This window comes from Lampetra planeri, chromosome 71 (genome assembly GCF_965212315.1).
Source record: "Lampetra planeri chromosome 71, kcLamPlan1.2.h2, whole genome shotgun sequence".
Classification (NCBI taxonomy): domain Eukaryota; kingdom Metazoa; phylum Chordata; class Hyperoartia; order Petromyzontiformes; family Petromyzontidae; genus Lampetra; species Lampetra planeri.
The window spans coordinates 1,720,915-1,771,542 of record NC_136176.1 but is presented as its reverse complement, the minus strand read 5'-3'; the positions used below and the strand labels follow the sequence as shown (position 1 = coordinate 1,771,542).

Below are 50,628 nucleotides of genomic sequence, written 5' to 3'. Positions count from 1 at the left end.
GTCCCACTGATCGGTGCCGCGTGGCCAACACATGATCGAACGCGCACCCAGTGTAAAACTCGCTGGCGATGTATCCCGCACAGCCGCATTTGTAGCATGTTCGGTAGGGGCGACCGGTCAGTTGGCGCAGCCTGGGGCGCCATTCCCGCACTTGCGGGAGCTGAGTGGCATCCCTCTCCTCCAACCCACAGTCAAAGGAGGCACCCCCGAGCGCGTCTGCGTCCGGCCCTGCCGGCCGGTCGTTGAGGTCAAGGTGTGTCTGCATGCCGCAGGCCACTTGCAGAGAGGTGATGTTGTCGTCCTCCGTCACTGCGAGGGTGACCCCCAACTCCAGATCCACGGAGAGAAGTTGCTCCAAGGCAAGAGAGTCTAGGGCTTGGCTGTCCATTTTCGGAAAAAAAACGTGCCCCAGAGCGAAGAGAGCACTGCGAAACGCCAACAGCGTCTTTTTCTCGCTCCATTGTCGCAGGCGGAATCTTCAACGCTCATTCGACGGCCATCTCGGTGTAGGCGCGCGTGAGGGTCGCCCTATCCGCCTCAGGAATGGCGAAGAAGGTGGAAAGCGAGTCATCGTCGAGGGCCATGGGAAGAGCTTGGAGCGCTTCACCAGGCATCCATCCCACCGAGACGTAGGCAGCCTCGAACCGATGACGGAAGGCCGTCCAATCGCCCTCTGCGGCGGCAGTCGTCGGTCGTCCTTGTCCCCGACAGGCTGGCGCCTGTCAGGCCATCAATCACTCCTTATCGCACGTCTTCAAGGCAACACCTCTGGTGGCAGCATACGACCCCGGACCGACCCCGTCTACAACTGAATCTCCCATTAAAGAGGTGGCGGTTTGCACGTGCAACTTTACGTTGCACAAGCGCACCTGCCTGCCCTCAGTTACCCTCGGGCAGCAGTGTGCACCGCGTATTTTACCACACTACATTAAGAATAATTCTGCCTATTTTTTTTTTATAAGTTTGACCTGGATGTAGAGATGGGGCAAGGAAGTAGCCGTAAAATGTAATAAAACCCAAATGGGGTGGCTAATGAGACTGGGTAATCTCCACCGGGGCAAAGGCCACCATAAACCCGGACAAACAACAGGGGACACGACCTCCACGGACGTTGTGGACACTGGGGAATTTCCCAAACAAGACCCTCCAGACTCGCTGGCGCCTTGTCTTTGCATCCAGTCTTGTTCATGCCCTGTTTTCACATCGAGACTTGCTGACAGTCTTTACTTCACCCTCATTCGGATCTCCACGGACGGCGAGAGCAGCAGGGTCGGTCGGACATTGCAACTGGCGGTTTTCTTTTTAACGGTAAAAGTTTGAAACTTAGCGATTAGAATAAGTCGACATTATAGACTGACCGTACACTCAGTCAGATTAAGAACCAGGCTGCAGTCTACATTAGTGGCTTGTATTATTATATATATTTTACCTTTATTCACCTTAAATCTTCTTTTCTATTTTCTATCTACGTGACTTTACCGAAAGAAACAAAGAAAATGAATTCTGGCAGTCACAAAAGTTAAAGTAAAAACTTACTTATATCTTCAACCTCAAGATATCAAAATATAACTCGAGCATAAGAAGCACGGATCCCTGGCGACACAGACGGGGAACAAATGTTAATAAAACCCTCGGAATACCGGTGGTAACTATGGTATATTACAAATCTTGGTTAAACATAAACCAAATAATAATTATGAAGTATTAGACCTAGGGTCATTCAGAAGAGATACAAGGCGAAATAGGTCAATCAAACACGACCAAGATAATACGTATTCCATAGGATCAGAGCCTCACCAACCGCCTTTGTCTCATGCCGACTCAACAACACCCTCATGGCTTGGCTTCGCGAACGAAGATCTATGAAGGACATCCACGTCTTCTGCAGGCACGCTGGTGGCTGAAGAGGCCTATGCGGGACAAGCAGGTCCTGCCACAACAGCTGCAAGTATAGGTCTGATCTGGGATGGGTGCTGAGGGATCCTGGTTCTTCTTCCTTCTCCTTTTGTCCTCCATACGGGCCCTGCGGGTTTCTTCAAAGAAGGAGGTGGCCTAGTGGTCTGTGTGCCGCCAGGAGTTGCGATCAGCTGCTTGTGTTGCCCACTGACGGTGATCGATGCAGCAAGCAGTGAGGGACTTCTTCAGGGAGTCTTTGTATCGCTTTCGTGGTGCCCCTATATCGCGATGGCCAGAGGACAGTTCCCCATACAGCACAATCTTAGGTAAGCGGTGGTTCTCCATCCTGGCGATGTGCCCTGCCCAACGAAGCTGTATCTTGAGGACCATGGCCTCGATGCTGATGACCTCCGCTGACTCGAGGACTTCAGTGTTGGCGACTAAGTCACTCCAGTGAATATTGAAGATTGTGCGGAGGCAGCGCTGATGGAAACGCTCGAGGAGACTCAGGTGACGATGGTACATGACCCAGGACTCAGCACCATACAGGAGAGTGGTCAGCACAACAGCTTTGTAGACGTTGACCTTCGCGTCTCTTTTAAGGTTGCTGTTGTTCCAGACACGTTTGTATAGTCTGCCAAAGGCACTATTTGCCTTGGCCAGCCTGTTGTCGACTTCGTTGTCGATCTTGGCGTCAGACGAAATCACGCATGCCAAGTAGCTGAACTGGTGGACAGCTTTCAGTTCTGTTTGTTCAATGAAGATGCTTGGTGGATGGTGCTCCTCATGGGGTGCGGGCTGATGAAGAACTTCAGTCTTCCTCAGGCTGACTTCAAGACCGAAGATCTGAGCTGTTTTTGCGAAACAGGACGTAATTCGCTGCATAGCTGCCTCTGTGTGAGCAAGGAGGGCGGCATCATCAGCAAACAGCAGCTCCCTGATCAGTTGCTCCATGGTCTTTGTGGGGGCCTGCAAATGCCTGAGGTTGAACACGCTCCCGTCGAGACGGAAACGGATGTATACGCCATCAGCGTCGTCGAGGTCCTCGGTGGCCTGCTGGAGCATCATGCTGAACAAAATGGTGAATAGCGTGGGAGCAAGAACACAGCCCTGTTTCACGCCGTTTGCAATAGGGAAGGGCTGCGAGAGATCGTTGCTATGTCTGACGTGTCCAAGCTGGTCTTCATGAAGCTGGACGATCATGGTGAGGAACTTCGGCGGGAAGCCTAGCTTTTCCAGGATTTTCCAAAGTCCCTGCCTGCTCACGGTGTCAAACGCTTTCGTCAGGTCCACAAAGGTGGCGTACAGCGCTTTGTTTTGCTCCCGGCACTTCTACTGAATCTGCCTCAGGACAAACACCATGACTGTGGGGTCTCTGGGAGGTGATCTTCAGCTATTGCGGGTACCAGTCTATTCAGCAGTACTCTTGTGAGGATTTTGCCGGCGACGGACAGAAGTGTTGTGCCACGATAATTGGAACAGTCTGATTTCTCCCCTTTGTTCATGGAGTTTGGTGTGCAGTGCTGGGCCTCCGTTCTTCCATACTTCAGGAGGGATGCCATCAACTCCTGCAGCTTTACCACTCTTCAGCTGTTTAATGGCTTCCTCAGTCTCTTGTAATGTTGGTGCCACATCCAGTTCGGTTTTCACTGGTTGTTGTGGGATGCGGTCAATCGCTGGTTCTTGGACTGAGCGGCGAGCATTGAAGAGCGTGTATAAGTGCTCAGACCACCGGTTCAGGATTGAGTCCTTTTCGGTGAGCAGTTCTTTCCCGTCTGCACTCCGCAGGGGGCTCAGGATTTGGTACGAGGGGACATATACCGCTTTTAGAGCTTCGTAGAATCCCCTGTAGTCGCCAGTATCAGCGCAAACCTGAGTTTTTACTGCAAGGTTGGTCCACCACTCGTTTTGAATTTCTCGAAGCTTGCGCTGGAGGGTGCTGCATTCCAGGCGGAAGGCTGCTTTTTTGTGCGGGCAGGATGGTTGGGCCAGGTGGGCCTGGTGTGCTGATCTCTTCTTTGACAGCAGCTCCTGGACTTCTAAGTTGTTTTCATCGAACCAATCTCTGTTTTTCTTCGTGGAGAATCCGAGGGTATCTTCAGATGTTTGCAGAACAACAGTTTTGATGCGGTCCCACAGCACTTCAGGAACCTGAGGCGAGTCTGCTAGGCAGCTCGGTTCCTCTAGCCTATAACGTAGGCTTTTCTGGAAAGCTGCTTTGACCGCGGCAGACTGAAGGCTGTAGACTTTGAGCTTCTTCCTCGGGGCGCCACCTTTCCTTGGTCTCGGCTTAAAGTGGAAGCTGAGTTTGCAGCGGACAAGACGGTGGTCTGTGTGACACTCGGCGCTGGGTATTACCCTGGTGTGAAAGACATTTTAGGTCATGCTGGCGCACAAGGATGTAGTCTATGAGATGCCAATGTTTTGACCGAGGGTGCATCCAGGTTGTCTATAGACTGTCTTTCTGCTGGAAGATGGTGTTGGTAAAGGAAAGCTGCTGTTCCGCGCAGAGTTCAAGTAACAAGCGTCCATTGTCGTTGCAGCTGCCCACACCGTGCCTTCCAAGTATGCCTTTCCAGGTTTCCGAGTCTCGGCCCACTCTGGCGTTGAAGTCGCCAAGGATGACAATCTTGTCGTCAGCTGGGATATCCTGCAGAAGGCTGCGTAGGTCGGAGCAAAACTTGTCTTTGTCAGCGGGATCTGCCTGGAGAGTTGGAGTGTACACACTGAGCAGCGTTGCGTGTTGCTGGTCACAAAGTGGTAGACGCATTGAGATGATGCGGTCAGAGTGGCCAGTTGGCAGGCTTGCAAGCTTGGTAGCGATAGAGTCCCTGATCATGAAGCCGACACCTGAACGGCGTCTCTCTGTCGCTGGTTTTCCTGACCAGTAGAGAGTGTAACCTGCGCCATGCTTCCTCAGACTGCCTTCCTCTGAAAAGCGGATTTCGCTGAGGGCGGCGATGTCAACATCCAGCCGAGCGAGTTCGTGTGCAATTAAAGCAGATCGTCGCTCAGGTCGAGTGCTGTCAGCTGAGTCTAGCATGGTTCTGATGTTCCAGCATGCGAGTTTAAGTCCTTTCCCACCTTTTAAGGCTAGTGGGATGCGCCGTTGATTCTTTGATGTAGTTCGACCGCATATGAAGATGCCCGTTGACCGCGGTAAGCCAACTAAGGGAGGAGGAGACGAGCTTTGTTTAGGCCACCTTTTCTAGGCCTCTCTCCGTGTGGAGCAAGCAGTGCTGTCCCTAGAAAAGGCTGCTTGGTCGCTCAGGGTGCTGCCGGGTGATGATGTCGTCTCCAGGTCATCATCAGACGACCAATAGCACCTGAGCCTCCTGCATGCAGGATTGAGACTGCGGCTGCCAGTGTCATCTTACACCTGCCGAGTTCGCCCCTTTCTCATCGCTAAAGGACTTAGTGAGGCCGGGGGGGGAGTAGACGTGAAGATTTCCTTCTTGCCTGCGCAAAGGAGCTTTCAAGTGGAGTGCATTATGCGCAGAACTGACCCCACCCTCTAAACCTGGGGTTCGTCTGCCATGGCCTAGCAAGCTGACAGCGAGGTCCTCGGGCTGTAAGATTTACATCAGAGTTTCCTTCTCCTAGGTATACGGTCTTCCAAGGCTGAATAGATCCACCGTCCCTGCTATTTCAAACCATAGCTGGTAGGCCACAGCCGCAGTCCACAGTAACGAAGTGGCGCGCTGAAGTCCCGAACACTTGGCCGTTGGGTCCTAACGAGACCCTTCCGCCCTGGCCGGTGACTCCGTCGTGGGAGTTCATTCGCCCAGTGATGCAGTGTTGACATCACCCCCTCACGTCGTTTAGCCCGCCAGCTGAAGCGGTTTACCAGGGTGTGGCACTAGGAGCCAGACATGAGAAATTTAGGAGATGGATGAGGACCAGTGTTTCCATCCACTCAAAAATTGAGTGCAGCTACCAGAAAACAAAGGTACTACCTCTACCCAGAGCCCCCTACACCCCTAACACATGTTAGCAATAAATTACGTATGAAGGGAGGGCGCCTTCCCTGGAGATAGCAAACACCATGAAGAAATTCCAACCACAAGAAAAGAGGGGGGGGGGACACAAACCAAAACATAAACATGGTGAAAAATTTAAATTAATAAAAGTGAAATTTAAATAAAATTAAAATCACGACGTTTCGGAGGCAACACAAGCTTCCGTCTTCAGGTGGAACCGTCACAGCACGATTGCTGTATTAAGTAAGAGAAATTCCAAGAAAAAACCGTCCTTGTATATATACTGGTTGAGGGTAGGAGGAGCTTGTGAAGTTGGTGCGGCTAAAGCCGCTGCTAGGAATGAGCCTTTGTTGTGTAGACTGGTTGAACTGGAAGGTTCCACGAGTTGTTAATGTGCGGCTGATGTAAAGGTGCGGCTGCTGTAAATGGGACTGAGCCTTTGTTTTGTAGAGGTGGTGCGGCTGAAACCGCCGCGAGGAATGAGCCTTTGTTGTGGAGACTGGTTGAACTGGGAGGTTCCAAGAGTTGTTAAGGTGCGGCTGCTGTAAAGGTGCGGCTGCTGTAAATGAGATTGAGCCTTTGTTATGTAGATGAAACAGCACTTTGCTACGTTGCTGGGATTAATTCTAGATTTGCCAAATATGTGTGGTAAAACTTAAAGCAGGAAACCAGTGTGTGAAAAAAGAAGAAACTATATGGTAACTGAAGAATAGTGCCTGTCAAATAGATAGTCCAAATATGTGTAGTTAAATCTTTTTTGCATGGTTAATAACATTTTTCCAATGATTACTAAGTTTGTACCCATCATCACGGTTAAAATTATGTCTGTGTTTGTATATTTGGATGGCTTCGTGTACAAACCTTTGATGGTAGTCAGGAGGTTTTCAGAGTACCTTGGTCTCGGAAAAGACAATTTCATGAGAGCCCACATCGTTGTAGCAATGATCAGCAACGGCGGAAGAAACAGTTTTGCCGTGTTTCAGATCTGACTTGTGCTCGCGGACACGATCAGAGATATGACGTTTCGTTTCTCCAATGTAGCAATCACCACAGCTGCAACTCAGTTTGTAGACTCCAGGGCATTGTAAGTCAGGAATGACATCTTCTTAGGTTTTTTCGGTAAAGTCACGTAGAAAGTAAAATAAAATAAAAACAAAAATCACGACGTTTCGGAGGCAACACAAGTCTCCGTCATCAGGTGGGACCGTCACAGCCAGATTAGCTGTATCAAGTGAGGCAATGATTCAAGATGTAATCCCTTAAAAGCGAGTTGAGGGGGGAGGGAGAGGGAGGGGGGAGCTCATCAGACTATGGTAGCCAATGAAAGGAACGTATCGGGAGGGAGGGGGGGCGAGGCCAAAAGGGTGGGCGATGGACGTGGAAGCGCTTGTGCCCAAGCGGCCAATTACTGCACACGCCAACACAATGGAGCGATTGTGCGCAAGCGGCCAGCCACTGCACCCGCCAACACAATGGGCAGAGAGGAGGAGGGGGAGGTCTAATACACATGATAGACAAAAGAACGAAAATGATGATGGGTACAAACTTAGGGGGAGCTCATCAGACTATGGTAGCCAATGAATGGAACGTATCGGGAGGGAGGGGGGGGGGGCGGGGGGGCGAGGCCAAAGGGTGGGCGACGGACGTGGAAGCGCTTGTGCGCAAGCGGCCAATTACTGCACACGCCAACACAATGGAGGGAGAGGGGGAGTGGGGGGTCTGATACACATGATAGACAAAATAACGAAAATGCCCATGTTTATACCAATGCTGGCTGAACAATGAAGAGAGTACTGTTAAAATAACTGGGGATGTTAACACTCGGTAAAGTACAGTAAAATAGTGCCTGTCAGATAAGATGGTCCAAAAAATTTGTGATTAAGTCTTTTTTTTTTGCGGACCATCTTATCTGACAGGCACTATTTTACTGTACTTTACCGAGTGTTAACATCCCCAGTTATTTTAACAGTACTCTCTTCATTGTTCAGCCAGCATTGGTATAAACATGGGCATTTTCGTTATTTTGTCTATCATGTGTATCAGACCCCCCACTCCCCCTCTCCCTCCATTGTGTTGGCGTGTGCAGTAATTGGCCGCTTGCGCACAAGCGCTTCCACGTCCGTCGCCCACCCTTTGGCCTCGCCCCCCCGCCCCCCCCCCCCCTCCCTCCCGATACGTTCCATTCATTGGCTACCATAGTCTGATGAGCTCCCCCTAAGTTTGTACCCATCATCATTTTCGTTCTTTTGTCTATCATGTGTATTAGACCTCCCCCTCCTCCTCTCTGCCCATTGTGTTGGCGGGTGCAGTGGCTGGCCGCTTGCGCACAATCGCTCCATTGTGTTGGCGTGTGCAGTAATTGGCCGCTTGGGCACAAGCGCTTCCACGTCCATCGCCCACCCTTTTGGCCTCGCCCCCCCTCCCTCCCGATACGTTCCTTTCATTGGCTACCATAGTCTGATGAGCTCCCCCCTCCCTCTCCCTCCCCCCTCAACTCGCTTTTAAGGGATTACATCTTGAATCATTGCCTCACTTGATACAGCTAATCTGGCTGTGACGGTCCCACCTGATGACGGAGACTTATGTTGCCTCCGAAACGTCGTGATTTTTGTTTTTATTTTATTTTACTTTCTACGTGACTTTACCGAAAAAACCTAAGAAGATGATTCCTTGCAGTCACGAAAGCTTCAAATCTAGAAGGAATGACATCTTTCACAGATGGAATTAGATCACGGATTTTATGTACTGTACTCAATCGGACTTGGGTCTTATGTTTGTTTAGAATTTTGGAGATCTTTTTGGTCACGCCTGCTATGTATGGCAACGTGATAGTTTTGATCGGAGTTTCAAGTGGCTGTTTCTGTATGGTGGGAGAAACAGCTTGGCGGATGGTGCGGACAGAGTATCCGTTCATCCTGAGGGCCCGATGTACATGTCTTAATTCACTGGCCAGGTGGTGTTGGTCAGAAATGCCATGAGCTCTGTGGTATAGCGTTTTGATGAGATAATTCTTTTGAGATGGGTGGTGGTGGGAATCAGGTTTCAAGTAGGAATATGTGTGGGTGGCTTTCCTGTAGACAGAATGTCCCAAGGATCCGTCAGGTCTCCTCTCAAACAGAATATCTAAGAATGGTAGTTTACCATCTTTCTCCACTTCCATGGTGAATCTGATGGATGGGTGTCTGGAATTGATGTGGTCCAAGAAGTGGTTCAATGCTGGGAGGCCATGTGGCCAAATGACGAAAGTGTCATCCACATACCTCTTCCACAGGGAAGGACGCAGGGTGGATGTCTGGATGGCGTCTGATTCAAACTTTTCCATGAACATGTTGGCTATCACTGGTGACAAGGGGGAGCCCATAGGGTACCCTCATTATGTTTGTAGAAGGTGTCATTCCAGGTAAAGTAAGTGTTGGTGAGGCAATGCCTAACCAGCGCAGGTACATCCGAATTCAATCCATGTTGGACCAAGTCCTCAATTATTGTTAGGGTGTCAGGTACTGGGACTTTGGTAAACAGAGATACTACATCAAAACTGACGAGGATATCATCAGGAGATAGTAACATGTCCTTGACCAGAGACTAATTGGGTTGAATTGAGTACTGCCGAAGAGGTCTTGCCTGTGAAGGGAAGCAGAGTATCTGATAGAAACCGGGCTCGTTTGTAGGAAGGAGAGTTGATCGACATGATGGGTCGTAGCGGGGTGCCTTCTTTATGGATCTTGGGAAGACCATAGAGTCTGGGAGGTCTTGTCGCCGATGGTTTTAGAGAGGGACGTTTGGTTGGTTCGATTAGGGAAGTCGAACTCGTGATGATTTTGTTAGTTTTTGTCGTTAGGCTGTTTGTAGGATCGTTTTTAATTTTGGAGTAACTCCCATCATTAAGTAGGTCCAGGATTTTGTTGTATGAATCTTTATCCATGATGACCCTGGCATTGCCCTTGTCTGCTTTAGCCGCACCAACTTCACAAGCTCATCCCACCCTCAACCAGTATATATACAAGGACGGTTTTTCTTGGAATTTCTCTTACTTGATACAGCAATCGTGCTGTGACGGTTCCACCTGAAGACGGAAGCTTGTGTTGCCTACGAAACGTCGTGATTTTTATTTGATTTTACTTTTATTAATTTTAATTAAAAACATCTTACCTACGTGATTTTACCGAAAAAAAACCCCTAAGAATATGAATCCTTGCAGTCACGAAAGCTTCAAATCTAGAATAAACATGGTGATGGAAAAGCAGCCGGACAAAGGTGAAAAGTAACCCCCCCCCCAGCTTCCAAATTATGGCAGGAAATTGGGAAAACCAGCCGCTCTACTCGGGAGGGGGGGGGGCAACCAAGCAGCTGCAACCACAGGAGAACTAAATCAAAGGGATTCCGTTTTATTTTCCACGAGAGACGCACAGAGGGGGAAGAATTTCAGATAAAAGCAAGAAAACAGAACACGCAATTGAGTCTTGCTGCGTCAAGCTCCGGGGGTGGGCCCCGTCAACGACCGAGGATGACGAGGCTTGCAGAGGGCCGATGTGTCGCCGAGTGTAAGTTCGGCGCTGACAGATGAAGTATCGCTAAAAGTTTTATTCTACATTGAGTGCCAGCTCCCACCAGCAGCTGCAGCAAGAGAGAAAGAGTGATGAGCAACAAGCAATCAACCTGGAGAAAGGGCATAAAGTGCCACGCATTGACCAAGCGAGCATCGCACAGGACCAGCAGCAGCGGCAAACGACTAACCATGAGCGTGTGGACTCGGAAGCCGAGCACATTCCTGCAAAGGTTGAGTCTACAAGGATCAACCGTGCCTGTTGCAAGAGAGAGCGCGTGACCGGCGCAACCGAGAAAGAGTGTCAGCGCTGGCGACCAGCGGACGAGCTGAGAGCGCTATCAGGCACTGCCGAAGGCGAGCATTGTGCCGACTCAACAATCACCTAGCAGTGGAGAAAATAACTTGACCAGCGCAACCGAGAAAGAGAGTCAGCACTGGCGACCAGCGGATGAGCTGCGAGCGCTATCGGGCACTGCCGAAGGCGAGCATCATGCCGACTCAACAATCACCGAGCAGTAGAGAAAAGAGTGTGACCAGCGCAACCGAGAAAGAGAGTCAGCACTGGAGACCAGCGGACGAGCTGCGAGTGCTATCGGGCACCGTCAAAGGCAATCATCGTGCCGACTCAACAATCACCTAGCAGTGGAGAAGCCTGGAGCTGCCACCAAGAGAGAGAGCGCCGTGTGTATGACACGCCTCGGTTCGGAGGGAACCGAACCGAGGTATTCTCGGTACAAGGAAAGCCCCAACTCGGCGCCAACTTAACTCAAAGAGTTGAGCACGAAGACAATACACCCACACATACATAATACACATATCGAAACTAATAAGATTGCTCCAAAAGTTAGCTTTTTTTTTTAAAGGACCATCCTAAGGTGGTGCGTTAACTATTAGCTGATGGTGGAAAACAGTGTTCGGTCCATTGAGCTGCTTGAATATGGTCGTATATAAGTATTTTAGTCATTCGGTTCGTTAATTGCACTCCAGGAATACAATTGTGTTGAAATGTCTTTCTTTTGATCACGGAATCTTGCCCGCGAATCAATTCAAGCCCATTAGCCAATTGATAAGCATCTATTAGGCCAACAGGCACACTGCTGCACACTATTGTTCCAGGGCATTTCGATCAATTGCATCATCTTACCAATTAATTCATTGAAAACTACTTTTGCCTTGGACAAATGTTTCTTTAACACTGTTAATATGAATATTGTAACACATTTTTAAGGACTTTTTCTTCTTCTTGGTTCTTTCGGTAAAGTCACGTAGAAGGGAAATAATAAAACAATAATAAAACATAATAAAATACAATTCTCACGACGTTTCGGCCACAACGCAAGCAGCCGTCCTCAGGTGAAGAACAGGTCTGTCGGAAAGACAGCGTCTGAATGAACACCACCAAACTTGGCAGCGTATATTTAAGCTGGGTTAGAGGAGGAAGGGCGCCTTGACAAAGGATTACCTTAGAGTCGCGGCATCTCTTCAGAAAGGTGAGACTCGATTAGCTCAGCCTTCTTATCCCGGAGTTTGTTGAAGGATCTAAAAGTTATGTGGAATCCCTCCCCGTAGAGGCGGTTAAATTTCGATTTAAAGCTTTCTTGACTGCAGGGATTAATCTTCTTGGTTCTTTCGGTAAAGTAACGTAGAAGGGAAATAATAAAAATAAAACATAATAAAATATAATTTTCACGACGCTTCGGCCACAACGCAAGCAGCCGTCCTCAGGTGAAGAACAGGTCTGTCGGAAAGACAGCGTCTGAATAAACACCACCTATTGGCATGTATGGTTGCTATACTGTGAGGAATTAGCTGATTGTTCTGTTATCCAGTTAACAAATGTAACCATGGAGGGTTAATTGCACGGATCAATTAGGACATTTCCAGGAGTACTGGGTTGACAAATCCCAGCATAAGAGTTCGCATATTAGAGTGTTTTGTTTCTAGATATTAAAGTTGCTTAATGCAGAAGAGTCTGAGTGTCCCTTCCTAAGTTCATGCGTAATAATCATAATTATAAGAACTGTATCCTGAGGTGAGATCTGAATTTTGAGACCTGACAAACACACTAAAACAATCAGTAAAGTTCAAGTGAGAATCACTGTATTATATTCTTTAGGTCTTTCGGTAAAGTCACGTTGATAGGTTCAAAAAAAATAACAAAAACCTTTTTACGCGACTTTACCGAAAGACCCAAAGAATATGAATTCCTGCAGTCACGAAAGCTTTAAGTCAATCAAATAAACAATGAAGCAGAGCCGAATTAGCCTAATTACATACACTTGCATAACTTCATACAATTACACCTTTATATTATTGTAGTGACATAAGAAGGGAGGGGCTGCTGGGGGCTCTGGGACCCTGGGTGGGCCAGACGCTTAAGCCTCTTGGCACCAGGCGTTGGGTTCTCAGGCGCTTAATCCCCTTGGCGCCGCCAAAGGGGGGGGGCTGTGTGTGCTCTGTGGGAGATCTGGGGGCGCACACGGCCCCACCCCTCGTTGGGGACTAGTTATAAAAGCGGAGCTCCCTGGACGATCAGGGCCAGTCGTAGCTCAAGACCCAAGACCCAAGACCAGCCATCGGAGGACCCTGGGACGCTGTGAGAGCCAGTGGTGGGACTCGGGAACTCCCGACTCTACGACCTTGTGAGGGCGAGTTCCAGAGCGTAGCCAGAGTAGAGTATCTAGGCTGTGTACCTAGGCTGTGTACCTAGGCTGTAACAGAGTATCAGGACTGTTGGAGTGTTGTGTTGTAATAAAGAAGTTACCTCTACAAGTGTCTCCGGAACCCGTTACATTTGGCGTCAGAAGTGGCAATGGAGACAAGAAGTGAGCCACGTACCTTCAGTCCTGACGGCGATGTTGAAGAGCAAGCGGCGACGGGGCAGCCAACTCGGGCCGACAACGACGCCGCACCGCCGGCTGAGCAGTCGTCCACCACACCTGCCGATCCTCCTCCTGCGTCGGGAGCAGCAATGGAGGAAACGCTGCTTCGCCTCAACGAGCTGCTCCACGCCACCGTCTCCATCCTGGACGACATGCGTCGCTCACAGGCGGAGACAGGAGGGAGAGAGGCGGCGCAGCGGCCGCGCCATTCCGCCAGCTCCCACACAAAGATGGCAGCCGTTCCCGCCGCAAATACATCCGGGTGTGTCGTCACTTCTGCCGGGGGAGCAATGACCGCTGGGAGCGACGTCACTTCCGGGCCCAGCGTGGGCCAACTAAACGACGCCGCGTCATCAGCGCTGCATCCCTCACCGCCGGGTGACAGCTGTTTGCAACCTAGCAACGCCGCGTCATCAGCGCTGCGACCTTCACTGCCGGACGACAGCTGGCTTCAACCTAGCATTCCGCGTCATCAGCGCTGCGACCGGACAGTGAGGGCGCCATTCTTACTGTAACCGGCGGCGGGGCCGGCACATCGACGGACACGCTGGTCGCCGCCTTTGCTGCTCTGGCCAAAGGTTGGAGGTCGGGAGACCAGGCCCCTGACATTTCGTACATTTACACGCTCCGGATTAATGATTTTTTTGTTGACATTCTCTTCGTTGTCGTCGGGGAGTCGTGACTGTTGTTGGGTAAACTGTGTGGAGCTTCGCTCGTGAGTGTTGTCAATGTGTGTGCGAAACTTTGCTTGTGATTGTTAACAATGTATGGTTTGTATTCAGCTTTGTTCGTGATTGTTAATGTATAGCTTGTGCTGTCATTGTTAACGATGTATAGACTGTATGGGGCATTTATCTTGAGATGATGACATGCTGCCAAGGATTTGGAATTGTCAGACTGGCTCTCAAATATCTTGGGGTGCAGATCCTGACCAGGATGGGCCAGCGGGTGTTGCATGTCTAACACGAGAGTTGTGGTCCCGTCATGCTATGGCTGACGGCTTGACCTGACAGCCCGGAGATAGAGACACTCCGTGGCATGTCTAGCCTAGTGGGCTGTGTGCTCACATGGCTCGGAGAGTGTGGTCCCGTCATGCTATGGCTGACGGCTTGACCTGACAGCCCGGAGATAGAGACACTCCGTGGCATGTCTAGCCTAGTGGGCTGTGCGCTCACATGGCTCGGAGAGTGTGGTCCCGTCATGCTATGGCTGACGGCTTGACCTGACAGCCCGGAGATTGAAACACTCCGTGGCATGTCTAGCCTAGTGGGCTGTGCGCTCACATGGCTCGGAGAGTGTGGTCCCGTCATGGAATCGCTGACGGCTTGACCTGACGGCCCGGAGGTTGAGACCCTCCGTGGTGTGTCTGGAGCAGTAGGCTCGCCCTGACGGCCCGGAGATTGAAACACTCCGAGGCGCGTTGAAACAGTGGGCTGGAGATTCGTGGTGTTCAGGTGTAGTTGTCCCGTTACGTTGGGACTGTTTCCCTCAGTTGTTAGGGTGCATGTTGTGCAGGGAGTGAACGATGGGTCGTCTCAGCTCGGTCGGTACAGCTATATGCTGCGATGCGAGTCTTGGAGAGAGATTGGGTCTCAGCTCGGTCGGTGCAGCTATATGCTGCGATGCGAGTCTTGGAGAGAGATTGGGTCTCAGCTCGGTCGGTACAGCTATATGCTGCGATGCGAGTCTTGGAGAGAGATTGGGTCTCAGCTCGGTCGGTACAGCTATATGCTGCGATGCGAGTCTTGGAGAGAGATTGGGTCTCAGCTCGGTCGGTACAGCTATATGCTGCGATGCGAGTCTTGGAGAGAGACTGGGTTGAAGCCCCCCGATATGGCCGACGTGCGCGGTTTTAGGATGGAGACGCCACGTTGGAAAGGCGGGGGGTGCTAACGGTTGACATATAATGTCAGTGGTGGTCCTCATTGAGGGCTGCTGGGACGCAAGCACGGGATGCCTTTTGGAGATGCGGTTCGCGCGTGCGGCCACCATTTCTGGGCAGGAGCAGGCAGATTTATTTTGTTTGTGTCATGTAAATTTTATATATATATTTAAAAATGTAGATACTGGAGCAGCCCTGAAGTGCGACTTCTTTGCCCAGTACATGGGTCGGCCCTGAAGTACGACTTCTCGACCTGGGACGTAGACAGACGTCCGGATAAGTGTGTGTAGAGGGGTGATAGACATGTTGGTCTTCGCCTTCTCACCACCTGAAGGATGGGAGGGTGGCAGGGTGGTGTGGATCCCTGCCATCCATGTGGTGATTGTGTGATTTCGGTTCGATTACCGGTGTTGGTTGTGCATCCAACGCGTCGGAATCTGTATATTTGTTGTTAATTCCCCGTTTTCTATACGGATCCCGAGGAGGGCTAGGTGTGCCGCGGGTCGTTTGTTCACGTGTGATTGCTTCACCTTTTTGTTGATTGATGCTTGTATATAGTGTAAAGTTGTACAGGTTGGTTATGGTATTTATGGTTGCTTTCTTGTTCTCTTTTCTTTTCCTGTTGAGGCTCGCGTATTTTTTTTCTCTCGCTCCCTTTCGTTAATTTAAACTTTCTAATTATTGACAGCCGGGACGGCTGGAGGCTACATAGAGGAGGGTAATGTAGTGACATAAGAAGGGAGGGGCTGCTGGGGGCTCTGGGACCCTGGGTGGGCCAGACGCTTAAGCCTCTTGGCACCAGGCGTTGGGTTCCCAAGCGGGTCCAGACGCTTAATCCCCCAAAGGGGGGGGCTGTGTGTGCTCTGTGGGAGATCTGGGGGCGCACACGGCCCCACCCCTCGTTGGGGACTAGTTATAAAAGCGGAGCTCCCTGGACGATCAGGGCCAGTCGTAGCTCAAGACCCAAGACCCAAGACCAGCCATCGGAGGACCCTGGGACGCTGTGAGAGCCAGTGGTGGGACTCGGGAACTCCCGACTCTACGACCTTGTGAGGGCGAGTTCCAGAGCGTAGCCAGAGTAGAGTATCTAGGCTGTGTACCTAGGCTGTGTACCTAGGCTGTAACAGAGTATCAGGACTGTTGGAGTGTTGTGTTGTAATAAAGAAGTTACCTCTACAAGTGTCTCCGGAACCCGTTACATTATCATCACGATGAGTAATACCCCTTGGCAACGAAGCAGAGCCTAATTAACATATACGCATAATTAGCATAATTTAAAAAAAATACGCATTTTCAGTTTTTATTTTTTAAGACCGAATATATATGTAGTGGCCTTTATGACGACGGAAAGAGTTGACTTGAGACAACACGGATTTATTACAGATAACTTCAAATACAGCAGAGTAGCGACCCTGACACTCGAAGAGGTAGCGGCCTCTTCACCCGTTCTATTGAGGAAAGTATCCCAAGTTAACACCCCACGTTAACTCCCTACTTCCCCCAATTCTAGACCTCCTTCACAAGGAGGCTAACTGACCTGGCCCAGCTTCGGCAAATGTCTCGACCACCAGCCACACGAGTCCGGCCCTTAGAAGGACATCGGCCCTTGCGGCTCTGGGGTCGCACCACTGGCTTGCTCTGCACGGCCCTCAAAAGGGCAGCGGGTCAGGGGAGTCCCAGGGTCTAGATAGCTGGACTTCGGTCTTCACTGGCTCTTCGTCTTGACTTGGGTCGAACTGCCTCTCTGCTCTCCGGGTCCCACCTTTTATACGATTTCCCACCGAGGGGCGGGTTTCTGTGGGATCACACAGACCCCCCAGCCCCCTCCCCTCAGGAAGCCTGGTCAGAGATGACACAATCACCCGCACCGGTAAGTATTGTAAGTTGGCCGGTTTGGTGTGCGTGCTCCAACATCACCACCACATCACCCCTCCCTGTACAGCCCGCAGCCGTCCTGGCTGCAACACAATTTCCACAATAAAGAAACCTTAACAAGAACCGGAATTCCGCGTGTCTCAATAACAAGAACAACAATAACATCAACAATGATAACAATCGCAATAAATTACCCCAACCCACCTGTACAAATAAACACCATGAACATATATACACTTCCGAGGAGAAAAAAATACCCCCCCCCCCACATCACCGGAGCCCGCGACACAACAAGCCCGACTCGACGCACACTTCGTGAAGAGAAGAGGGACATACGGACAGTCAAGCAGCCGCCACGACGTGCAAGTGGGTGTGGTAGATCCAGCCATCCCTTATGAAAAGCGGTGTGACTTAGCACGAGTCCGAATGGCTGGCCCGTCGTCAGGCACGAAGTGAGCTGCCCAGTTCCACATTTGTCTTCGGGATCCGGTGGCTGACGCTCTTTGGAAGCTGTCAATTCCAGGGCGTCTGGAAGTGGAACAGTCAGCGGCATGGGAGGGTCAGGCGATGGCATCACATTCCCTGAGTCGACGGACACATCACATGCTCGGCCCTTGGGACATGTAGGGGAGGTATGAGGTGCAACGAACGGTTTGAGCCGTGAGGGGTGAACATACCAACAACGCTTTCCCCACTTAATTCGAACACATTGTGGGCGTGCGACCTGTACAACCTCGACCGGCCCCCTCCACGGCCTCAGTAGTTTCGGTGATGTTGCCAATGGTGCCTGCGGACAATGTAGCCAGGCCTTATCGCCCGGCTTCCACTCGTGCATGTGCGTCCGATGCGCGCGCGACCGCTCATTCGCCTTTTGGCGAGAGTTCGAGTTTTGTGCCGCAGCCTCCCGTGCCTCGGCCAATTTTAAAATGTTAAATATGACGTGATCAGCCAACTTAGACTTTGTGCAGGGCGTGGGAATCCCCAACTGGGCATCCACGGGCGGATCAACGTCCCGCCCGATACATAAGAAAGAAGGGGGAAAACCCAGTTGCCGCGTGGGGAGCCATCCACTTGAGATTCGCACACCTGATGGCAAAACATGGACGTGAGCATGCTGTGGAGCCGCTCCACCATCCCGTCCGTTTGTGGGTGGTACGGGGAGGTACGCAACTTTTTTTGTACCCAGAAGGTCGCACACCTCATGCAGCAAGGAGCTCGAGAAATTCCTTCCCTGATCGGTCAGCAGTTGCTCCGGTGCACCCTTGTCCAGGACATAGCCCTGGACAAAGGCCTCGGTAATGGCTGCTGCCGACTGGTTAGCGAGCGGCCAGGCCATGGGCCAGAGTTGAATATTCCACGCCAACCAGCAGGTACTTATTACCCCTAGGTGTTGCCGGGAACGGCCCCATGTCGAGCGCAACGAGCTCGTTGATGCGTGAAACCTGAATAAATTTCAGTGGCGGACTGGCTGCCTTGGAAGGCGGCTTTCCATGCCCAGCCAGAAGAAATGAAGCTGGAGCATGGCAAGGGTCTTGTGAGACCCCAAATGCAACAGGCGTTCGTCAGCGGCCAAAATGACCCTACCCCGCAAGGCGGATGGCACAACGATTCTATAGCGAAGGGACTTACCGTCCCAATTCATGAGGAGACCCTCCCGCAATACCCAAGAATCCACCCCGACCACGCCTTCCGTAGAGCTATTTGCTTTACGATGCAGTGTGAGTAGAGACGCGTCCTCCATTTGTAACCGGCCCCAGCCAGCGAGGGTCAAATTGATTAACGAATCCCCGCCGTTTTGAGAGAGAGGAATTTTGGGAGCCGGGGTGTAAGCAGCGGCGGCCAAAGCCGTGGAAGGGACGACATTCTGTGGTTTGCAGGGTCCTGACCCAAGAAAACATGCACATTCCGTGCCGAGCGGCAGTCGCGACAGGACATCCGCGTTTGTATGGCGAACAACCTTGCGGTAGGTGGTCGTGATTTGGTAGTCCTGAAGGACTTCCAACCATCGAGACAGTTGTCCGGATGGCTGGTCAACACGGAGTGCATATTGTAACGCTGCGTGGTCCATACGGACAGTGAAGTGCCGCCCGTATAGATACTGTTGAATAAGAAAATCGATAACCAACAGCTTGCTGCGGGTGACGCAGTACAGCTGTTCTGTCGGTGATAAAACCCTGCTACCGTAGGCGACGACGCGTTCGACTCCCCCAATGACCTGCGAGAGCACTCCGCCAATGCCGGTGTTACTGGCATCTGTGTCGAGCAGAAAAGTCTCGGTGAAATCAGGGTAAGACAAGGGCAGAGCACTCACCAGGGCGACACGAAGGGAGCGGAAAGCGGTCTCTTCCTCCGCACCCCAGCTAAATTTCACGCCTTTTGCTGTCAAAGCGTGGAAGGGCTTGGCTATGGTGGCAAAGTGTGCGACAAATCGCCGATAGTAGGAGGCAAACCCGATGAAGCTACGGACCTCACTTACCGAAGTGGGCGTAGGCCATGAGCTTAGCAGGATCCGTAGAGATGCCTGAACGACTCATAATGTGCCCCAAGTACCGCACGGATTCCCGGAGGAGATGTTCTTCGAACGTCCTGCTGAAAACAATAACGTCGTCCAGGTAAATTAAACAGGTATCCTATTGGAGACCGGTCAAAACCAATTCCATTAACCATTGGAATGTCGCGGGAGCTGAGTGGAGTCCCATAGGCAACAGATTGAACTGAAACAGGCCCAAAGGCGTCCGAAAAGCGGTCTTGGGTTTTGACTCCTCGTCAAGGGGAAGTTGCCAAAATCCCGATAGCAGGTCTAACGTGGAAAAATATCGTGCCCCTGCCAAGCCGTCCAGTGATTGATCCATCCGGGGGAGTGGATATCTGTCGGCCACAGAGATCTTATTAAGGCGACGAAAATCCACACAAAACCTCAGAGACCCATCGTGCTTTTTAACGAGCACGATAAGAGCCCCCCATGGACTGGTGGAAGGGGAAATGATGTCAGCAGACATGTCATTTAACAGCCGATTTTACGTGTTCCTTCTCGGCGGGGCTTAGTAGGAAGGGATTTTAGCGAATGGGGGCGGCGTCACCCGTGTCAATGTGGTGGTGTAACAAGTTAGTGAAGCCGATATCATATTTTTGTTCGCTGAAAACGTCGGAGAATTCGAGTAAAAGGGCGCGCAATGCAGCAAGTTGCGAACTGGACAGGTCACTGGATCCAGAACAAAGTGAATCCAGCTACCCTTGATCACGGCCAAATTTCGGATGCAGGGCAGGACCAGTATTCACATGCCCTATCACCGGCTCCCTCATGGGAGCCGGCGCCGCGTGAGCGAGCACGGAGCCCTGTGGGACCTTTCTCCCCACTATCGTCTGTGCCACCGCCAATTTCAACCCCTTCACCGCTGCGTTATACGGACCCAACAGGACACTATGATCCGTCATACCCACACAGAGAGATTTTCGCAACCTCAGGGCCACCAACATCTGTCACCCTGGCGGTAACGTGTACCGTCTGGGTAACCATCGCTTGCACCATTGCACAGGCCGAGCGTAAACTGCAAGGGGAGGCCAAAAATGCTATGCGGCGACCCGAAGGAAGCTCAATAAAGCCTTGATCAATGAGGATTTTGATTGGCATTTTAGCCAAAAAGTCTGTTCCCAACAAACATGTGACTGCGAGAGAGGATGAAACCAAGACTTGCCCAGACAGTTTAATATCTCTAATGCAAATTCTTGCCCGGATTTGACGATGCTCAAAGATTCTCCGTTTGCCGCATAGCACGGAATGTCAACTGGAAGTAACGGCCGACATCGAACAGGAAGTATGTTATAAATGAGGTCGGAAATTATCGTTGCCGATGCCCCTGTATCCACTAGCACCCGGACCTCGACAGCCTTGATCGACCCCGTAACCACGGACGACCCGGCCGATGCAGCAACCACCCTATGAGCCAACTCGGACCACTGATCTGGTCTCAGCGCCCGTACAAACCCACCTCCCCTCACCGAACCGACGCCCAAATCACCAGATTTGTCAAACGCGGCGCGGTGAGTCGTGTGTAATGTGTGTGGGGGCCAAGCATGTGTGGTGCCGTGACTTGCCGGAGAATGCTGTGACGACTTGGGGACTTGGGCGTCATCCGGTTGAGGTCCTGATGCACGCTGCCGCGGAGCCCGGCACCCTGAAGCAACGTCAAAGTCAAAAGTCACTTTATTGTCAAGTGTGTTACATGCATAACATACAACACAGATGAAATTACAGTCCTCTCTCTTGGTCCCACGGTGCAACCAAGCAATTAAAAAATGAATCATAATTAACAGACATAAATAAACAATAAACAATCGGCGATCAACACAAGATAAATAATCAAAAATGTAATAGACTTAAAATAAACAACAGTCAAGAATTATAAAATGTAAAATATTATTTAAATAAAGTATTTAAAGAAGTAAGATATTTAAACCGCTGTGGTAGTGCGATGTAGTGCAATGTGCAGTCCAGAGATCAGGATGTACGAGTGAATGTGTGTGTGGGGGTTGGGGTCAGGGGGCAAAGGGGGGAGGGTGGGCAGAGGGGGGGAGTGATGGTAGAGCAGGGAGGGAGTTGAGTCTCCTGACAGCCTGGTGAAAGAAACTGTCTTTGAGCCTGCTGGTCTTGGCCCGAAGACTCCGCAATCTCCTCCCTGACGGCAGCAGGCTGAAGAGGCTGTGAGATGGGTGGGTGGGATCACCTGCAATCTTGATTGCTTTGCTGGTGATGCGGGTGTTATAAATGTCCAGAAGAGGGGGGAGAGAGACACCAATAATCCTCTCAGCTGCTCTCACTATGCGCTGCAGAGTCTTGCGGCAGGACACGGTGCAGGTGCCGTACCACACGGTGATGCAGCTCGTCAAGATGCTCTCAACGGTGCCTCTGTAGAAGGTGTGCATGATGGGAGGCGGGGCTCCTGCTCTTCTCAGTTTGCGGAGAAAGTACAGGCGCTGTTGGGCTTTTTTGGCCAGTGATGCAGTGTTGTGACTCCACGACAGGTCTTCAGAGATGTGCACACCCAGAAACTTGATGCATCTCACCCTCTCCACTGCAGCACCGTTGATGGTTAGCGGAGTATGCTGGGTGTGCACTCTCCTGAAGTCCACAACAATCTCCTTCGTCTTCTCAACATTCAGGTGGAGATTGCTGTCCTTGCACCACGTGGCCAGCCTGCTCACCTCACTCCTGTAGTTTGTCTCATCCCCGTTTTTGATGGCACCCACCACAGTTGTGTCATCCGCAAACTTAATGAAGAGGTTGGAGCTGAATGATGGTGTGCAGTCGTTGGTCAGCAAAGTGAAGAGGAGGGGGCTCAGCACACATCCTTGGGGGACCCCTGTGTTCAGTGTGATGGTGCTGGAGGTGTTGCTGCCAACTCGAACTGCCTGTGGTCTCCCTGTCAGGAAGTCCAACAGCCAGTTGCACAGGGAGGTGTTGAGCCCCAGGTGGTCTAGTTTGTGGATGAGCTGCTGGGGGATGATTGTGTTGAATGCTGAGCTAAAGTCGATGAACAGCATTCTGACGTAGGAGTCTTTAGTCTCCAGATGGGTGAGAGCTGAGTGGAGGGTAGCGGAGATGGCGTCATCGGTCGAGCGGTTAGACCGATACGCAAACTGGAAAGGGTCCAGGGCGGGGGGAAGGACAGACTTGATGTGTTGTAGGACTAGCCGCTCGAAGCACTTCATAAGGATTGGAGTGAGTGCGACCGGGCGGTAGTCATTGTTGCAGGAGGGTGATGACTTCTTCGGGACCGGGATGATGGTGGTAGCTTTGAGGCACGTAGGTACAACAGCCTGTCTCAGCGAGGTGTTAAAGATGTCGGTGAAGACATCTGTGAGCTCCTCCGCACAGTCTCTCAGGACACGACCCGGAATGTTGTCAGGGCCCTGGGCTTTCCTTGAGTTCGTCCTTCTGAGGGATCTCCTCACGCTATCTGGGGATAGCGTCAGCACCTGGTCGCCGGGAGGTGGTGGAGTCTTCTGTGCTGGGGTGCTGTTGTCTGCCTCAAAGCGAGCGAAGAAATCCTTCAGCTGGTTCAGCAGAGAGGTGGAGCTGTCACAGGTCTGCGGAGAGGGTTTATAGTCCGTGATGGTCTGCATCCCTCGCCACAGGTTCCGGGTGTCTCTGCTGTCATTGAAGCGGTCGGCGATCCTCCTGGAGTACTGCCTCTTGGCCAATCTGATGCCTCGCGACAGGTTGGCCCTGGCTGTCTTCAGGCCCATCTCCTCGCCAGCTTTGAAGGCGGCGTTCCGAGCCCTCAGGAGCCTGTGGACTTCCCCTGTCAGCCATGGCTTCTGGTTGGCCCGAATGGAGATGGTTCTGGTGACCGTGACATCCTCCATGCATGTGGCCCCGGAGGCCACAGTTGTAACAGGTGACGAGGGCCGTCGCTGGTCTTGGTTGCTCCTGCTTGCGCGCCGGGTGCTGGGAGGGTCGGCCACCCGACCTCCAATTCCCCGGTCGAGCCGCAAGCGAAAGCTTCCTCCGAAGGCTGAACGTCCTGTGGTCCACTGGACGCCGAGGTCGAAGCGCTGGCGATGAGGGGCTGTTTCCGCTTGAGGACCTCGTGCGCGTGAATGTTCGTAGCGACTCGCAAGGAGCATATGTCGGACTCGTCTGTCGCCAGGACCACGATGCCCAACTCCTGTGCAGTGCTAAGAGCTTCTCCGTCACCATGGCATCAATGCCTTTGCAGTCCATGCGCGTAAAAGCGGCCTTAGCGAGGGCCAGAAGTGCTGTGCAGTACGCGAGAGGAGTCTCCTCCTCACCCTTCCGCCGGTCGTGGAAGTGGTGGCGACTGGCAGACAGCGGTCCATAGATGGTTGCAACCAGACGAAGCGCCGCTGGCAGTGTAGGGCGGCTCGATCTTGGGGTCGAAATGAGAGTGGCGAGAGCATCGTTGTCCAGAGTCGCCGGAAGAGCACGCAACGCCTCGTCATCAGTCCAACCAGACATCTACTGATGAGCGAGGAATCGTCGGTGAATAGCTCTCCAGTCGCCTCCCTCTGCTGCAAGAGCTGTTAAAACGGGCAGTCGCTGCTGGAACGTCTGCTCCGTTCCCGGCTGCCAATTGTCCCGCACAGCGTCGTCGTACAGTGCAATGGCGGCTCCCTCCGTAGGTCGCAGCACGTCTGACGTGGAGGCCGCTGGTTGTTCTCGGCAGCGCCCGCCGCATGGAGATGACGTGGCGGGCAGTGGTTGGACTCCGACTCCCACGTGGTGCGCTTGGCCCCCGCCACTCCCGGAGCTTGTTGCAGAACTGGCGCCAATTTAAACTTGCGGCACGGTGCCGGTGGCGGGAGCAGCTGTTTGGCGCCAATTTTCCCCGCGCTCTCCAGCAACCGCTCCTCCCACCCGAGTGATCTCCTCTAGTATGGAGACGGCTGCGGCGGTTGTTGAAGCGCCGGCATCGCCTCAGACTCCGTCTCCGAGTCCAGCGGACCCGTCTCCGCCGAGTCATCTAGTTGCCCCGGTTCGTGCACACGAACAGTCCTCCCCGCATCCATATCGTGCAGGTAGAACCACTTCTGACCCCAGTTGTAGTGGCCTTTATAACGACGGAGAGGGTTGACTTGAGGCAACACGGACTTATTACAGATAACTTCAAATACAGCAGAGTAGCGACCCTGACACTCGAAGAGGTAGCGGCCTCTTCACCCGTTCTATTGAGGGAAGTATCCCCTAAGTTAACACCCCACGTTAACTCCCTACTTCCCTCAATTCTAGATCTCCTTCACAAGGAGGCTAACTGACCTGGCCCAGCTTCGGCACAGGTCTCGACCACCAGCCACACGAGTTCGGCCCTTAGAAGGACATCGGCCCTCGCGGCTCTGGGGTCGCACCACTGGCTTGCTCTGCCCGGCCCTCAAAAGGGCAGCGGGTGAGAGGAGTCCCAGGGTCTAGCTAGCTGGACTTCAGTCTTCACTGGCTCTACGTCTTGACTTGGGTCGAACTGCCTGTCTGCTCTCCGGGTCCCACCTTTTATACGATTTCCCACCGAGGGGAGGGCTTCTGTGGGATCACACAGACCCCCCAGCCCCCTCCTCTCAGGAGGCCCTGGGCGTACATCACACAACCGCCCGGAACAGGTTGGTACCGCTTCCCACAGAGGGGCGGAGCTCTGTGGGATCACACGTACTCCACAGCCCCCTCCCCTCAGGAAGCCTGGTCAGAGACGACACAATCACCCACACCGGTAAGTATTGTAAGTCGGCCGGTTTGGTGTGTGCGTGCTCCACCATCACCACCACATATACAACACTTGGGAGCTGATGGGCTCTTGCTCCTGGTTAATCATCTAGCCAACCCACAGGTTCGACTTCACGTTCATTTTCATTAAAGGCCTGTGACAAAGGTAAATCTATTGGATCTTCATTGTCTCAAGCATACATATCTACCGGGTCTCCATTTTACTTTGTATTGTCTAAGAAGTCCACCCACACCTCCACTTCCACAAACTGCTGGGATTTGCCTCGCTCTGCCTCGCAGTCAGAATTCTCCTCCTGCTTCACGTTGCCTCCATCGATGTTAAGGTACGATTTTGGAGTTGAATCTTCATCTTTAGAGTTTACGATCACTTCTTCACATTTCACCTTCACTTCTTCGCTCTTCATCACTTATTCACATTTCACCTTCGCCTCTTCACATTTCACCTTGATACCTTTAAAAGTGTCCATGCTGGGATTTAGTTCTGGTTTCATGAGGGATGGACTCATTGCAGCACTTTGACTTTTGCAAGCCAATTTCAGACGCCACTCCTTGGGGATCGTCTGATGCTTGCATGTCCTCTGGTGTATTTTAAGCTTTGATAAACCTGCAAACGCCTTCCCGCACACAGTGCACCTGAAGGGTTTCTCTCCCGTGTGTGTTCTCTGGTGTAATACAAGACTAGATGACTGTGAAAACGCCTTCCCGCACACAGTGCACCTGAAGGGTTTCTCTCCTGTGTGTGTTCTCTGGTGTAATAAAATACCAGATGACTGTGAAAACGCCTTCCCGCACAAAGTGCACCGGAAGGGTTTCTCTCCCGTGTGTGTTCTCTGGTGTAATACAAGAGCAGATGACTGTGAAAACGCCTTCCCACACACACTGCACTTGAAGGGTTTCTCTCCTGTGTGTGTTCTCTGGTGGTTTTGAAGACCTGATGACCAGGCAAATGCCTTGTCACACACAGTGCACTTGAAGGGTTTCTTCTCTCCTGTGTGAGTTCTCTGGTGCTGTGTCAAATGTCCAGGACGATCCGTGCTGTATGCACACTGGTCGCATTGTTGCCTTTTTGTACCAAGCTGCGCTGAGCGCCTTTGCTCCATCAGACAATTCTGCAGAGGAAGCGTCAGCTGCAGACAGAAAAAAGAGAATATCCACACCATCTATGTAAGTATCGAGGCACAGAGGAATACATATATACACAGTTACACATGACTTACACGTCTATACTTATTCATATGTTCATGATATAGTGAAAATATTTCAAAATTCATCACAGGGGCTGTTATGACAAACAATGAGAGGGCAAATGGTCATAAATATGCCTGGAAGCCCTAGTATCTTCAAAATGAATGTTAACCCAAAACTCCAAGCACACAATTTCGGTTGTCTGGTTAGAAAATGAATATTTATAAAAGCTAAATTCAGCTAACAAAGCAAAGCGTGTTGAAAATAATACTATTTGTATTATGCATAAATGCATAAATTAATGTTCAATCACAACTTAAAGGTGTGAAGCCAGGCTCAGATTTCCTTGAATGCTGGGATGACCAGATCTAACTTCAGCTGCATATGTGCTGTGTTAACTTCCCGTTTCCATTCTTATGAAAAGTTCCAGAGGAAAACTAAAATAAACTATTGTTTTGATTTAACCTCCGTGTTCAAAAGAGTTAATACACTTTACTGCAAATACAAACTTTACACTGTCACACACTGGCATGGTAATAAGATGGTGGTGTGTCCAGAACCATGCCTGGCCACCTTCATCTGCTCAGTATTAATGCTTTTCTCACTTCACCAATTAATTAATTGAGGATCAATCAACATAACCGAGACCCACAATAAGTTACGTTTTAACTTATCAATTACGTTTGTTGTCAGAGATAATCAAACTCTAATTATTGATTTCATAATAATCTTCCTATATATACAAGTCTCCGTGCGCTCGCGCTTGCGGGGGATTTGGCTCTCGGACGGTGGGGTTTAAGACCGAAATAATTTGCCAGGCGGCACGCCTTAAGCCCCGTGGTGGGAATAGGCTATTCCGTTTTCACATCTGTAAACTTTAAAGTAGTTTAATTAACACATTTGTGCCGTTTCATTATTCATTATTTACTTATTGCACGACATCGACCGTACCAAGTGACGCCAATTGCGTGGGGGGGGGGGGGCGGACCCTGCCAAGTGATGCGCGTTCGCTCCAGCTCACGGGGGACATTTTCTTTCACGCGTTTTACAGCCAACACATACACACATCACGCTGCGGATATTTCTTCACAGTGTCATGTCCTCTTCGCCCCCCCCCCCAACACGATGCGTCCAGTTTATACTACAGACTCCGTAGATAATAATATTATACTGCTTACATAGCATTATTCTTGCACGGGTAGGGGATGCTGGGGAGAGGGGGTAGCGGCCCAGCCCCTAGCCTGGCAATGTGCCAACTCCACTGCCTCGCCAATGTAGGCCAGGACGGGGGCTGCGCATGGCACAAGGCCTCAACACGCCTATGGTAAGTACAAATTTCCTTGCTTTTTACACTAATAACTCAAGTCCATTGTTTAATATTGTTAAACACATTAGTTGACAAACATTACTATAATAATGTTTGTGTGCAGATAAGAACTCACGTTGATTGCTTAGTATTATCAAACAAATACGTTGGGAGATATTACAATAATAATGTTTGTGTGCACAAAACTCTTTATTTTTAGGTTGCTAAATTTTCCCTTTTTTTGCTGCGCTTTTATGACGCTGCGACGGTCTGCCAATCTGTGATGTGGCCATGTACGTCCATGTGTATGTGTGTGTCAGTCCATATGTGTGTGTGTTAGTCCACATATGTGTGTAAGTCTATACATGTGTGTGTCACTCGATGTGTGTGTGTAAGTCAATGCGTTTGTGTGAGTCCATATGTGTGTGTTCATCCATGTCTGTGTATCTCAAGTAGATGTCTGTGTGTCACATGTGTATGTGTGTAGGGCTGTGTGTGTCAGTCTATCTATGTGTGTCTAAGTCCATGTGTGTGTGTCTTAGTCCATATGTGTGTAAGTACATATGTGTGTTTACGTCAATGTGTGTGTGAGTCCACGTATGTCTGTGTGTGAGTCGCTGTATGTGCGTACGTCGATATGTTTGTGTAACTCCATGTGTGTATATCTCAAGTGGATGTCTATGTGTGACAGTCTGTATGTGTGTGTACGGCAATGTGTGTGTCACTCTATGTATGTGTGTGAGTCGCTGTATGTGTGTACGTCCATGTGTGTGTATCTCCATGGGTGTGTATCTCAAGTGGATGTCTATGTGTGTGTGAGTCCATATGTGTGTGTGTGTCTGAGTCCATGTGCGTGTGTGTTAGTTGCTGTATGCATGCCTCCATGTTAGTCAGTGTAAGTCCATTTCTTTGCGTGTCTGTAGGCCCATGTGTGCGTCTTAGTCCATGTGTGTGCTTTATTGACCTGCTCAAGGCCTATGATACCATCAGTAGGCCTGGCCTATGGGATGTTCTTCGTGCTTTCCGAGTCCCTCACCCACTGCTCACCATCCTTAAGGACCTTCATGATGGTGAGCGGCCACGCGTTAAACTACGTGGCCGTGAGTCAGAGACATTCCCTGTACACCTTGGGGTGCAACAGGGAAATCCTCTGGCTCCCACGTTATTTACATATATTTGGACCACGTCGTTCGTGAAGCCTTCAATGGCTGTACCGCTAGAATTTTCATCTGGTACAGATACAATGGGAGGCTGATCGATGCCCGGGTGCGGTCAAGGGATGTCTCCCTATTGCTCAACCACGTTATGTATGCCGATGATCTGCTAATTGTTGCTCACTCGGAGGAGGAGTTCGAGGTGCTGTTGCTGAACCTGGAGCTTGCCACCAAGAGGTGGGGCCTTACCATCAGCCCCACCAAAACTAAGCACCTGCCTGGGTATTTTCTACCATCGGACGCTCCACCCCCACAACTTCCAATTGGTGATGGGCCAGTTGTGGAGACAGTGGAGAGTTTCCCATACCTTACCAGTGTGCTAATGACCGGCTCTGGTTAAACAGCAGAGGTCTCACTCCGAATCAGTCGAGCCACATTATCTTTTCATTGGTTGCGTGACACTGTGTGGAAGCTACCTGGTCTATCACTCCGCACGAAGCTTCAGGTCTTCTCGGCCACGGTCATTCCCTCCCTTCTCTACGCTTGCACCCCCCTAAAGGAACATCTTCGCCGGTTACACACATTTAGGATGGCCTGCCTACGATCCATCCTGGATTTAGCCAGGCTGCATTGTGTGAGGAGCTCACAAATCCTTGAAAGATGCGGACAAAATCCCATCAGTGAGCTCCTCTGCCAGGTAAGGCTGCGTTGCCTGAGTCATGTAGCCTGCATGGCCAGACACCACATGCCTTAACATCTTTTGTTCGGCCGGATCGAGGGGGCTAAACGGCCCGACACGGGCTAGAGAAGACATGGAGTGATGTGGTACAGGAGGACGTGGAGCTGAGTCGACTTGCCGATGACTGGTACCAGCCGTGTCAAGATCGGCATCTGTGGAGGAGCCTCCTGAAGGACGCTACTGGGCAGTTGGAGGCAGTCGCCCTCCAACAACAACGGAGGACAGATGAGCGACGCTCACAACAACGAGCGGAGCGCCGGGTGGCTAAAGCACAGCAAGTTGCCACAGTAGGGGGCACAGGTGGTGCATCAGCCAGTCGTCTCAGTCAGTCGACCTGTGCCATCTGGGTCTGCCCCGTGACCTCCTGCCAGCGGGCGTTCGACACTTTACGTGGCCTCAAGGTGCACATAGCCTGGCACAAGCGTTGCAAGCGTTGTGGTGATGTCACCGCCACTTACTGGCGAATGGCGGTTGTTGTTGTTCAGTCTGTGTATGTATGTGTGAGTCGATATGTGCGTGTAACTCTATGTGTGTGTGTCAGTCGATTTGTGTGTGTAACTACATGTGTGTGTGTCTGTCTTTTTGGCCCGGGCAACGCCGGGTACTCACCGCTCGTGTCAATATAAATGTACGTGTCTGTATTCATTACGGTATTCATTACAATACAAATGAATGTGTATTTATTCTAATTGTAAGGTTTATTAACTACGTTAATTTAGTGTTAATGAGTTTGAATGTGATTTAGGGCCTAGTCTGTTAGTGCTTTAACTAAAGCACTCAGCTTTTGTATTGTTTTTTTGTTAATTTGTGTACATTTATGCACTTTAAAATATAAATGTACGTGTCTATATTTATTGTAATACAAATACAAGGATATTTATTCAAATGTTGGGTTTATTTTATTTGTTTATTGAGTTAAAAATGACACCGGTCACACTTTTTCTGGCATAAGGTATCTAACGGTTTTAAGGTTATTTTGGGGTGCTGATTCCAAATCTGGCATCAGTTTTCAGGTTTTTAAGATATCAAATATTGCATTTTCAATAAAAACAGCAAATGTATGCTCATATACGAATAGCTAAACAGACATCCATACAAGAATAAGATAAGATACAATAATAATGAAACAAACATTTAATGAGCCGTAGCACAAAGTTGTGAGAGTGACTGCATATCAATGTGAGTGAATGCATATTACCATGTAAGAATTGAATTGTGAAGATAAGAAAAATATGTACAAAAAGGTCATTCACAATAGTGATGTTACATCTGCATAAACGACCTCTTCTTTGATGATCTCCGATGTACAGCTTGTGGAATGTCTCTCATCAAGGACCAGCAGTAATCTGCCATCATGTTTGAGTCCCATCGGCCTTGGTAACGTTCTTCCATAACTTTAATGTCTTGATGAAAGCGTTCACCTTGCTCTTCGCTCACGTGACCCATGTTCTCTGGAAACTGGGCCAAGTGACTATGTAAGTAGTGAACCTTGATGCTCATTCTACACCCAAGTGCTTGGAAACTCAAGAGCAGCTCCTCCACAATCTCGCGATAGTTGTCCGCTTTCCTGTTCTCAAAAAAATTCCGCACCACATCAGATAATGCATTCCAAGCTCTAACCTCTGCCGCAGTCATTGTTATAACAAAGTGTGGATCCCTGATGAGTGTTCTTATTTGAGGGCCATCAAATATTCCTGCCTTTTCTTCTCGGCACTGAGACTTGAAAAAGGTTGAATATATATAGCTGAAGCAGTCTCCAGTGTGATCAAGAGCTTTGACGAATTGCTTCATTAACCCAAGTTTTATGTGCAGTGGGGGAAATACATTTTTTTTCCTATCAACCAGAGGCTCATTCTTGATGTTCTTGTCACCAGGCGTCAAACTCATTCTTGGTGGCCAGTTCTTTTTAACCCAGTGTTCTAATGTAGCCCTACTGTCTCAGTAGCACAGGAAACAAGGGTACAGTATTTGGTGTGACCTCCTTGCTGACCCAGCAGAAAATTAACCATTTTCAAATCAACACAAATTAGCCATCCATTAACATGGTATTCCAATCTATCCAGAACAATCTTGATGTTGGCATACTCTTCATTCATTTTTACAGAGTGTCCTATTGGGATTGAACCATATATATTTCTGTTGTGAAGTAACACACATTTCAAACTCCTTTTACTACTGTCAATAAAAAGTCTCCATTCACTTGAATCATATGCGGGCAGTCCCATATTGAGAAGAAGCCCTTCAACATCATTACAATAAACAAGTTGACCATCTGAATGGAAGTACTGCTTCTCTGTTACGATAAAAGGGGACAGTAGTGCCAGGTCTGAGTAGTCCTTTCTGTTGCAGCCTGGAAGCCAACAATTCAGCAGACTGCTTTGGCAAATGCAAATATCTTACAAGATCATTCAATTCAGGCTGACTAAATAGATACATTTTTATCACAATCTGCATCAGATGGCGTATATTCGATCTGAGCATCATCATCATCATCTGTAGAAGCAGGTAAACTGAGGGATTCAACATCAATCTCTGGTAGCTCAGTAAATACAGGCACAGGTATTTCCTCAGTGCTCAACTGGTCGTCTGGCAGATGGGATATCTGGGTATTGTAAGTGTTGTTTGTTTTTCTTATTGAAACCTTTTACATTCACAAGGCAGAAGTAGCAGTTATCCAAACGGTTTGTAGGTTCTCTCCAAACCATTGGCACACCAAACTTCAGCTAAGCATTCTTTCCTTTAGACCATGATCGCAAAGTTTAAACACAGGTTTTACACACTTTGTGAGGAGCCCAATTTTTGTCTTGGTCTCCAAGTCGTACTTTAAAGTAGGCAAGATAAACCTTCTTGACAAAGGTATTGATGTTGTGCCTTTGATCCTGAAAAGTGAAGCTGCCACAGATGTAGCAGAAGATATCTGGGCCATTACTGCATTTCCTTCTTTCGGATGTTGTAGCCATTGTTAGATCACGCCCTGCAGAAGAAAAATATTAAATAAATGTGGATATCTACATAAAATGATATTATAAACACACTGTCCTAAAAATACAGCACCATATTTTTACACTAAAGCAGTCAGTAACTCGCAACAACTTGAAATCATAAGTGACAGAGCTAATTTCGGGTAAATTCAATGAAAATGGGGTATGCCGATAGCATAAAAATGAGATGTGATAGAGCAAATCTGAGATCAGATTTGGAATCAGCACCCTGAAATTAGTCTAAAACAGCTAGTTCGCCAGCGCATTGTCTAAAGCCCAAGGCTACAAGCTTTTTATATTGTGTATTTATTATCCTTTACGTTTATGAATGAATATGAGGAAGCCACTGGGGCAGATTGAAAACTATTTTCTCTAGAACAGTTTGTTTGCGTGCTTAGTTTGTTGTCCTTCCCCCGCACCTCCGATTATCGCGGTCAGCTGTGTACGGTGCGAAAGAAGTTCAACGTAGAGTTGTGAGCTGCTCACACGAGGCGGCCTGGTGACACCCAGGACGGGTCGTAGGCAGGACTCCCAGGACGTAACAAAAAGCGCAGATATTCAACTCAACACTCACAAACACCCACACACAAACACACACACAAATGGTGACAACCGCAATTTGCCGCTAAGTGGCGGTGACGTCACCACAACGCTTGTGCCAGGCTATGTGCACGACCCAGGTGCCACGGGTTGACTTGCACACAACCACACTCAGACGAAGACCCCCATTTAGCCTTAACGTGCTGTTCCCAAGCAGTATAAATGGGGGCCGGCATGGCACAGGAGGAGGTGTGTGGGTAGAATCAGGCCCGGCCGCCTTTGTCACCCGAAGTCACAGGGAGTAGCACCCAGGGCCATGCGGACCGCCGTGGTCGTGGTGGTGAGTGACGCGTCGCTCATGCTCGTGTGAAGTGCACGGAGAGTCTGTGGCGGAGTGCTTGAGCAGACCGAGAGAGCCAAGGCAGAAGGACTACGACGCCATGGCGGAGGTGACGGTGGTGAAGGAGGGCTGGCTCTACAAGCGTGCTGCAAGCTTATGACTCGGGCGATGAGAAATCAGGCGCACAGGCCGGCAAAGAGGGAACTGCAGACCACGCTCCGCTCGCTGTCCTGCAAGCTCGAGGATATGAGCACATGCAACGACCTGATCGGCAAGCACGGAGCCGCTCTCCAGCGCTCGCTCAACGACCTGGAAAACCTTCAGCTGCCGCCCGAGTGCAGCGAGAAGCTCAAGGCCATAAATGAGCGCGCCAACCTCTTCTGCGTCACCTCCAATGCTGTGACCAATAGTGCACACGGGTGAGAAGCCGTGCATGTGTGGCAAGTGCGGCAAGACGTTTCTCGCGCTCGGCCTACAAGTATATATATTTTTCGCTTATGTGTTAAACTGTATGTACCCCTGATATTTTAAAGATGGCAATTCTCCTGCTGTATATCCTACTGCTGTCCCTCCCGGCCATATCTAGTGCCCCACTCAACTCTACAAACGGCTACCCTCGTTACTTCGCATCCATACTTGTTGCTCAATTTGCCACTACACCTGCTAATTAAACAGCTTATAGACAATTCTACACTCCATCATTGAATCCTTTTCAACCTTATCTTTGTCCCATTACTTCACCAGCACTCCTTCCAAACTTCATTCTGCTCTTAAGAATATCACCACCTGCGAGCTGCTGATATTCATCCAAGGTTCGCCGCTCTTCATCCTTTCACAGAAAATACCTGTGCAAACTATTAATTCTACTTTTCTTATTTCTGGGTGGTATTGCGCTTCATCCTGGCCCAAATGTAAAGAAATCGTATAACTCTATAGATTTTTCTGGCAGAAAAGGTGTTGGTGTTCTACACGTCAACATCAGAGGGCTTGTGATTAAATTAAGTCAACTAAAATTAGAAGTGGCAAGCCTGGACCCGGATATCTTTTGCCTAACAGAAACATTTCTCACTCCTGCTGTAAATGACTTGCAGATTACGATTGACTACAACCTTTTTGAGCTTGACCGAGGATCTAAAGGAGGTGGAATTGCCATCTATGTTTGTAATACTATTGCATGTTCACCAGCTCACTCCTTGTTTAAAAAAATTGTATTGAAGGTCTTGTTCTCAGAATAACTCTCCCAAATAATCAACATATATTGGTAGTGTGCTGCTATAGACCGCCTAGTGGGAAGGATGTTGAAGCTGCGTCTGCACTGAGAGAGCTTCTTGGGGGCCTCCCTAAAGGTGAAATAGTTTTAGTAGGTGATCTAAATTGGAATTGGCTAAAATTGCCGGCCGTGGCCACAAATTTTGCAGATAGATTTAACCTGTTTCAATGAATAAATGTCCCCACAAGACCCAACCTAAAAAATCAGGGACAGTCATGTCTGCTTGACGTCCTATTGACAAATGCCCCTCACAATTTCGCACTGACTTGTGTTCTGGATAATAACCTTAGTGATCACTCCATATTTGGGGTGAAATCATCAGCCAGACCCAAAGCCCCCCCTAAATTGGTTGAGAAGCACTCCATGAGATACTTGAGCATTCAGGCATTTACTAATGATGTGCTTCACTTGGATATTGACAAGGTCTCTGAAATCCCTAACCTGACTACGGCTTGGGAGACCTTCAGGTACACGTTTCTCCAAATTCTTGACAAAAATGCTCCGTTGGTTAGATTTAAAACTAAAGGCAACCGCCCACCATGGTTTGATCCTTTAATTACTAAGCTCATGAAAACTAGGGACAAGGCTTGGGCACTTGCCCCAACATTCTGTCCAGGCTATACGGGGGATCTTTGTCTTTGTGTGTTCGGAGCAAGTTTGAGTGGCGTGTAGCCATGGGAGTTAAACGGGTGCGTGCCGCTACAGTCATTGACTATGGTTGGACAGACGCTGATATACAAGACACATACAGACAGATAAGACAGGCGGACAGACACAGACAAGAGGAACACAGAGACAGAGAAAGATAGAGACGACAGAGACAGAGAGAGACACACAGAGGCGGACAGAGATGTTGAATCGAACACACTTAACTCGCTCCATGGAAAGAGTTTCCTCGATCTTTGCCCATCCCCGGAAGTCGTTCTAGTTTATATTTATTTCAGTGTGGCGTGTACATGTAAGCAATGTGGGATATCGATGTACACAGATATGAACAAGATCAGCAGACGAGACGTCTTTCATACTCATTGGTTCTTTCGGTAAAGTCACGTAGGTAGAAAAAATAAAATAAATCGCGACGTTTCGATCACAACAAGCGGTCGTCCTCAGGCGAAAACATCTAGACATTTTCGCGGCAGAAGTCACGTGAGCTACGGCACGTGACATATATAAGGTGCCCCCCCCCCCCCCCCCACTGTGACTTGCCCCGCTCAGCTGAGCATTGTTTTAATGCGGTGGGTTCACGCGAAATTGATTTCTGTAAGACAAAGGTACTTTGAAACCCACTGGCTATACTCTTATATAAGCACACAACTTCATCTACCTATGACGAACGCTGCACTTTCCGTCGTTTTCATGCAGGGGGCGCTGCAAACATACGCACCCCCTGTATGAACGACGGAGGCGCAGGGACAGACGTTCGATCATATTGGAATCAATCTACGGACGGCGGTCTTCTCGCACAGCCAGCTCTGTGCCGCCTTATTTCGATCCCGCAATCCCGAAAAGGTGAAACTCCGCATGGAACCAAATCCCCGGCAAGGCCATCTACTTAACGACGAAAGGAAATTTACACGAAATGTCGTTTTCAATTAAGTCTACCAGATGTAAAATGATATAAGCTTTTAATGAAGAAATACAATTATCTAATTCAAAACATAATACAATTCAACATTGTTTCATTTTCAAACTTTAAAACGGACCATCAGGAGCTTGCGTGGATGCGTCGTTCGTGCGCAGTTTTTTTTCATGACTTTCCTGGCCCAAGGCCGTAAATGGTTCTGAGGGGCTTGCTTCAACCCATGGTTGTGAACATTCAGACGTTAATCAGCAAGGATAATTTCTAGTCCTAGTTCGACAAAATCTACGTCAACACGTAATACAAAATTATAATTCGTGTTGTAGAGAATGTACCTCCTATTCGTGTAACTTTTGAGTGGTATGCCTTGTAACTGATGAATGATCCGAATGCGCTCCCTATTTCAAAGACAATGAGTTGCTCCAAAGGGAGATTCTTCCTGAAAACACAAAAGTACCCTTTGACCTGTATCACAAAAACAACGGGTCTCACCAGTGATCTGTCCAGGTTACTTCCAAAACACACACTTTGTCCTAACATCACTTAATCAATATTTGACCCTTATAGACAAAATGATACATGTACACACACAATCATACAAGTATTAATTCTAAATTATTGAGTCATTTTAACAAAATTTTATTACTGCACCTAATTATGCTGCATCAGGTTACATCGTATTAACAATAAGTTATTTTAAAAAATACGCACCGTCTGCTTAAGTGTATGTACATCTTCTTGGTTCTTTCGGTAAAGTCACGTAGAAGGGAAAATAATAAAAAATAAAACATAATAAAATAATTCTCACAAAGTTTCGGCAAGCAGCCGTCCTCAGGTGAAGAATGAAACACTACCAAGCTTGGAGCGAATATTTAAGCTGGGTTGGCGGGGGAAGAAGAGCGCCTTGACAAAATAATTTGCATATCAAGAGGAATTTAGCATATTTATGGGAAATGCGTAGGAGGTGGGCGGGGGGTTTCAAAGTCATATTATGCCCGTGCATTATGCAGGATTAGCAGCATCAGCAGCATCAAAGGGAGGGGACAGGGGGTAGAATTAACAAAGGGAAGGAATGTTAAATTCCTCTTGATATGCAAATTAATTTGTCAAGGCGCTCTTCTTCCCCCTCCAACCCAGCTTAAATATACGCTCCAAGCTTTTGGTGGTGTTTCATTTTTCACCTGAGGACGGCTGCTTGCGTTGTAGCCGAAACATCGTGAGAATTATTTTATTATGCTGTATTTTTATTATTTTATTATTTCCCTTCTACGTGACTTTACCGAAAGAACCAAGAAGATGAATCCCTGCAGTCACGAAAGCTTTAAATCGAAGTGAATGTACAACATGATAGTGTAATTCAAAACGAGTAGGCCATTGCATTCTGACGCCTGGGTCAAAATTGATCAAATTCTAAAACATTACCGACAAACTCCACAACTAAGATGCCACATCAACCACCGCCCCCTACTGACAGGCTCTTGTCCACATGCAGGCCGGTGCAGGGCCACCTCCTTGTGCCACACAGGGGCAGCTGCTACTTGGGGATGCTCTTCGAGTGTTTGAGACAAGATATGATACAAAACTCCAAGTTGCTGAGGCAATTAAGCAAGCACCATGTAAATGCAATTATGATTACATATCGAATGCTTGGGAGTTTATTGGCTCTCACTCCTGGTTAGAGATCTACGCAACCCACAGGTCCACAAAGACTGGCCGCTCTTGCCCTGCAGGTTGAACCTAGGAATTGAGCGTTCAACTTCACATTCTTGTCATTAAAGGCCTGTGACAAAGGTGCGTCTATTGGAGCGACATCATCTCAAGCTACACATCTACCGGGTCTCCATTTGACTTTGTATTGTTTCAGAGGAAGTCCACCCACACCTCAACTTCCACAAACTGCTGGGAGTTTCCTTGCTCTGCCTCACAGTCAGAATTCTCCTCCTGCTTCACGTTGCCTCTATCGATGTGAAGGTCTGATTTTGGAGTTGAATCTTCATCTTCACATTTTACCTTCACTTCTTCGCTCTTGACCATCACTTCTTCACATTTCACCTTCACCTCTTCATATTTCACCTTCACCTCTTCATATTTCACCTTGATACCTTTAAAAGTGTCTAAGCTGGGATTTTCTTCCGGTTATTGTTTAATGAGGGATGGGCTCATTGCGGCACTTTGACTTTCACAAGTCGATTTCAGACTCCACTCCTTCTGGATCTTCTGATGCTTGTGTGTTCTCTGGTGTGCATGAAGATTTGATGAAAGTGCAAATGTCTTCCCGCAAGGAGTGCACCTGAAGGGGTTCTCTCCCGTGTGTTCTCTGGTGTGCTACAAGAGGAGATGAACGTGCAAACGCCTTCCCACACACACTGCACTTGAAGGGTTTCTCTCCCGTGTGTGTTCTCTGGTGTATTCCAAGAGTAGATGACTGTGCAAACGCCTTCCCACAAACACTGCATTTGAAGGGTTTCTCTCCCGTGTGTGTTCTTTGGTGTGCTACAAGAGGAGATGAAAGTGCAAACGCCCTCCCACAAACACTGCACTTGAAGGGTTTCTCTCCTGTGTGTGTTCTCTGGTGGTCTACAAGAGTAGATGAGCGTGCAAACCCCTTCCCACACACACTGCACTTGAAGGGTTTCTTTGCCGCGTGTATTATCTGGTGTTTTGCAAGAGTAGATGACTGTGCAAACGCCTTCCCACACACACTGCACTTGAGAGGTTTCTCTCCTGTGTGTGTTCTCTGGTGTTCTACAAGAGTAGTTGACTGTGCAAACGCCTTCCCACACACACTGCATTTGAAGGGTTTCTCTCCTGTGTGTGTTCTCTGGTGTGCTACAAGAGAAAATGAATGTGCAAATGCCTTCCCACACACACTGCACTTGAAGGGTTTCTCTCCCGTGTGTGTTCTCTGGTGTATTACAAGACAAGATGAACGTGCAAATGCCTTCCCACACACACTGCATTTGAAGGGTTTCTCTCCCGTGTGTGTTCTCTGGTGTGCTACAAGATGAGATGAAAGTGCAAACGCCTTCTCACACACTGCACTTGAAGGGTTTCTCTCCTGTGCGAGTTCTCTGGTGCCGTGTCAAATTTCCAGTACGATCCATGCTGTATGCACCGAGCCGCGCAGAGTGCCTTTGCTCCATTAGACTAATTCTGCAGAGGAAGTGACAGCTGCAGACACAAAAAAATATCAACACCATCTACACGTCAGTATCGATACACAGAGGAATGCATATTTACACAGACAAACGTCTATACCTATTCATATATTCATGATATAGTGAAAAAGTGTCCCAAATTCATCACACGGGCTGTTATGGCACACAATGAGAAGGCAAATGGTCACAAACATGCCTAGAAGCCCTCGTATCTTCAAAATGAATGTTAACCCAATACTCCGAGCACACAAAACGGCTGTCTGGCTACAAAAATAATATTTATGAAAGCTAAATTCAGCTGACAAAGCAAAGGCTGTTGAAAATAATACTATTTGTTTTGATTTAAAGCTTTCGTGACTGCAGGGATTCATATTCTTGGTTCTTTCGGTAAAGTCACGTAGAAGGGAAACAATAAAATAATAAAAATAAAATTCTCACGATGTTTCAACTGCAACACAAGCAATCTTTATCAGGTGTGGAAAAAAACACACCTGATGATGATTGCTTGTTTTGAAGTCGAAACGTCGTGATAATTTAATTGTTTTATATTTTTTATTACTTTATTGTTTCCCTTCTACGTGACTTTACCGAAAAGAACCAAGAATATGAATACTATTTGTGTTATGCAGAAATCAATAAATTAATGTTGAATTGCAACTTAGAGGTGTGAAGCCAGGCACAGATGTCCTTGAATGCTGGGATGAACAGTTCTGACTTCAGCTGCACATGTGCTGTGATATCATCCTGACTCCATTCTTACAAATGTTTCCAGAGGAAAACAAAAATAAACTACCGTTTTGATATAACCTCCATGCTCAATAGAGTTAATAGACTTTACTGCAAATACAAACTTGACACTGTCACACACTCAGAGGCGGAGCCAGGATTTTCAGGTGGGGGGGGGGCAACCCCTTCAGCAATTAAAAATAATAGGAGTTGTTAGTAAGTAAGGAGTTGTTATTAAGTAAGGACTTGTCCCTTGCTTTTTATTCGACGCGTGTGATCGGCATTGCGCTCGCTGAAGGTGTTTGCCTTCAGGGAAGTCGTGTACTGTATAAGCAACTGCGCACAATTCTGTGAGTCGCTTGTAACTGCTTTGCCGTTACTTATTGCCAGTTATGGACTCGGACTGTTGTCCTCTCAACAGAGTCTCTGGCACGAAATAATATGCCACACGGTGGCAGTGGGGGTCGCAAAATGTCGATTTATCTATATAAAAGGGAAATGTGTGGATACGTGTGTTTGTCTAGTCACTAAAACTTCAAATCTAGATATAAAATAGACTTTTGTATTTTGGCGGGGGGGGGGAATGACCATGAAGGGCCGACCAGGACCGAGCCAGTGGCGTGGCCCCGAGAGCCAGAGCCGGTGCTCTTGTCAGAGCTGGTCTGGGGACTCCGGGCGCCGTAAGCCCAGTTGGCCAGTGCTGGGCTAGCTAGCCTCCCCTAGCCCGATAGTGGAGGACCCAGAGGTAGGCTAGGGGTAGCCTAGAGTGTGTCTCCCCAGTTAGACGGGTGAAGGGGCCGACACCCCTTCCAGTGTTGTATGTCCCGGTCTGTATCGTGCTTTGTACGGAATAAATAACTGTGCCTCCAACACCGGCGTCCAAGTCCTCCTGAACGTTATTACATATACACTGTGCGTGTACAGACTGTATACTGTGTGGGTAAACTGTGTGTACGCTGTGCACCTGGTGTGTGTAGACCTTGTGGGTACACTGCGTGTGTACAGTGTGGGTGGTCCGAATCAGTCGGGCGGCATTATCTTTTCATCGGCTGCGCTATGCTGTGTGGAAGCTACCTGGTCTGCCGCTCCGCATGAAGCTTCGGTTCTTCTCGGCCAGTTTTGCCCTCCCTTCTGTAGGCATGTGAAACGTGGACCCCTCTAAATGGAACATCTGCGCCGGTTAGAAACATTCAGGCTGTCATGCCTACACTCAGATTGAGGGAAGCCAAGTGGTAGCACATTCTATATTTATTGCAGAGGTTCAAGGTTCAAATCCGACAGGCACGTCTGGCTACTCCAGTAACAAAATATGCACCGTCTGCTGAACAGTGGATGTAAAACATACGATTGTGTCATTCAAAACGCATAGGTCATTGCATGTTGGTGTCATGGTCAATATTTGGGCAATTTCAAACATTATCCAGAAATTACATAATGAAGATTACACATCAATCATCACCCCCTACTGACGACTCATGCCCACATGCAGGTGACAGCAGTGTCACCTTATGACAGAGGCAGCTGCCACTTGAAGGTGCTCTTCGAGTGTTTGTGATGAGATATGAAACTTGAGTTGCTGAGGCAATTAAGCAAGCACCATATCAATGCAAATATAAATATAACAGTGGAATACTTGGAAGCTTATTGGCTCTTGCTCCTGATTATTCATCTACCCAACCCACAGGTCAACAAATACTCGCCGCTCTTACTCTGCAGGTTGAACCCAGGAATTCAGTGTTCAAATTCACGTTCTTTTCATTAAAGGCCTGTGACAAAGGTGCATCTATTGGAGCATCATTGTCTCAAGCCTACCCATCTACCGGGTCTCCATTTGACTTTGTATTATCTAAGAAGTCCACCCACACCTCCACTTCCACAAACTGCTGGGAGTTGCCTAGCTCTGCCTCGCAGTCCGAATTCTCCTCCTGCTTCACGTTGCCTCCATCGATGTGAAGGTACGATTTTGGAGTTGAATCTTCATCTTCACAGTTTACCGTCACTTTTTCTCTCTTCACCATCACTTTCTCACATTTCACCTTCACTTCTTCGCTCTTCATCATTTCTTCACATTTCACCTTCGCCTCTTCACATTTCACCTTGATACCTTTAAAAGTGTCCAAGCTGGGATTCACTTCTGGTTTCATGAGGGATGGGCTCATTGCAGCAATTTGACTTTCACAAGCCGATTTCAGACTCCATTTCTTGGGGATCTTCTGATGCTTATGTGTCCTCTGGTGTCTTTTAAGAATTGATGACTGTGCAAACGCCTTCCCACACAGAGTGCAACTGAAGGGTTTCTCTCCCGTGTGTCTTCTCTGGTGTCTATGAAGACCTGATGACTGTGCAAATGCCTTGTCACACACAGTGCACTTGAAGGGTTTCTCTCCTGTGTGTGTTCTCTGGTGTAATTGAAGATGTTGTGAATGTGCAAACGCCTTCCCACACACAGTGCACTTGAAGGGTTTCTCTCCAGTGTGTGTTCTCTGGTGTAATTTAAGATATGGTGATTGTGCAAACGCCTTCCCACACAGAGTGCAACTGAAGGGTTTCTCTCCCGTGTGTGTTTTCTGGTGTATTTTAAGATGTTGTGAATGTGCAAACGCCTTCCCACACAAAGTGCAACTGAAGGGTTTCTCTCTCGTGTGAGTTCTCTGATGTAATACAAGAGCAGATGACTGTGAAAACGCCTTCCCGCACAGACTGCACTTGAAGGGTTTTTCTCCTGTGTGTGTTATCCGGTGTTTTTTAAGAGTAGATTTATCTGAAAATGCCTTCCCACACACACTGCACTTGAAGGGTTTATCTCCCGTGTGTGTTCTCTGGTGCGATACAAGACCAGATGACTGTGAAAACGCCTTCCCGCACAGACTGCACCTGAAGAGTTTCTCTCCCGTGTGTGTTCTCTGGTGGTTCCTAAGAACTGATGAATGTGAAAATGCCTTGTCACACACAGTGCACTTGAAGGGTTTCTCTCCTGTGTGTGTTCTCTGGTGTATTTTAAGATGTTGTGAACGTGCAAACGCCTTCCCACACAGAGTGCAACTGAAGGGTTTCTCTCCCGTGTGTGTTCTCTGATGTAATACAAGAGCAGATGACCGTGAAAACGCCTTCGCGCACAGACTGCACTTGAAGGGTTTTTCTCCTGTGTGTGTTCTCCGGTGTTTTTTAAGAGCAGATGAATGTGAAAATGCCTTGTCACACACAGTGCACTTGAAGGGTTTCTCTCCTGTGTGAGTTATCTGGTGCTGTGTTAAATGTCCAACACGATCCGTGCTGTATGCACGCTGGTCGCGTTGTTGCCTTTTTGTACCGAGCTGCGCTGAGTGGCTTTGCTCCATCAAACCAATTCTGCAGAGGAAGCGTCAGCTGCAGAGAGAAAAAAGAGAATATCCACACCATCTACGTCAGTATTGAGGCACAAAGGAATGCATATATACAGTCACACATGACTTGCATGTCTATACTCATTCATATATTCATGATAATATGAAAAAGATTCCCAAATTCATCACACGGGCACACAATTAGAGGGCAAATGGTCAACCTGGAAGCCCTAGTATCTTCAAAATGAATGTTAACCTAAAACTCCAAGCACACAATTTCGGTTGTCTGGCTACAAAAGGAATATTTATAAAAGAAAAATGCAGCTAACATAGCAAAGGGTGTTGCAAATAATACTATTTTTATTATGCAGAAATGCATAAATTAATGTTCAATCGCTAACTTTGAGGCATGAAGCCAGGCTCAGATTTCCTTGAATGCTGGGATGAACAGATCTAACTTCAGCTGCATATGTGCTGTGTTAATTTCCTGTTTCCATTCTCCTAAAAATTTTCAGAAGAAAAAAAGTACATACTATTGTTTTGATTTTACCTCCGTGTTCAATCGAGTTAATATACTTTACTGCAAATACAAACTTTACACTGTAACACACACTGGCATGGAAAAAAGGTGGTGGTGTGGCCACCTTCATATGCTCAGTATTAATGCTTCCCCACAATAAGTTAAGTTTTCACGAATCAATCACGTTTGTTGTCGGAGATAATCAAACTTTAATTGTGATAACACTATGTAACACAATTTTTGTTCCTGGGTACTAAGTGTTGTTTTTTTAATGCTTATGCCTAAGATTCTAGAAATTGGCTATTATTCCCCACAAATTTTTCTTTTGTGACCAGAATTGTACGTGAACGAAAATAACAAATTCACCTGTTTTTTCATTGAAAAGAGGTAAATTTATAAATATCACTGTCCTGGTCACAAAAGCAAAGTTTGTGGGGAATAGCCATTTTTTGTACTTAAGAGGCAAAAGCAATTAGGAAATAACACATACTACCCAGGAACAAGACATTTTTTTTGTTACACAGTGGAAAAACTGCGCCACCGCTCCCACATAGATAAATTCTTACATACACATATATTTCACATGAATGCCATGTAAGTGTGGATCACTTGTCAGCATGTCATGGGAATGATCCAGGTGTCAAGGGATGACTGACTGAGATGATTAACAGATGCACCAGCTGTGCTTCCTGCTGTCTTGCTGCATTTGAGGCACCCAGCGTTCCACCCATTCATGTGATCGTTGCTACTCCAACCTCATTGTTGTTGCAGAGCAAATACCTCCAACTCCCCTGCAGCATACGTCACGGGCCTCTTCGAGAGGCCGATCTTGACAGCAGGTCTGATCAACTCCACATCCTCCAATCTCTTCTCCAGCCAATGCCATGCCCGTTTAGCCCGTAACATCTGGACTAACAGAAGATGATTGTGCATGCTGTCTGTTTATGCGGAATTCATGACCCAACCAATGCAGCCTCGCCTGCCAAAGTCTCAGATTATATTCTGTACTGATATTTTAGGGCTCTGTAAGGTTATAATACAATCTTGTTTGGTTCAATAGAGGGGATCATAGGGAGGCCAGCCTTAATAAAAAGCCAGAACATACAGTCCTTCGAATAAGTTCATATTTTGCATCCACAGAGAAAGGAGTAATATCTGTGGCCAAGAAGACTCGCAGCTTTATTCGTTCATTCATTTTTAAATCCTCTTGTCTTGGTGAGGTTGGAGGTGGCGGCACATTCAGTAGGGCAGCCCAGACCTCCCTTTCCCTGGCGACAGACGAGCTCTTCCTGCAGAATTCCCAGGCGTTCCCAAAGCCAGCCAAGCGACGTATTCCCACCAGAATGTCCTGGGCCAGGCCCCTGGGATGTTCCCCAGTGGGACGTGCCTGGTAGAGTTCCAGGGACAGTCCATTGGGGGGACTCCTTACAGATATTATATATTGATATCATTCATAGAACGATGCCTGGTGGCTAGCAGACCCACGTAACCCATTTGGGCTCAACCTGGAATGGCTGCGTGGCACCGTCCTGTGCGCCCACCATCCACAGGACGAAGGGTGAGAGGCGGGTGCGATGCCAATATGACAGGGAGAGGGGATGATCTCAGACAGACTAGACCTAGGCGATGGACACTCACAGCTTTGTATGGAGCAAAAGTCCAGGCAGCTTTCACAGTGTTACACAGTCTAATGAAAGAATGCTGCTAGACAAATTTAAAGTGAGACTTTGGCTGCCAAACCAGAGCTGGTCGTGAACACATTAACCAGGCATGGGAGCTCCTCCATTACTTGTAGAACTGCCTGATTGCTCATGGAGAGTTGAGCAGGTACAGTGTTGTATGACATGAAATTCCCAGGCAGGTGATTTATTTTTGTGGAACATACGCAAGGCCACCTTTCATGATGGAATTATCCAGGCACAGAACAAGATTATCTAACCCCATCTCATTGAGTAGCCATTTCCAGATCATCAGCAGATACAACATGGTTGACCAGGGAATGATCCCTTAACTATAACCAGGCATTGATGCGGGTATCATTTTAACTGTAACGAATGCAATTTATTTATATGGCTATTTTGAGCTTTTCAAACTGCATAACTAATGAAGATGCTATGTAATGTAATGCATGGGGACAGATTTAATTTATGTCACAAGCCAAGTTGAACAGCAACTGGCTCCAACTCCTGGTCACGCAGCTTTAGACGGGCTTGCCCAAAATTATAAAAATCGTCAATGAATGTGAGCAGAGTCAGAGACATACAAAACAAAGAACCCAAATCCCCAAGCCTCGATATGGTATGATACACCTTAATTACATAAAAAAAAGCAGAGACATTACTCTTAATGTTTGATTACTGAGACCTGAGCTAAGCCGGGTAACTTAGTTATTGCTGGATAAATACTATACGTCCGATGAAGTTTGTGTGTGAGTGGGGAGCAGTAGTGCAACGGTTAGCGTGCTGCGCTATGAACCCATTGAGCCGATTTCTATTCCCACAGAGCCAAGCCGCAACATTTGGCTGTCGTCTGATGAAGCTGGTTGGAATTACTGTCAAAACGTTGTACTTAGATTGCAAATGTTGTGGCTTGGCTCTCCAACACACTGACATTCTGTACTAGTACACTACACTATACACAACTATACACTACATTATACACACTATACACAATTATACACTACACCAGAGGTGTGGACTCGAGTCATGTGACTTGGACTCGAGTCAGACTCGAGTCATGAATTTGATGACTTGCGACTCGACTTGGACTTGCATAACAATGACTTTGTCCCACCTATGAGATGTGGACTCGAGTCATGTGACTTGGACTCGAGTCAGACTCGAGTCATGAATTTGATGACTTGCGACTCGACTTGGACTTGCATAACAATGACTTTGTCCCACCTCTGCACTACACTATACACAACTATACACTACACTACACATTAGTGCTGTACTAGTGATGCACTGGCCACGTTCTGTTTACGTGACAAACCTCTTACTAATTGGCTGTGTCGGGTGGTGGCGGGATTAACGGCACATTGATTTATTTACGCGATCAATCCCAAACAAACCTGTATTATGGCTGTATATTTGGAGTTTGCGTGTCCCTCTCTCTCCGTGGTCGCGTGGATTTTGCTCCGGATCCTGCGGTTTTCCCTGCACATTTAGAGTCAACATCACCACGCGTTTAGAGTATTTGACCGATAAACATTTCCACAAGTTGATAAGCCCCCCATGTGCTGTGGGCAGGTCGCTTCTGAAAACGAGCGGTGTAGCTCAAGTGGGCTATGCCTGGTAAAATAAAAAAAAACGTAGAAATATTTCAAGTCAAAAAAACGATTCAAAGTAGTGAGCCAGGTGAAGACAAATTAAACTTAAGCAGAGAATTAAAGCAAATGCAATCAGGCGAGGGCAGGAGGCAAGGCCCTGCATGGCTAGGCCCCGCTTTGTAATGTTCCAATCTGGACATCGATTCCATACTCGCTGCTACTCAATTGATATCCCTACGAGGGAGAAGGAGCCATGCTCTACCTGGGTTCACAACAACAACCACCACCACCACCACCACAACAACCACCACGATGTAAACTTCTCACCTCGGATCTCAGTGAGCGAGCGTGCGCGAAGCAGAAGCGACCTGGTAACTCATGACGTCATGCGGCAGCAGGTGACATGACGTCACGTGCGGGGTTCACACAATCCCCTCCCCCAACGAGCAGCAGGATAACTGAATACAGTATATTATAGTAATAGGTTTTTACCCTTTTAAACTGGTACAAAACTGACACCTTTATACAAGGCATCATGTTTGCAATAACCACAACACAAGTAGTCAAAAATACAAACAAAAAAAGCAACTCTGATAATGATAATATGCACTGTCCTCGAAGTTTATTGGTCCACACCCGAGACGGCTTTCTCTGATACTGCACTGTGTTTGAGTAGTACGCCTTCTGGTGTCATCTGGTTCTATGGCTCCCTCTCTTGAACAGAGACCCATTGGGTGCGTGAGCTCAACAATAACGTGAACATTGTGTGTGGACACTGTTTGTTGGCGCAGTCGGGGGCACAGGTGGTGCATTGGCCAGTCATCTCAGTCAGTCGACCCATGACACCTGGATCTGCCCCGTGCACATAGCCTGGCACAAGCGCCGTGGTGACGTCACCGCCACTTAGTGGCGAATGGCGGTTGTTGTTACTTTGTGTGTATACACTGTGCGTGTACAGACTGTTTGTATACTGTGTGGGTAAACTGTGTGTACGTGTAATGCCGCCGCCACGAAGCCGTTCGGCAGGCGCCCCATCCCCGACCTCGCCACCACCAAGCAACGGAGCCAACCCCTCGTCCCCCTCACCTCACCTCACATGAACACACCCGCACGCATTCCCCCCCCCCCCCCCCATAGAGCTGGAAGGGGAGGACACCTGATCGACCGGTTTTTATCCGAGAAACCCTTATCGGGATTAACTCTCACGGTTTCCGGCAATCAGGGAATTGGATGACCTCCCCCGACGCTACGTTGCACCGCGGCGCTGCGACCGGCCTTAATATGGTGTGGCCGCGGTGAAGGGCATTCGGCCACCACGGTTGAAACGCATCCCCCACACCCACACCCCGCCCCCCCCACGCGTCGACGAGGCCAGCAGGGGAAGGACGGGACAGCATGAGTAGCAGGACCGCAGGGGCTCTTGTGCATAGTCACGGAAGGTTGGGATAGTTGCGCTTGAGCGCGCAGGCACAATTGTTGGGGAGGGTAAATGATTGAGCTGAAGGTATGAATAGATCGGGAGAGGGGAGGCACGCGGGGAGCTCGTGCACAGATTCCCACGGCGAGCCTTTGTGACGGACGCCGCCGCATGAACTGCAATAATGGGGAGGCCTGCGTGAGAAAGGGATTGATTGGAATTTGCGCCGCGCAGGTCGCTCATTGATTAGCATAACAAAAGCGCCGTGGAGGCGCCGCCGAGCCGCCGTGCTCGTGCAAGGGGGACGCGAGCCATTGTTTAGAGTTTACCCGCGCAAGCAGGACATTGATTAGCATATGAGCCGCTCATGAGCGGAGAGCATTCGGGAGTACGGGACGGAGGATAAAAAGGGGGCCCAAACGAGAAATCGCTCTCTTCTCTCCAGCGCCACGCGACAGGACGCTCTCCAGTCCAGCGACCCGAACGTCCGTGAGACGCATCGAGGCACGCTGCGAGTACGGGATCAACGAACCGCCGTGGGCATCTAACAGGGAGTAAGAAGGTGAAGTAGGATAATAGCCGATATATAGGGAATAGGTACAGGTTTAGTGGAATAGGCCAGCCTCGTCGACTCACTGATTCAACATTAGTTACCAGGTAGCAGATAATAAATCATTAATAGCGAAGCGTGGTCTCGCGTGATCTTGTTGAGCAGTGTGTCGCGTGGGGAGCTGCGTGTGTGTGCGTGCGTCCACCCCGGGTGTGATACAGGTGCGCGATCATAACTCGAGTAGTCAGGGGTGAGTGTAGTGCTGCGGCTCGCCTCAGGGGAGCGCTGCGCAGAGCGGCGCGAGAGTGGGTGTCGCGTGTGTTCACTCCGTGTGTGATACAGGTGCGCGATCATAACGTGAGTTGAGTTGGAGTGCGCGGAGCGGCGTGTGTGTGGGCGTGCGTACGTTCGCTCCGTGTGGGTTGTAGGCGCGCGACTAGGAAAGGGAGGTATCGTGGTAGTGTAAAGGGGGCATAATACTACTCGGTATCTAACCATGCCTACGACGCGGACCCGCGGTGGAGGGGAATCCTCGAGCGACGGCTCCCACACCATGGGTGAGGAACCCAGCAGCGGTTCGCTTAGCAGCGGGGGGGCGAGTGATGATGTTAGCCCGGCCGTAAGCATTATCGAGGGAGGGATCTCGGGGACTAGCGACCCCGACAAATTGGTGTCAGAAACGGGACGATCCCCCGCACCCCCAAGGGAAAGAGGCCCCCCAACCCAGATTAAAATCAAATGCACATTTACGGGCAAAGGAATTCCATCATAGAAATCGTTTGCCCGCAGCATCAGGGGGGCGAAAAAGGTTAATGGGTGGTCAGATGAGGAGGCGTTGCAGCAGAAGGAACTACATTTAGATGGGCGGGCAGCTGACTTTGTGGAAGCTTTGCCCGCAAGCGCTCAAACTCATTGGGAGGAACTAATGTGCCAACTCGAAGAGCGCTTCGGCAAGTATGATGAGGAAGAGGCGCAGGCGGCATTAGAGGCACGCCGCCGCCAACCCGGCGAGGATTTACGAGATTACGCCGAGGACGTACGCATGTTGACCCAGCTTGCGTACCCGGAGTACGAGACAAAAATAATTGAGGGCCTCGCCGCCGGTAAGGTCCAGCGATATTTGGCACACACCCCGTGGTGGCAGCCAAATGTCGACGGTGCACGCCTCTCCTTTGACACCCTCGTCAAGCGGGCGCGCAAATGCGAGAAACTCTCGGGTGAGCGCGCGCAGCCTCGAGGGAGGGGACGAGAGTGCGCCGTAGCGAGCCTACTCTC

General features: G+C 48.9%; 2 protein-coding genes and 1 long non-coding RNA gene across 4 annotated transcripts; all 3 read right to left on the bottom strand.

Annotated features, from left to right (window-relative positions):
- Nucleotides 1-16,544: 16,544 nt before the first annotated feature.
- LOC144737577 (uncharacterized) lies at nucleotides 16,545-19,642 on the bottom strand. Its single transcript, XR_013589036.1, has 2 exons — nucleotides 19,538-19,642; nucleotides 16,545-17,589 (listed from the first exon to the last, which is right to left on the bottom strand). It is a non-coding gene; the product is annotated as an uncharacterized LOC144737577 (long non-coding RNA).
- A 16,775-nt stretch (nucleotides 19,643-36,417) lies between these two features.
- Nucleotides 36,418-43,638, bottom strand: LOC144737569 (uncharacterized). The gene is given in 4 exon segments (XM_078620331.1): nucleotides 36,418-38,696; nucleotides 38,698-39,423; nucleotides 39,425-39,559; nucleotides 43,583-43,638. Coding segments are annotated over 3 exon segments (1,005 nt in total). The 5' UTR covers nucleotides 39,532-39,559; nucleotides 43,583-43,638; the 3' UTR covers nucleotides 36,418-38,524.
- LOC144737558 (uncharacterized) lies at nucleotides 41,503-47,869 on the bottom strand. Of its 2 annotated transcripts, XM_078620307.1 has the most exons (3): nucleotides 47,714-47,868; nucleotides 47,189-47,273; nucleotides 41,503-43,638 (listed from the first exon to the last, which is right to left on the bottom strand). In XM_078620307.1, exon 3 carries the CDS (start codon nucleotides 43,608-43,610, stop codon nucleotides 42,081-42,083), a length of 1,530 nt encoding a protein of 509 aa, XP_078476433.1. In that variant the 5' UTR covers nucleotides 43,611-43,638; nucleotides 47,189-47,273; nucleotides 47,714-47,868; the 3' UTR covers nucleotides 41,503-42,080. The 2 variants fall into 2 exon arrangements, with proteins under 2 accessions (XP_078476433.1, XP_078476434.1); XM_078620308.1 differs by lacking the exon at nucleotides 47,189-47,273 and having other exon boundaries at nucleotides 47,714-47,869.
- Nucleotides 47,870-50,628: the final 2,759 nt, after the last annotated feature.

What these genes read in the sequence shown, in the direction of transcription:
- LOC144737558 (XM_078620308.1), bottom strand. Translation starts at nt 43,610, where the DNA reads ATGGAGCAAAGCCACTCAGCGCAGCTCGGTACAAAAAGGCAACAACGC.